Genomic DNA, 72089 nt, shown 5'->3' with positions numbered 1-72089 from the left:
CCCATCGTGCTCAGCCAGATGTGTGGGTGTGTCCAGCTCCCATCATGCCCAGCCAGATGTTTGTGGGGGGGGGGTCCAGCTCCCATCATGCTCAGCCAGATGTGTGTGGGGGTCCAGCTCCCATCATGCCCAGCCAGATGTTTGTGGGGCGGTCCAGCTCCCATCATGCCCAGCCAGATGTTTGTGGGGCGGTCCAGCTCCCATCATGCTCAGCCAGATATGTGTGGGGGGGTCCAGCTCCCATCATGCTCAGCCAGATATGTGTGGGGGGGTCCAGCTCCCATCATGCTCAGCCAGATGTGTGTGGGGGTCCAGCTCCCATCATGCCCAGCCAGATGTTTGTGGGGCGGTCCAGCTCCCATCATGCCCAGCCAGATGTTTGTGGGGCGGTCCAGCTCCCATCATGCTCAGCCAGATATGTGTGGGGGGGTCCAGCTCCCATCATGCTCAGCCAGATATGTGTGGGGGGGTCCAGCTCCCATCATGCTCAGCCAGATATGTGTGGGGGGGTCCAGCTCCCATCATGCTCAGCCAGATATGTGTGGGGGGGTCCAGCTCCCATCATGCTCAGCCAGATGTGTGTGGAGGGGGGTCCAGCTCCCATCATGCTCAGCCAGATGTTTATCAAAGCAGTTGGTAGGATTTTTCAATGCACAGGCATAGGAATGGTCAGAGCATTGTTACATGTGTAACACATAAAATTCAGTTTTGGGCCCCTACAATTAACCTATTTTACCAAGATATTTTTTAAATTGCTTTATAAGTAGGGCCTTACTGGGGCCCCTACACTTCTGCCCCTCCCCCCCCCTGCAACCACAGGGTCTGCTTCCTCCCCCCTTTGCTGGGGTAGGACCTTTATCCAAATGCCAGTGCCGTAGACTGTGCCTCCTGTGGCAAGTAAGCAGTTAAAGGTTCTAATTTGTTGGACTTTGTTGGGGGATTGTAAGGCAACAGGAGGGCTATGGGAGTTATAAGGAAGGCCAACTGAGTTAGTAACAATAGAGGAACATTATAGTTCCATTAGACAATGCAGAGTAATTTGGTGAAGAAGAAGATATTTATAGAGATTGGCTCTTTTTAGCTCTCATTGGTCCAAACCCAGACTGCTGGCTCTATACCTTTACATTACAGTGACCCCTAGTGTTGGCTGAGGAAATAACAGTATTGCTACAAGTGCTGCTCCGCTCCTAACCCTGACCCACTTCTGTTTGCAACACTCATCCCTCTTCTTCAGTAACCCTGAGTATCCCACTTTAACCCTGTGTATCCCAGAATATATATCCCACAATAGTAACAATCCATATATTTCATTCCCGGCTCTAGCCATCTGTAGCCAATATTATTTATTATTATATATTTATATGATTATAAATAATGTGACCCCAGTTGTAAAATATAAGGATACTAGAAATCATCTTAGAGTTCCACATCCTGTATAGAAGCACTCAGCCTTTGGCTTTTATATGGTCATGGAACTCCTCGTATATGTGTGTATATATATATAGATATATACTCCTTATATTAAACAATAGGGGGTACATTATTCAATATAAATATCCATCACTTTTCAAATCATATTAAACTGCTGAGCCACTGCCCCCTGCCCTCTCCTGAACTGCACCTATAGGGGCTCCCAATCAGCCCTGATCCCCTCATATCCAAATGCCACCTTTCTGGTCAGGGGGCGGGGAGAGGCAGGCAGTGATGTCATGGGGGGCAGAGCTAAAACATGGTGATTGGCCAATCAATCTCAGCATCCCTACCATATGCAGAGCTGTGCACTCTCACTTTGGCAGTCCCAGAGGGTACAGTTGCCCTTTAAATCTTGGTCTCTTTCCTGTTTATGAAGATAGATTTTCCTTTGAGCCTTATCCCAATATTCCTCTGTATTTCAGGATGGAATTACGAGCATTTTGTGTCATTCTCTTGATCACGTTCCTCGCCGTGAGCTCCCAAGCAGCAAAGAACAAAAAAGGTGAGTAACAGCCGAAAGTCTCTTTATATTGTCTGTGTGCCCCCAGATTTAGCTGGTATTTTATTATTATTTATTATTATTATTATTCATTTACTTTAGCTCCCACAATAATGCAGGCCCGGACTGGCAATCTGTGGGTTCTGGCAAATGCCAGAGGGGCTGCTGTAAGGTGCCATAGTCACTCACTATTTATTGGGCTGGGGGGGCTGTTTGTGCCTCTGGGTACTGGGAATGCCAGGGGGGCTGTAAGGTGCCACAGACAGTCACTATTTATTGGGCTGGGGGGGCTGTTTGTGCCTCTGGGTACTGGGAATGCCAGGGGGGCTGTAAGGTGCCACAGACACTCACTATTTATTGGGCTGGGGGGCTGTTTGTGCCTTTGGGTACTGGGAATGCCAGGGGGGCTGTAAGGTGCCACAGACAGTCACTATTTATTGGGCTGGGGGGGCTGTTTGTGCCTCTGGGTACTGGGAATGCCAGGGGGGCTGTAAGGTGCCACAGACAGTCACTATTTATTGGACTGGGGGGGGCTGTTTGTGCCTCTGGGTACTGGGAATGCCAGGGGGGCTGTAAGGTGCCACAGACACTCACTATTTATTGGGCTGGGGGGGGCTGTTTGTGCCTCTGGGTACTGGGAATGCCAGGGGGGCTGTAAGGTGCCACAGACAGTCAGTATTTATTGGGCTGGGGGGGCTGTTTGTGCCTCTGGGTACTGGGAATGCCAGGGGGGCTGTAAGGTGCCAAAGACACTCACTATTTATTGGGCTGGGGGGGCTGTTTGTGCCTCTGGGTACTGGGAATGCCAGGGGGGCTGTAAGGTGCCAAAGACAGTCACTATTTATTGGGCTGGGGGGGGGCTGTTTGTGCCTCTGGGTACTGGGAATGCCAGGGGGGCTGTAAGGTGCCAAAGACACTCACTATTTATTGGGCTGGGGGGGCTGTTTGTGCCTCTGGGTACTGGGAATGCCAGGGGGGCTGTAAGGTGCCACAGACAGTCACTATTTATTGGGCTGGGGGGGCTGTTTGTGCCTCTGGGTACTGGGAATGCCAGGGGGGCTGTAAGGTGCCACAGACGCTCACTATTTATTGGGCTGGGGGGGCTGTTTGGGTCTCTGGGAATTGGGGACTGGGAATGCCAGGGCCTATTTTGTATCCCAGTCTGGACCTGCAATAATGCCATCCTGATGCCAATGGTGCCGTATCTCTGAGGATTCTGTGCCAGGACTACAGCATCTTGCACATCTTGCAACCTATGAAATCCAGGAATTCCTTATCCCTCTGTGCCAACACAACAAATGCCCATTTCATGCCCATATGACCCCCTTATTTACATTTTCACCACTATTAGTGCATAGGGGATTTTGCAAAGATCTGTGGCTCAAATAGCAACACCAGAGTGATGGCAAAAATGCTGAATTTGGGATCAAATAAAAATGTCTGCTTTTTTTTTTAAACGACTTTGATTTCAATGTACATTGTTACCCTAACAGAGAAGGGGAAGAAGGGGGCGTCTGACTGCACAGAATGGACCTGGGGGCGCTGTATCCCCAATAGCAAAGACTGCGGAGCAGGAACTCGGGAGGGAACATGCAAAGAGGAGACCCGCAAGCTGAAGTGCAAGATTCCCTGCAACTGGAAGAAAGCCTTTGGGGGTAAGTTGCTTCCCATTAACTTTTATGGGTGCAATAGTAAAGACAGCAGACCCAGTGGCTGCCAGACTGAAGGGCAAATAAGCCATATCAGCGTGCATGTCTGACTGTATTCACCAAGGCCCTAAAAACTGTTGTTGTGTAAAAGTCTTACTCACCAATGGTATTGTTTTTTTGGTGCTAGTTGGCCCACAACCTTCCTGCTATAGCCCTCCTATTGTGTTATAGCCTTAATGATTCACAGTAATTAAGTAAACCCGTAATGTGGCCCAGTCTGGGGGGGGGAAGTTGTGCTTAATTCTGCCTTTCTCTTTCCAGCTGACTGCAAGTACAAATTTGAGAACTGGGGAGAGTGTAATGCCACCACTGGCCAGAAGGTGCGCTCTGGAACCCTAAAGAAGGCTTTGTATAATGCCGACTGCCAGCAAACCGTGGAAGCCACTAAGCCCTGCTCCCTCAAAACCAAGTCCAAATCCAAAGGTGAGGAGACGGTGTGGCTCAGAGATACGGGTTGTGCTATAGGCTGAGACCTGGGCAGCAGTGGGACTGGCCTGTGGGTGCAGTGAGTTGGGGGAGCAGTGGATCCAAACCGTGGGGGCTGGGGGGGAGAGACCTGGTCAGAAGGGCTGAGTTAAGGTGGGTCCTGACCAAATGCTGGGCCTTAAATCAGCGCAAGGGGACTGGGCTTGAATAGAAAAAGTCTGAAAACCCCTATAGAAAAGTCCGGTGTGACTCAATGTGACCTAATGTGCCACAATGTGACTGAGTGTGCCGTGATGTCATTCATTGTGACTCAGTGTGACTTAATGTGACTTGGTGTGACCTAATGTGCCGCAATGTGACTGAGTGTGATCCAATGTGACTGAGTGTGATTCATTATGACTTGGTGTGACCTACTGTGACTTGATGTGACTCAGTGTGACCTAATGTGACTTGGTGTGACCTAATGTGCCGCAATGTGACTGAGTGTGATCCAATGTGACTGAGTGTGATTCATTATGACTTGGTGTGACCTACTGTGACTTGATGTGACTCAGTGTGACTTAATGTGACTTGGTGTGACCTAATGTGCCGCAATGTGACTGAGTGTGATCCAATGTGACTGAGTGTGATTCATTATGACTTGGTGTGACCTACTGTGACTTGATGTGACTCAGTGTGACCTAATGTGACTTGGTGTGACCTAATGTGCCGCAATGTGACTGAGTGTGCCACGATGTGACTTGGCGTGATGCAGTGTGACTTGGTGTGACCTAATGTGACTTGATATGACTTGATGTGACTGAGTGTGACTCAATGTGACTGAGTGTGACTCAATATGGCTCAGTGTGACTTGGTGTGACCTAATGTGACTTGATATGACTTGATGTGACTGAGTGTGACTCAATGTGACTGAGTGTGACTCAATATGGCTCAGTGTGACTTGAGGTGACCTTATGTGGCTCGTTGTGACTCGATGTGATTCAATGTGACTCAATGTGACTGAGTGTGACTCAATATGGCTCAGTGTGACTTGAGGTGACCTTATGTGGCTCGTTGTGACTCGATGTGATTCAATGTGAGTCAATGTGACTGAGTGTGACTTGGTGTGACTGTGAGTTGATGTGACTGAGTGTGACTCAATATGGCTCAGTGTGACTCGACGTGACCTAATATGACTCGTTGTGACTCGATGTGATTCAATGTGACTTGATGTAACTGAGTGTGACTCAATATGACCCAATGTGACTCAATTTGACTCGATGTAACTGAGTGTGACTCAATATGACCCAATGTGACTCAATGTGACTCGATGTAACTGAGTGTGACTCAATATGACCCAATGTGACTCAATGTGACTCGATGTAACTGAGTGTGACTCAATATGACCCAATGTGACTCAATGTGACTTGATGTAACTGAGTGTGACTCAATATGACCCAATGTGACTCAATGTGACTCGATGTAACTTATGGGGTGCCGTTTGTCCAAAGTACATTTTGTCTACATAAATACATTCTATAAACAAAGGACATTCCCCAGGACACAGAATAAATGTGTGGCCATATACACTGGTTACAAATATACAAAAGACATAGTTCTGCGAAAATAATAAATTTTATGCACAAAAGAATATAATTATATTACAAACTCCATTCTGTAAATTTTAACAAGCATTCTGTCTCACAAATGTATAACATCCATACAGCAGAACAAGTTTTTTACAGAATGAATTATGTAAAACAAAACTTTGCACAAAATATATAATGGTGTAACTGACTAGCTTATTCCAAGCTAGATTTTATGACAAAATAGATGCTTGTTACAAAAACGAAGATTCTATAGCACAAAAATCATTCTATCAACAAAATGAATACTCAGTTCCACAAAACTGATAAAATATCCATTCTGTGAAACAACAGTCAGTCAAATTACTGACCCAATAGGAAGCAAGTATATTCATTATCCAATAACATGCAAGTTTTAATTGAAGTCCATTTACTGGTCTTTCTTCCCACTGTTTGAATTGTTTCTATAAAGTGTTGACCCTGCCTCCCCCCCCCCCACACACACACAAAGGAGGATTTGTTTGTAGGATTTCTTTAACAAGGTAAAAAACTGCCAGCTCTGCCCCACATGGCTGCACCGTCCCCAGTGTATAGATGTGTGGTTAAACTCTGCAGGTTCTTAAATGGAAAGTCTTACTGGTGGATGAGAACTATAAGGGTGAAGACACACAGAGCTACTAGTAGCAGCTACTTGTCACGGCTACTAAACCCCAGAAAATCCCCTGCCATAGACAATACTGAGAATTGCCTCTGCTAAAACACACATAGAGACAATTATCAGTAAATGATCAGCATTGTCTGTTTTAGTAGCCATGACAAGTAGCTGCTACTAGTAGCTCTGTGTGTCTTCACCCTAATGCTGTACTGATTCTGTGGCACAAACTGATCTATTGATGTTTCTCTGGATTGTGCAGCTAAAAATGAACCTAGAATAAAGCATTTTAAAACATAAATATAATACCTTCAGGTAAGTATAATAGGCCTAATTATGATTGCCCCCCCCCCTTTTTTTTTTTAGAAAGATTCTTGCTCAAGCTAAGGGAGTGGGAGTAGGACCCTGAGGGGCAAATTGGTGACATGGAGGGGGTGAGACAGCAATGTAGGGGGAGGAGGAGGCGGGACCAGTGATATAGGTGGGCAGGCTGGGGGCGGAGCCACAGAAACTCTGTGTGTATGGGCAATAACAACCTGGCTTGATTAAGGATTTGGGCAGGTTGAGGGTAGGCTGGAGAATGACAGGTAGACTGGTAAATTCCCAATACTAGCAACCCTACCCCTGACAAGTCAATAAAACACAAGATATAAATAGCATTATTTCAAATAAACTCTAACATTAGCAGAATAACCACTCATGTGGGGGCCCCTCAGTATAGTACAATATACAGATATTTATGGTAGCAGTGTAACTCAGTATATGTGAGATACTTACACCAGTGAGTAGAGCACAAACCCATATAACATAAGCTCCTCCCCGCAAGGATACATAGTAACATAGTAACATAGTAAGTTGGGTTGAAAAAAGACATACGTCCATTACGTTCAACCATAATGCCTATATATAACCTGCCTAACTGCTAGTTGATCCAGAGGAAGGCAAAAAACCCCATCTGAAGCCTCTCTAATTTGCCTCAGAGGGGAAAAAATTCCTTCCTGACTCCAAGATGGCAATCGGACCAGTCCCTGGATCAACTAGTACTAAGAGCTATCTCCCATAACCGTGTATTCCCTCACTTGTACTGAGAGCTATCTCCCCTACCCCTGTATTCCCTCACTTGTACTGAGAGCTATCTCCCATAACCCTGTATTCCCTCACTTGTACTGAGAGTTATCTCCCCTACCCCTGTATTCCCTCACTTGTACTGAGAGCTATCTCCCCTACCCCTGTATTCCCTCACTTGTACTGAGAGCTATCTCCCTACCCCTGTATTCCTTCACTTGTACTGAGAGCTATCTCCCCTACCCCTGTATTCCCTCACTTGTACTGAGAGCTATCTCCCATACCCCTGTATTCCCTCACTTGTACTGAGAGCTATCTCCCATAACCCTGTATTCCCTCACTTGTACTGAGAGCTACCTCCCCTACCCCTGTATTCCCTCACTTGTACTGAGAGCTATCTCCCATACCCCTGTATTCCCTCACTTGTACTGAGAGCTATCTCCCATACCCCTGTATTCCCTCACTTGTACTGAGAGCTACCTCCCCTACCCCTGTATTCCCTCACTTGTACTGAGAGCTATCTCCCCTACCCCTGTATTCCCTCACTTGTACTGAGAGCTATCTCCCATACCCCTGTATTCCCTCACTTGTACTGAGAGCTATCTCCCCTACCCCTGTATTCCCTCACTTGTACTGAGAGCTATCTCCCATACCCCTGTATTCCCTCACTTGTACTGAGAGCTATCCCCCATACCCCTGTATTCCCTCACTTGTACTGAGAGCTACCTCCCCTACCCCTGTATTCCCTCACTTGTACTGAGAGCTATCTCCCCTACCCCTGTATTCCCTCACTTGTACTGAGAGCTATCTCCCCTACCCCTGTATTCCCTCACTTGTACTGAGAGCTATCTCCCCTACCCCTGTATTCCCTCACTTGTACTGAGAGCTATCTCCCATACCCCTGTATTCCCTCACTTGTACTAAGAGCTATCTCCCCTACCCCTGTATTCCCTCACTTGTACTGAGAGCTATCTCCCCTACCCCTGTATTCCCTCACTTGTACTGAGAGCTATCTCCCCTACCCCTGTATTCCCTCACTTGTACTGAGAGCTATCTCCCCTACCCCTGTATTCCCTCACTTGTACTGAGAGCTATCTCCCATACCCCTGTATTCCCTCACTTGTACTAAGAGCTATCTCCCCTACCCCTGTATTCCCTCACTTGTACTGAGAGCTATCCCCCCTACCCCTGTATTCCCACACTTGTACTGAGAGCTATCTCCCATACCCCTGTATTCCCTCACTTGTACTGAGAGCTATCCCCCATAACCCTGTATTCCCTCACTTGTACTGAGAGCTATCCCCCCTACCCCTGTATTCCCTCACTTGTACTGAGAGCTATCTCCCCTACCCCTGTATTCCCTCACTTGTACTGAGAGCTATCTCCCATACCCCTGTATTCCCTCACTTGTACTGAGAGCTATCTCCCCTACCCCTGTATTCCCTCACTTGTACTGAGAGCTATCCCCCTACCCCTGTATTCCCTCACTTGTACTGAGAGCTATCCCCCTACCCCTGTATTCCCTCACTTGTACTGAGAGCTATCCCCCCTACCCCTGTATTCCCTCACTTGTACTGAGAGCTATCCCCCCTACCCCTGTATTCCCTCACTTGTACTGAGAGCTATCCCCCTACCCCTGTATTCCCTCACTTGTACTGAGAGCTATCCCCCCTACCCCTGTATTCCCTCACTTGTACTGAGAGCTATCCCCCCTACCCCTGTATTCCCTCACTTGTACTGAGAGCTATCCCCCTACCCCTGTATTCCCTCACTTGTACTGAGAGCTATCCCCCTACCCCTGTATTCCCTCACTTGTACTGAGAGCTATCCCCCCTACCCCTGTATTCCCTCACTTGTACTGAGAGCTATCCCCCTACCCCTGTATTCCCTCACTTGTACTGAGAGCTATCCCCCCTACCCCTGTATTCCCTCACTTGTACTGAGAGCTATCTCCCATACCCCTGTATTCCCTCACTTGTACTGAGAGCTATCTCCCCTACCCCTGTATTCCCTCACTTGTACTGAGAGCTATCCCCCTACCCCTGTATTCCCTCACTTGTACTGAGAGCTATCCCCCCTACCCCTGTATTCCCTCACTTGTACTGAGAGCTATCCCCCCTACCCCTGTATTCCCTCACTTGTACTGAGAGCTATCCCCCCTACCCCTGTATACCCTCACTTGTACTGAGAGCTATCCCCCCTACCCCTGTATTCCCTCACTTGTACTGAGAGCTATCCCCCCTACCCCTGTATTCCCTCACTTGTACTGAGAGCTATCTCCCCTACCCCTGTATTCCCTCACTTGTACTGAGAGCTATCTCCCCTACCCCTGTATTCCCTCACTTGTACTGAGAGCTATCTCCCATACCCCTGTATTCCCTCACTTATACTGAGAGCTATCTCCCATACCCCTGTATTCCCTCACTTATACTGAGAGCTATCTCCCATACCCCTGTATTCCCTCACTTGTACTGAGAGCTATCCCCCCTACCCCTGTATTCCCTCACTTGTACTGAGAGCTATCTCCCCTACCCCTGTATTCCCTCACTTGTACTGAGAGCTATCCCCCCTACCCCTGTATTCCCTCACTTGTACTGAGAGCTATCTCCCATACCCCTGTATTCCCTCACTTGTACTGAGAGCTATCTCCCATACCCCTGTATTCCCTCACTTGTACTGAGAGCTATCTCCCCTACCCCTGTATTCCCTCACTTGTACTGAGAGCTATCCCCCCTACCCCTGTATTCCCTCACTTGCTAAGAATCCATCCAGCCCCTTCTTAAAGCTATATAATGTATCAGCCAGCACGACTGATTCGGGGAGGGAATTCCACAACCTCACAGCTCTCACTGTAAAAAATCCTTTCCGAATATTTAAATGGAACAGTATGATGTGTAGGCCTTAGGAGCAGTATCCTAGTTAGCTGTAGTACCAGCTGACTCATATCGTTACACTGCAATATAAGCTCCTCCCCCAAGGATACCAGCTGACTCATATCGTTACACTGCAATATAAGCTCCTCCCCCCAAGGATACCAGCTGATTCATATTGTTACACTGCAATATAAGCTCCCCCCCAAGGATACCAGCTGACTCATATCTTTACACTGCAATATAAGCTCCTCCCCCCAAGGATACCAGCTGATTCATATTGTTACACTGCAATATAAGCTCCCCCCCCCAAGGATACCAGCTGACTCATATCGTTACACTGCAATATAAGCTCCCCCCCAAGGATACCAGCTGACTCATATCTTTACACTGCAATATAAGCTCCCCCCCCCAAGGATACCAGCTGACTCATATCGTTACACTGCAATATAAGCTCCCCCCCAAGGATACCAGCTGACTCATATCGTTACACTGCAATATAAGCTCCCCCCCAAGGATACCAGCTGACTCATATCTTTACACTGCAATATAAGCTCCCCCCCCCAAGGATACCAGCTGACTCATATCTTTACACTGCAATATAAGCTCCTCCCCCAAGGATACCAGCTGACTCATATCGTTACACTGCAATATAAGCTCCCCCCAAGGATACCAGCTGACTCATATCTTTACACTGCAATGTAAGCTCCCCCCCAAGGATACCAGCTGACTCATATCTTTACACTGCAATGTAAGCTCCCCCCCAAGGATACCAGCTGACTCATATCTTTACACTGCAATGTAAGCTCCCCCCAAGGATACCAGCTGACTCATATCTTTACACTGCAATATAAGCTCCTCCCCCCAAGGATACCAGCTGACTCATATCGTTACACTGCAATATAAGCTCCCCCCCAAGGATACCAGCTGACTCATATCTTTACACTGCAATATAAGCTCCTCCCCCCAAGGATACCAGCTGACTCATATCGTTACACTGCAATATAAGCTCCCCCCCAAGGATACCAGCTGACTCATATCTTTACACTGCAATATGAAGTTGCACAAGTTTGTATAATTCCCCCACTGTAGTAGTGACCCTAATAAGCTTTGTAGGTGATTGTTAGGTTCCAATGTCTGTCCCCCTCCTAGCTGTAATATTGCAGCATTTAGCTGATAGCGCTCTATTAATAATGTGCTTAGCTGTAGTTCAACAACTACATAATATGCATAGCCATGTGATTCAGCCACTTCAGAACTTGATGCAGACAGGCTGGTTGTACAGTATGATGTGTAGGCCTTATGAGCAGTATCCTAGTTAGCTGTAGTTCAACTACAACACACATCAGTACTATGTGCAAACAAAAGGGATCAGTTACATATTGGTACTTCAGGAGGATCATCAATTATTTCTATGATGTATTATGTGTGTGCGTGTGTTGCCAACTTCTCCCCCGCTGCCAGCCTTCACCCCCACCCTGTGTGTAATGCACACTGCGTACCCCCTTCTTCCTCCTTGCAGCCACTATTGGGGTTGGGGTGGTGCGCCCACTGGGATTTCTTTTTCCCTCTGGCTACATAGTGTAGTAGTTGAACTATGAATAAGTAAATTATTAAGAGACTGCTGTAAGCTAACTAATACAATATGTATGTATGTAGCGTGTGTGTGTGAAAACTTTATAAACAAATTAAAACAGTGGGCAGATCAGTAAATTGACTCCAGTTAAAACCTGCATATTATTGGATAATGAATATGCTTGTTTCTTATTGGTTCAGTAATTCGATTGACAGTGTTGTTTCACAGAACGGATATTTTATCATTTTTGTGGAACTGTGTATTCACTTTGTTGATAGAATGAATTCTGTGCTATAGAATATTGCTTTCTGTTACATGCATCTATTTTGTCATGAAAATCTAGCTGGAATATGCTAGCCAGTTACACCATTATATATTTTGTCAAAGTTTTGTTTTACATTATTCATTCTGTAAGCAACATTACACATACCTTTTTTTGTATGGATGTTATACATTTGTGAGACAGAAAGCTTGTTAAAATGTAATGAATGGAGTTTGTAATATAATAATATCCTTTTGTGCACAAAATTGATTTTATTCTCATTCTTCACTAGAAATATATCTTTTGTATATTTTTTACCAGTGTTTATATCCACACTTTAATTCTGTCTACTGGGGATTGCTTTTTGTATATAGAATGTGTTTTTATAGACAAAATGTACTTTGGACACATGGCACCCCATAGTAACTGAGTGTGACTCAATATGACCCAATGTGACTCGATGTAACTGAGTGTGACTCAATATGACCCAATGTGACTCAATGTGACTCGATGTAACTGAGTGTGACTCAATATGACCCAATGTGACTCAATGTGACTCGATGTAACTGAGTGTGACTCAATATGACCCAATGTGACTCAATGTGACTCGATGTAACTGAGTGTGACTCAATATGACCCAATGTGACTCGATGTAACTGAGTGTGACTCAATATGACCCAATGTGACTCGATGTAACTGAGTGTGACTCAATATGACCCAATGTGACTCAATGTGACTCGATGTAACTGAGTGTGACTCAATATGACTCAATGTGACTCGATGTAACTGAGTGTGACTCAATATGACCCAATGTGACTCGATGTAACTGAGTGTGACTCAATATGACCCAATGTGACTCAATGTGACTCGATGTAACTGAGTGTGACTCAATATGACCCAATGTGACTCGATGTAACTGAGTGTGACTCAATATGACCCAATGTGACTCAATGTGACTCGATGTAACTGAGTGTGACTCAATATGACCCAATGTGACTCAATGTGACTCGATGTAACTGAGTGTGACTCAATATGACTCGATGTAATTGAGTGTGACTCAGTATGACCCAATGTGACTCAATGTGACTCGATGTAACCGAGTGTGACTCAATATGACCCAATGTGACTCAATGTGACTCGATGTAACTGAGTGTGACTCAATATGACCCAATGTGACTCAATGTGACTCGATGTAATTGAGTGTGACTCAGTATGACTCAATATGACCCAATGTGACTTATGACTTATGTTTCTCCGTCCTGCAGGCAAGAAAGGCAAAGGGAAGGAGTAGAAGAGCAGAGAAGCATTAGCCGGACCATTTTCTGCAGCCTGCACTCCTGTCTCACCCCCGGCCCCTGTTTGTCATGGAATTCCCTTCTTTACAATCTGTCTCCAAAATGCACTCTCTCTGCCCCCCTACAACCCACCCCCACCCCCCTGAGACTGACGTTTTTTAATCACTAATTTTTTTAGGGAAAAAAAAAAGAAAAAGGAATCTAAGAGAAAAAAAAAGCAGCCACTCCGACTCCCCAGGCGCCACTCTATAAACCACTATGCTCCCCCCTTCTCCCCATGCGTTTGTGGCTTGTTATATTTCTGTATTTTTTAGGAGGATTCCTTTTGAATTTGCTTTTTTTTTTAATAAATGTACAGTTTGAATTTGTAGCTCTGTCTTTGTATTTCTTCAGTATTTTCATTTCTAAAGGGAAACTCAAGCACCCAGTAATCAATGGGCAATTATGTTTCACTTCAGGGGGGTCATTGTGCCATTTAATGCTGGGGTCACTGTGCCATTAAATGCTGGGGTCACTGTGCCATTAAATGCTGGGGTCACTGTGCCATTAAACGCTGGGGTCACTGTGCCATTAAATGCTGGGGTCACTGTGCCATTAAACGCTGGGGTCACTGTGCCATTAAACGCTGGGGTCACTGTACCATAAAACGCTGGGGTCACTGTGCCATTAAATGCTGGGGTCACTGTGCCATTAAACGCTGGGGTCACTGTGCCATTAAATGCTGGGGTCACTGTGCCATTAAACGCTGGGGTCACTGTGCCATTAAATGCTGGGGTCACTGTGCCATTAAACGCTGGGGTCACTGGACCATTACATGCTGGGGTCACTGTGCCATTAAACACTGGGGTCACTGTGCCATTAAATACTGGGGTCACTGGGCCATTAAATGCTGGGGTCACTGTGCCATTAAATGCTGGGGTCACTGGGCCAATAAACGCTGGGGTCACTGTGCCATTAAATGCTGGGGTCACTGTGCCATTAAATACTGGGGTCACTGGGCCATTACATGCTGGGGTCACTGTGCCATTAAACACTGGGGTCACTGTGCCATTAAATACTGGGGTCACTGGGCCATTAAATGCTGGGGTCACTGTGCCATTAAATGCTGGGGTCACTGGGCCATTAAATGCTGGGGTCACTGGGCCAATAAACGCTGGGGTCACTGTGCCATTAAACGCTGGGGTCACTGTGCCATTAAATACTGGGGTCACTGGGCCATTAAATGCTGGGGTCACTTGGCCATTAAATGCTGGGGTCACTGGGCCATTAAATGCTGGGGTCACTGGGCCATTAAATGCTGGGGTCACTGGGCCATTAAATGCTGGGGTCACTGGGCCATTAAATGCTGGGGTCACTGGGCCATTAAATGCTGGGGTCACTGTGCCATTAAACGCTGGGGTCACTGTGCCATTAAATGCTGGGGTCACTGTGCCATTAAATGCTGGGGTCATTGTGCTATTAAATGCTGGGGTCACTGTGCCATTAAATGCTGGGGTCACTGGGCCATTAAATGCTGGGGTCATTGTGCTATTAAATGCTGGGGTCACTGTGCCATTAAACGCTGGGGTCACTGTGCCATTAAATGCTGGGGTCATTGTGCCATTAAATGCTGGGGTCACTGTGCCATTAAACGCTGGGGTCACTGTGCCATTAAATGCTGGGGTCATTGTGCTATTAAATGCTGGGGTCACTGTGCCATTAAACGCTGGGGTCACTGTGCCATTAAATGCTGGGGTCACTGTGCCATTAAATGCTGGGGTCACTGGGCCATTAAATGCTGGGGTCACTGGGCCATTAAATGCTGGGGTCACTGGGCCATTAAATGCTGGGGTCACTGTGCCATTAAATGCTGGGGTCACTGTGCCATTAAACGCTGGGGTGACTGTGCCATTAAATGCTGGGGTCACTGGGCCATTAAACGCTGGGGTCATTGTGCCATTAAATGCTGGGGTCACTGTGCCATTTGGTGCTGGGTTCAATGTGCCATTTGGTGCTGGGGTCACTGTGCCATTAAACGCTGGGGTCACTGTGCCATTAAACGCTGGGGTCACTGTGCCATTAAACGCTGGGGTCACTGTGCCATTAAACGCTGGGGTCACTGTGCCATTAAACGCTGGGGTCACTGTGCCATTAAACGCTGGGGTCACTGTGACTTTTCCTGCTAAACCCGAAGCCTCCCCAGATCTGATGGGCAGGATCCTAAAGGCCACAGTTGCTCTCACAGGCATCCCGTCAGCATCCCGTCCGTATGTATCTGTATATTAAATGTATTTAGTCAGGCATGGAGCCAGGACTGCCCCCCTGGGCTGCTCTCCTTCCCAGTGGAGCGACGGGGCAGAACTTGAAGCTCTGAATAAGTTTGTTTTCTATTTGTATCTGCGTCTGACAATCTCTCGACAGAGGCCGGACTTCCATCAGGCTGCTTTATATGTTGTGACTGGCTTTCCCTTCGGTGTTAGTCTTTCCATGGGAAAGGGAGCTGCCCAGATGGGGCAAATGTAAGTATTTAGTAACTTATGTATTATAAGGGATAATGTACCCCCTACTGTAAATGATAAGGATATTAGCAGTCACTGAGGGGTTCTGTGCCCATATAAAGGCACAAGGCTGCAGGCTGAGTTATACAGGGAACTCTGAGTATCACTCATGTATTATAAGGGATAATGTACCCCCTACTGTAAATGATAAGGATATTAGCAGTCACTGAGGGGTTCTGTGCCCATATAAAGGCACAAGGCTGCAGGCTGAGTTATACAGGGAACTCTGAGTATCACTCATGTATTATAAGGGATAATGTACCCCCTACTGTAAATGATAAGGATACTGAAATTTCCATAACCATATAAAAAGCTCAAGGCCTAAGACCAATGGACGGTGTGTGCTGCAGATGGGGCCCCTGTATGCTTTTGCTGTTATGGTTTCCCCCCAAGCTCCACCACTTAAGGAGGCCAGACATAGACTGATTCGGCAGCTTATCTGCCGGTGTATGGGGTCCCCCGATGGGCCTTCCCAATCGATATCTGCCTGAAAATTGGGCATATGTCATTCAAACAGGTTTGATTTTCCTGTCAGTTACATTTTATTGCTGTACTCCTGCCCCTTGGCTGCTCTCTTTCCCAGTGGTCAGGCTATGGATGGGGTTTGGGTGCAACTTCAATCCATGGGAAGCCATTAGCCATGGGATGTAGAACCCGGCTTTATGTGGTCCATGGAGATCAATACAATAGGAAACCAGAATGAAGGCCTGACCATGGGTAGGAGAGCAGCAAAGAGAAGGCTCTGTAAATGCACTGGGGTTCATTGACTCTTTGGATTTGTGTTTTCTGCAGCTTCCCACTCACTGCAGTGTGCAACAGCTCCACCATGGGGTGTGGGAGGGTATTGCAGCATTTTCAATGTGTAGCTCTAGTCTGAGTCTCTTTATAACCTACAATAACTGACAAGGCCAATTTGCAGGCACAAAATTAGATTGCTAGTTCTATGAGCAAGCGGATCCCTGTTCATCAACAACACACTCACATAATCCAGAAAACACAGCAGCCGTTTATAAGAGAAATGAGAGAGAATACAGACGCCCGGGCAGCAGGGAATAAGCTTTAGGGTAAATGGTTAAACAGAATTTATCTCTTTAATTGAACTTTAATTGGACGCCTGGTCCCCCTCCCCCAATAGTTAAAGGCGGCGCTTGGCCTTTATGTAGGTGCCGGGATCATGCAAAAAATAATGACAATCATTAAATAAAAGCACTGTATAAAAATATCTGACAATTCAGTTTGTACATAGACTTTTCCATATATTATTTACACAATAAGTCATAAAATCACCTGTCGATCATTTTGGTCCCAGAGACACGGTAGGATTAAGAGTCGGGGGTGTATCGGATCACTTCTGGGGTAACCAAGAGGCTCTGAAGATCCGTTTTAGTGAAGTAACCCTCATCAGCCAATAAAATCTGTCCTTTCATTACCAGAACTGCACTGGAGCCATGAAAGCTGACTGATGATTGGTTGCTATAGCTACTAAATAGGTATAACTCTTTTTAATTGGAAGCCCCTTATCCTAAGGGATCAATAGACACAAATGGAATATATTTTCCATGCACCTCAAAAAAACACGTCCTTCTATATTTAACCACTAGGGGTGCTATTGTGTTGAAATCCAATGAGAAAATAAAGATCCAGTGCCCTGGTGTTTGTTATTATTTCATCAGATCTTACAATTAGCTAAAACCAGTAACCAATAGAATGCCAGGCTTTGAAAATGTCAGCCCAATCCCATGGAGCTGCTTCCAAAAGTGAAAAATATATCCACAAGTAAGGAGCCATTAACTTCCCCTTTAACATGTGCACCTAGAGCATTGTTTCTTTGGATATTTGCTATAAAAAGCAGGAGCTGCCATATTGATTTCCTCTGTGGGTGCAATACATAGCGGTTATTAAACAACTGATGTGATATTGACAAAGAAGGCAAATATATAGGGTGTAGGGGTAGCGGCTATAGAACTCCTAGGGATTCATGGACCCTTCAACGCCGCCAATAAAACAGTAATGAGCACAGTCTGGTGTAGAACACATGGGCGGAACAAGGGAAGAGTGGAAAAGGGGTGCAAGAGGTGTAGGGGGTGGGTGTGGCCCAAGTGGGTAGGGGGTGGGAATAGCAGCCAATGAGGGAAGGGGAATAACACAGCACAAGAAATATTGCCTTGGCCCAGCGCTGATATCACATGGGGATCCATATGGCCCCCAACATAGTTACATAGTAGCTGAGGCTGAAAAAAGTCATCTATCCATAAAGGGGAACCATTAAACCTGGCTGTGATAATGGTGGTCCTATATCGAATCCCCAATAAATCAGCCTGGGTAAGCATAATGGCAGCTCCCACTAATTATTTATATATACAGCAATGCAGATAGGAAATGATTTGTGCACACAGCTACCAATCCCCACCCCACTGTTATCCCAATTCAACTCAAAGTCAAAGGGGAGAGATATTCTCCAAACCACCCACCACCCCAGTCCAACCACGGAGCATCCCTATGGCACAGTAATTATCCTGGAATCCCCCAGAAAGTGCTCAGCCAGCAAAAAGGAAACAGAAAATAAGGAATGAGGCATGGAAACAGTTAATTTAAAGAGCCATGAAAGCTGTGGGTAGTCCTGCTATGCCCTGTGGCACGGAATGATTCTGCCAGTCTCCCAAGCTGGGCAAAGTAAAATCCTTTAGAGTCCAGTCTCTCTGTCCTGTCTTTGGCTCCGCTCTTGCTTTTTGTAGACCCCCCCCCCCCCACCCCATTGTAGGCTCCTGGGATGTGGTGGGTACCCATTTTTCCTTTAATGTTTAAAGGGATACTGTCAAAATAAAAGGCTGTGATATTGTCTTGCAGCTTACCCTGCAATAAACTGCTGTATTTCCATGACCTGCCACTAGAGGGCAGCGAATAGCAAGAGTATTGCACCATGGATGAAAGGAAAGCAGAGCAGGCAAGACTGTGTAGAGTACTGAAGTCTGTGTAAAAACATGGGGGACAGTTGTTTAAAAAAAATGGGGGGCGGCATGTATTTTGATAGTACCCCATTAAATATATGGGGATATTCAGCTGATTTAGTAAACCAATCGTCACAGTGAGTTGAGACCACAGTCTACAAGAAACCAGAGCTACATAACGCATATCCTTGGGAAGGTAGTAAGGGGGTATCAGTCTTCAGCACTCCAGTCACTGTTCAACTACAAGACTCTGCGTACCCCCACCAAGCCAAAGTCTATTGGGTTTGGGAAGCTGTGCCTCAGCCGGAGAGACTCAGATGGCACGATTTGTAAAATCCTAATCCACAAGGTGCTTGTTTGTTGCCCACCGCCCTCCCCTGCGTGGCGCACAATCAATGTGTCTACATGTCTTTATCCCGTGTACTTGACTGTCCAATTGCAGCTTCCCATCTGCCTGGCTGCCAGCTCAGCTCATTACTAGTGCAAATGCCTTCCACTGGAATCTCCTGTGCCAGCCTTGCCCTGTGGGTGCCGGGGGGGGGATTTTCAGAAGCCTTGCTGGCGGCGGGTATGATGCTCAAGGCTTCTGAAATGCCTTCTCCTCGCCAACAGGTCGGCAAAGCCAGAGAAGAGTCATTGTTGCCTATCTGGCCATGCCGATGCTTTTGTACTGACACATGAGGAGGTGTTTGAAGGTCTTCTTGAAGGTGGCATTGCAAAGGGCATAGCAGGCTGGGTTTATTGTGCTGTTGACATAGCAGAGCCAATACCCAATGTACCAAACGGTTTCAGGGATACATGTCTGGCAAAAGGTATTGATCAAGACCATGACATTGTATGGTGTCCAGGTAATGATGAAAGCCAGTAGGATAGCGAAAATGGTCCTGGTCACCTTCTTCTCCCTGGCTGCCATCTGCCTCTTTTTCCTCACCTGGTTGCGGGCGATGCTGGCAAACTTTCTAGCAACGTTGCCCGGCCTGTTATTGGCCTGTTGGGGCAAAGGAATGGCACATTCTGGAACAATCTCAATAGCCGTCACGCATTCATTGCCAGTCTGCTTGGTGACGATCTTGATCTTGGACCATTTGGAAGCAACATTCACTTTTGAGGGCAGCGGTGGCATGTTCTGGGTCGGGGCCAGGACAACCCCTGAAGAGGCGTCACTTACAGGCTGCTTCTCCGGAGGGTTGTGAGACAGGCTGGCTGAACTGGATTCATTGGAGGTCTCTTTTTCTTCAGCTGTCTGCAGGTTGGTCATTGACTTCTCAATCTTGCCGTTCCTCACCCCGTTCTCTTTTTTGACCGCCTCATCTCCGGGGTCTTGTTTGGGAAGGTTCTTCGTTTGCTTAATTAGAGGGCTCTTCATGGAGCTGATTGGCTTTTTTTTCTCCTGTCGGGTTTCAGTGCAGTGCCTGCGGACTCTGCTCCTGCTGGCAAGAGATATGTGGATGTAAAGAATAGTCATAATGACCACCGGAAGGTAGAAGGCAGCGATGGCTGTACCAAAGGTGACCACCGGGTTGCTAAGGAACTGAATGTAACATTCCCCACTTGCCACCGTCCTCTCTCCTACAATGAACTGCCAGAAAAGAATAGCAGGTGCCCAGAGCACGAAGGAGAGAAGCCAAGCGGCTGCAATCATCAGCCCCGCCATCTTGGTGGTTCTTCGTGCTGGGTAAGTCAGTGGTTTGGTGACACAGAAGTACCTATCAAAGCTAATGATGAGGAGGTTCATCACAGAAGCGTTGCTCACCACATAGTCCAGCGCCAGCCACAGGTCACACACAATAGGTCCAAGCGGCCAGTAACCCTTTATAATGTAAAGAGAGTAGAGGTTCATGGAGAACACGCCTATGATAAGGTCAGCGCAGGCCAAGCTGAACAGGAAGTAATTGTTGACTGTCTGTAGCTGCCGGTTGACTTTAATGGAGAGCATGACCAAGATGTTGCCCACCACAGTGACCAAACTGAGGGAACCAGTTACGGTGGCGATAAAGATCATTTCCATTGTCTGGTACGTTCCAGGGGCCATGGTGGTTTTGTCCAAGGTCTGGTTGGTGGCGTTTGTCATATTTTCCATCTCTTGGAGCCAGTAAGGGATGGAGAGGTTGTAGAATAGATCTAGAGAGAAAGACACATGATTAGATGTAGACTCACAAGCATGGCATTTAATTTAAAATACCTCTCCCGGAACACCATTGGCACTGTGTTTATCCTGCCGTGTGTTCTGGGGTATTATACATGGAATTGGCACTGTATTTATCCTGCTGTGGGTTCTGGGGTATTATACATGGAATTGGCACTGTATTTATCCTGCTGTGTGTTCTGGGGTATTATACATGGAATTGGCACTGTATTTATCCTGCCGTGGGTTCTGGGGTATTATACATGGAATTGGCACTGTATTTATCCTGCTGTGGGTTCTGGGGTATTATACATGGAATTGGCACTGTATTTATCCTGCTGTGTGTTCTGGGGTATTATACATGGAATTGGAACTGTATTTATCCTGCCATGTGTTCTGGGGTATTATACATGGAATTGGCACTGTATTTATCCTGCCGTGGGTTCTGGGGTATTATACATGGAATTGGCACTGTATTTATCCTGCTGTGGGTTCTGGGGTATTATACATGGAATTGGCACTGTATTTATCCTGCTGTGTGTTCTGGGGTATTATACATGGAATTGGCACTGTATTTATCCTGCCGTGTGTTCTGGGGTTTTATACATGGAATTGGCACTGTATATATCCTGCCGTGTGTTCTGGGGTATTATATATGGGATTGGCACTGTATTTATCCTGCCGTGGGTTCTGGGGTATTATACATGGAATTGGCACTGTATTTATCCTGCTGTGGGTTCTGGAGTATTATACATGGAATTGGCACTGTATTTATCCTGCCGTGTGTTCTGGGGTATTATACATGGAATTGGCACTGTATTTATCCTGCCGTGTGTTCTGGGGTATTATACATGGAATTGGCACTGTATTTATCCTGCTGTGTGTTCTGGGGTATTATACATGGAATTGGCACTGTATTTATCCTGCTGTGGGTTCTGTGGTATTATACATAGAATTGGCACTGTATTTATCCCGCCGTGTGTTCTGGGGTATTATACATAGAATTGGCACTGTATTTATCCCGCCGTGTGTTCTGGGGTATTATACATAGAATTGGCACTGTATTTATCCCGCCGTGTGTTCTGGGGTATTATACATGGAATTGGCACTGTATTTATCCTGCCGTGTGTTCTGGGGTATTATACATGGAATTGGCACTGTATTTATCCTGCTGTGGGTTCTGTGGTATTATACATAGAATTGGCACTGTATTTATCCCGCCGTGTGTTCTGGGGTATTATACATAGAATTGGCACTGTATTTATCCCGCCGTGTGTTCTGGGGTATTATACATAGAATTGGCACTGTATTTATCCTGCCGTGGGTTCTGTGGTATTATACATGGAATTGGCACTGTATTTATCCTGCTGTGGGTTCTGTGGTATTATACATAGAATTGGCACTGTATTTATCCTGCTGTGGGTTCTGGGGTATTATACATGGAATTGGCACTGTATTTATCCCGCTGTGTGTTCTGGGGTATTATACATGGAATTGGCACTGTATTTATCCCGCCGTGTGTTCTGGGGTATTATACATGGAATTAGCACTGTATTTATCCTGCCGTGGGTTCTGTGGTATTATACATGGAATTGGCACTGTATTTATCCTGCTGTGGGTTCTGTGGTATTATACATAGAATTGGCACTGTATTTATCCTGCTGTGGGTTCTGGGGTATTATACATGGAATTGGCACTGTATTTATCCCGCTGTGTGTTCTGGGGTATTATACATGGAATTGGCACTGTATTTATCCTGCCGTGTGTTCTGGGGTATTATACATGGAATTGGCACTGTATTTATCCTGCTGTGGGTTCTGTGGTATTATACATAGAATTGGCACTGTATTTATCCCGCCGTGTGTTCTGGGGTATTATACATAGAATTGGCACTGTATTTATCCCGCCGTGTGTTCTGGGGTATTATACATAGAATTGGCACTGTATTTATCCTGCCGTGGGTTCTGTGGTATTATACATGGAATTGGCACTGTATTTATCCTGCTGTGGGTTCTGTGGTATTATACATGGAATTGGCACTGTATTTATCCCGCTGTGTGTTCTGGGGTATTATACATGGAATTAGCACTGTATTTATCCTGCCGTGGGTTCTGTGGTATTATACATGGAATTGGCACTGTATTTATCCTGCTGTGGGTTCTGTGGTATTATACATGGAATTGGCACTGTATTTATCCCGCCGTGTGTTCTGGGGTATTATACATGGAATTAGCACTGTATTTATCCTGCCGTGGGTTCTGTGGTATTATACATGGAATTGGCACTGTATTTATCCTGCTGTGGGTTCTGTGGTATTATACATAGAATTGGCACTGTATTTATCCTGCTGTGGGTTCTGGGGTATTATACATGGAATTGGCACTGTATTTATCCCGCTGTGTGTTCTGGGGTATTATACATGGAATTGGCACTGTATTTATCCTGCTGTGGGTTCTGTGGTATTATACATGGAATTGGCACTGTATTTATCCTGCCAGGGGTATTATACATGGGATATTATGAAGGATTCTGTGCAGAAAATGCCTTCTATTAATCTCTCCAAACACAAAAATCACCCTCCACCTATATTAATGGTGCAAATTAGATGAACCACGATCTCCCTCACTCTGCTGTACCCCTCCTCACCAGCAGATGTCGCCGGGATTCCATTCACCCTTTGAATTCCTAGAAAATGTACCGCTACAACAACAATGCCATGGATAGATCATTTAGCCCTTTTGATTTATTAAATATCTGAAAGCCTTTTATTTTGTTTAATAAAAATATACTATAGATACACTATATACACTATAGATAAAAAAAAACGGCCCGGATGGTGCTGCTCTACAATTCTCCCAATATGGGAAAGACACATAAATAATAGGAAGGGTTACTCTGCTTTGAACTCCCATGCAGAAGTACTAATTAGTAGCAATAATTGATGCCTGCTGGGTGCCAGCATATACATAAGTGAGGGTGTAGTTTGAATTGAAAACTTATCAGTTTGCCCTTCTATAAGACCTCTCGGTGCTGGAGCAGTTAATCTTCGCTAATATATACATTCCACGCAGCGCTCGGCCCGGCCCCCATTCCCTCACTGACACACGGAGACATCTCGTGAACTTTAAAGAAATTACATGGTAACCATCAGGCATTAAGGGGAAGAATTTCTGCAACCCAGCATTTATGTGACACCGAGATCTCCGCCGGCGTCACCCATTCACCAAGAGCTTTGATTTTTCTTCATCTTTTTTTAGATCAGAAATGTATAAAAAAAAAAAGAAAAAAGAATAGGGGAAAAGAGAAATCCTGACAGATAACTCCATTATAGAAATACGAGTAACCTCTTTTCTACTTGATGGATGTTCTGCCCTTCCCTAGGAGAAATTATATATGTAAAGCAATCTTGCCGCACTCTTGGGAAGCGGAACCTGCTGGGATACGGGGCAGCAGAGCTTTCCAGGCGAGGTCCTGCGCGGCAACAGAGCGGTAACAAGGGCTGTAAAACAGCACCGATATTACTGCCACATCCTGAGTGGCTAATCAGCAATTAATTTTTATTCTGGTTCATTAACCATTCAGCATTGTCATTTTATATAGGTGCCTGGCATAAAGGGGGCCAGGTGGGAACCCATTGCTGTACCCTTAGCAACCCACTATTAATAAGGCAAATAAAAGTCTATGTTCATTAATAAGCTTTCTGTTCCTACAGAAATATACGACAGAACTTATGTGCATCACAAATATTGGCAAATAAACATGGGGGCCAGGTGGGAACCCATTGCAGTACCCTTAGCAACTCACTATTAATAAGGCAAATAAAAGTCTATGTTCATTAATAAGCTTTCTGTTCCTACAGAAATATACGACAGAACTTATGTGCATCACAAATATTGGCAAATAAACATGGGGGGCCAGGTGGGAACCCATTGCAGTACCCTTAGCAACTCACTATTAATAAGGCAAATAAAAGTCTATGTTCATTAATAAGCTTTCTGTTCCTACAGAAATATACGACAGAACTTATGTGCATCACAAATATTGGCAAATAAACATGGGGGCCAGGTGGGAACCCATTGCTGTACCCTTAGCAACTCACTATTAATAAGGCAAATAAAAGTCTATGTTCATTAATAAGCTTTTCTGTTCCTACAGAAATATACGACAGAACTTATGTGCATCACAAATATTGGCAAATAAACATGGGGGCCAGGTGGGAACCCATTGCTGTACCCTTAGCAACTCACTATTAATAAGGCAAATAAAAGTCTATGTTCACTAATAAGCTTTCTGTTCCTACAGAAATATACGACAGAACCACAAATATTGGCAAATGAGTGCCAGGCTTTACAAGGGGGCCAGGTGGGAACCCATTACCGTACCCTTAGCAACCCACTATTAATAAGACCCTATGTTCATTAATAAGCTTTCTGTTCTTATAGAAATATAGGACAGAGCTTATTTGCACTAGGGGCCACAAGTATTACTGACCATAGGCTCTTATTGGTTTCATTTATCTTGAGTTTCTAAGGGTACATCTATGGGTTCCCAATTAGCCCCCTGTGTCATATAAAAAACACAGATGAAAGGAAAATGAACGTCGTCTTCTTTTTCATTTGGGCTCATCTGAACCAGCACCCTCAGCCACTGGGGAATCCTTATTGGATTACAGTGCTAATTTAGTCAAATATCCCCAAAACTTATGTTCAACACTATTTGTGGTCCCGGAGGCAAATAAGCTCTGTCCTATTTGCCACAATTATAATTGCACAATTTTAATGAAGCAAATAAGAGCCAATGTTCGTTAATGAGCTTTCGGTTCTTAATGACATAAAGGATGGAGCTTTTTTGCATCAGGAGTCAGAAATATAGATTTTAGGAACATAATATAATTTAAAATTAGCCTTTTACCATTGTACTTTTATATATGTGGCTTTACATAGGGCCATACAGGAACCCATAGAGTTCCCATATATTAATAGCGACTCACTATTAATAAATGGCATTATAAGTTCCTTGTAGATTGTAAGCTCTTTTGGGCAGGGCTCTCTTCCCCTCCTGTATCGGTTACTGATTGCTTTATATGTTACTCTGTATGTCCAGTGTATGTAACCCACATATTGTACAGCGCTGCGGGATATGTTGGCGCTTTATAAATAAATGTTTATAATAATAATTATAAGTTAATAAACTTTCTGTTCATAGGACAGAGCTTATTTGCACCAGGGACCACAAGTATACTGACCATAGGCTCTTATTGGCTTCATTAATACTGAGTTGCTAAGGGTACATCGATGGGTTCCTAATTAGCCCCGTGTCATATAGAAAACACAGATGAAAGGAAAATGAACGTCTTCGTCTTTTTCATTTGGGCTCATCTGAACCAGCACCCTGAGCCACTGGGATAAATGATCCTAAACAGACTGCAGTACTTAAGCCAAGTACTAAGCCAAGCTCAACTCTATTTAATAGGGCGGAGACAGAATGGTTGGTCTCAGTAGTAGTTGGACTGAGCATTGGTTCCATCTACTGGTTGGCCCAGGGCATTACAGTTATTTTTTAATGGCAGCTTCCATGGCCCCAGCCAAAATATACCAAAAATAGGCTCAGTCAGTGTTACTTTATATAAACAACTGGAGCCTGCAAGGTCTGTTTCAGCATGGCGGTTGGCCAAAACACAAAAGCAGCCCCCCCAAAGGCAGCTTAGCCCCCTCGTGTTTCCCCCACTACTGGCAGTCAGAGATAATTTCCCTTCCAATGTGCAAAGACAGCAGAGCAAATTAGGTCTCATAGATATGGAATATACTAAGAGTCTGTAATGTAATCACGCCACTATTGGTTAACCTCAAGCGCGCATTATGCTAATTGTGTTAGCCGCTCAACGAGCGCATCATGTTAATGAAATATATCTGCTTCCAAACACTGTACGCATAATTAGCTTGCCATTGGCATGCTGGGAACTATTTCATTCATTACACCATATATGTGGTATGGCAGACCCTATTATGTTCGCTGCATTGGCCACTAATTTGAAGGCTCACAGTTAGTGGGGTCCATCTTGTTTTCATAACATCCCATGAAGAGCACGGGTCGTCTCCTTAATCAGAAATCCTTAATCAGAACCATAAAGAAGATGTTTCATTTCAGCAGTTCTGCTACCATGCCCTCAAAGGCTCAGTAACCAATAATACAAAATGGCCGCCATGTTGCACAATCATTAACTAAACATAAAGAAACGGAGGCACCAGGATGGTTCTACAAGAGAATCGCCCATGGACCCCAGTCAAAGATAATTACCATCCCAACTCTCTCCCTAGCTCCAATAGCTACCCTGCCAGTTTCACTGCCAATACCCTGCTCTCTCATGATCAAATGTTGTCTCCCACCCAATCACCAGTGCAGATGCAGGCAGTAGGGGTGATGAGACACTCATAAAACTTTGCCCCTCTAGACTGGGCCCTTTGTGGCCTTCCCAAAAGACTCTCTTGGACTGCACTCCCCAGCTCTCCAAAGTAGGTGGCCAGAAACTAATTACAGAGTCAAGAGGATCCTCCAATGGCAATACAGCCCAACATTGGGAGATTATTGTGTAATTCCTGTTCCTAGATATACACAAGCATACATCAGAACCAGATCAGTTTCAACTACATAAGGCCCTGCCGCCAAAGAGCTAGATACAGGAACATGGCAGATACTAGACTGTCCGGCCTATGGTCCTTTGTTTGTCTATAATGGCCTATAGCCCATTAGCCTTTGTTTGTCTATAATTCAGTACCCCCCATTCTGCGCCACCATTTGCACTTCAACAGCTGCACTACTAAACCAATATAAAGTGTTACTGCCACCATCTTGCCTTACTGCCACCATATTGCTCTGGTAAGACCCTATTCATTCTACCCACAACTGCTGCTCTGCAGGCACCAAGCGAGTGACCTTATTTCCAGTGCTTTTTTTCTGGAAAACACACTTGGGGCCATTTACGATCCAACAATGAAGTGCTGGGGACCCACAGAATCACTCTTGTGCCCCGAAGATTGATAAATGACCGCTACTGTTTCTGTTACTACTTTTCCCTACAAATAACATTGGCCATATGAGCCAGTAAAATACCAGCCAGGTGTCAACATTATCAACCGTGAACCCTAAACCTATGGTTTCTAACGCCATTCACAGTAGGTCTTTCTGATCTCCTACTATACATCCAGCCCATATTATACGTGACCTTCTCCTTCATACCGTCAATGTCAACATAAAATAAGCTTTTATGTTTCATACAGCACTAATCTAAATAGTTTCATTGCTGGTCTTTATTGTTTTCCTTGCGGCTTTTTAAATTACCTTTTTAAATGCTGCCCTCCCACGCCAAGCATTTAGATCCATCTCTGTTTTGCTGGGGTCAGCGACCCCGGCAACAAGATACAGTTCTAAATGTCATACGGTGTGGAAGTCATAGAGTGAAAGAAAAGGTAGTTATTAATTGCTAAATCCAACTATAGGAAGAAGCACAATACCGCACACAGATAAAGACATAATAACAGTGATTATATTAACACTGACTACACTATATTAGAAGCGCACAGCTACCTCCCATAGCAGCCACACTCACGGCAGATGTTGCCGCCACCACATACTGAGAGGTCTTTCCGGGCATCATTCTTCATGAACACTGCCATGTTATACATGGAGAAAACAAACATTTTTTGGCTTAATTAACATCAAATAATGTATCTGAACGCACGCCTATTACTGAAACTGAATAATAAAACAGTTAGGGATTCGCTCTTCAAAGGGTTTTTATTCCTCTCGTGTGAGTTTAAAAGAAGGGCACGTGCTGAAGTTACCCGCCGATGTATGTAAAGTTTAATTAATAAGGCCCACCGGGAGTCTCTACTATTGCCAAGGGCAATTCCCATCAGCCACTTCTAATATCCACTACAGGTCTTTATTGCACCTATTATATTAATTCAGGCCTTTGATGTCAGGCTCTTGTAGAAGAACCTACAGAAGAACCTGTAGAAGATGACCCAATAATTGGGATGTGTTGGGTATGCCTATCTGCCCATATGTTCTTATAAAAGAAACCTGCCCGCACTGAGATCCTTGGTTTTCCATGAGGTATAACTCAGGGTTTTTAAACTTTTAAACTAACCCAGATTAGTTCAGGGCCTCATTTTTAAGGACCAATAACTGGGATGTGTTGGAACATGGTGGATATCCATATCTGAAGAAGATTAGTTCTGGGCATTAGCTTTATAGCCCAATAATTGAGATGTGTTGGGATGCAGTGGATATGTATATCTGTCCATATGTTTTAATAAAAGAAGCCCAGCCCAATACGAGATCTCATCATGAGTTTCTTAACCTTTTTCTTGAGGAACCTAGATTAGTTCTGGGCCTCTGTGTCATAAACCAAGATCTGGGTATCAGCTTCATGATCCAATAAGTGACGTGTTGGAATGTGGTGGATACCCATACCCGCAGAAGGTTAGTTCTGGTCATCAGATTCATGACCAGATAATAGGGATGTGGTGGATATCCATATCCGAAGATTAGTTCTGGGCATTAGCTTTATAGCCCAATAATCAGGGTCGGACTGGGGGGTGCAGGGCCCACCGGGGCTCCCGCCCCAGGGGCCCTGCAGGTGCCCCAGCCACATCCCCTAACCCCCCCAGGGGCCCCCCTAACCCCCCCGAAGGGCCCCCGCCTGACGTCCTCCCCTAGCGCGTATAAATGGAACGCGTCAGGGGAGGAACAGTCAGTAGCGGGGAGCGCCGGCAAGGGTAGAACTGTGCTGCTAGGGCCCACTAGGGCCGGGGCCCACCGGGATTTTTTAATAAAAGAAGCCCAGCCCAATACGAGATCTCATCATGAGTTTCTTAACCTTTTTCTTGAGGAACCTAGATTAGTCTGGGCCTCTGTGTCATAAACCAAGATCTGGGCATCAGCTTCATGATCCAATAAGTGACGTGTTGGAATGTGGTGGATACCCATACCTGCAGAAGGTTAGTTCTGGTCATCAGATTCATGACCAGATAATAGGGATGTGGTGGATATCCATATCCGAAGATTAGTTCTGGGCATTAGCTTTATAGCCCAATAATCAGGGTCGGACTGGGGGGTGCAGGGCCCACCGGGGCTCCCGCCCCAGGGGCCCTGCAGGTGCCCCAGCCACATCCCCTAACCCCCCCAGGGGCCCCCCTAACCCCCCCGAAGGGCCCCCGCCTGACGTCCTCCCCTAGCGCGTATAAATGGAACGCGTCAGGGGAGGAACAGTCAGTAGCGGGGAGCGCCGGCAAGGGTAGAACTGTGCTGCTAGGGCCCACTAGGGCCGGGGCCCACCGGGATTTTTTAATAAAAGAAGCCCAGCCCAATACGAGATCTCATCATGAGTTTCTTAACCTTTTTCTTGAGGAACCTAGATTAATCTGGGCCTCTGTGTCATAAACCAAGATCTGGGCATCAGCTTCATGATCCAATAAGTGACGTGTTGGAATGTGGTGGATACCCATACCTGCAGAAGGTTAGTTCTGGTCATCAGATTCATGACCAAATAATAGGGATGTGATGGATATTCATACCTGTAGAAGATTATTTCTGGCCTTAGCTCATTTACCCAATAATTGAGAGGTGTTGGGATGTGGTGGATATGAATATCTGTCCATATGTTCTTATAAAAGAATCCCAGCCCATACAAAGATTTAGTCATAAGGTATAACTTAAGGGTTTCTTAAAGGGGATATAAACCCTGCTGCACAGCACTTTTATTATGAAGGTAGAGGTATGCTGGGAGCTGTAATCCAGCAACATCAGGGTTGTATTCTTAAAGCAATATTGCACAATAAAACGTTTCCTAAACTTTTCCCCAAATCCCCACAGCCAGCGACTGCTTTAAAATACGAAAAATCCCCCAATGAGAATCCCAGCTGATCTGTATAAATCCGGCTCCATGTTCTCTGTTCCTGCAATTGGAGTTGGGAGCATTAAACCCAGTTTCCCAGCACTGAACAAGTCTGCCCTTATCCCCATGTCTGATTCCTGTGCCATATAATGAGGGGAAAATGCCATCATTATCTCTATATGTAAGGTACCAGCAAGGGGCCTGACACAGTGCTGGGAATCAGCATTCTCATTGGTCAGTTCTTCTGCATTTTTTTCATTAGTAGATTTCTCATTGGTGAACTTTCTTGCATCTATAATTATGTTTTTTTGGCAACTTCTATAGGAAAACTAGGGGGCGCAGTGGGACAGCATTATGGCTGGGTTTATATCCCAGGGTTTAAAACCCCTTTAACCTTTTCCTCAAGGAACCTAGATTAGTTCTGGGCCTCGGTTTTATAAACCAAGATCTGGGCATTAGTTTCACAATCCAATAACTGCCATGTGTTGGTACGTGGTGGATATCTATATCTATATATATAGATGGTGGATATCTATATCTGCAGAAGATAAAGTTCTAGGTAACAGATACATTACCCAATAATGGTTCTTTTTAAAGAAACACTGCCCACAAAGAGATCATGTCATGAGGTATAACTCTAGGTTTTTAACCCAAATTATTTCTGGGCCTCAGTTTCATAGCCCAATAACTGGCTTGTGTTGGGATGTGGTTGATATATCCATATCTGTAGAAGATGAGTTCTGGGCATCAGCTCCATGACCTAATACTTGAGAATGTGGTGGCTATCCATAGCTATCAAAATTTATTTTCTATTTCTTTGGTAGGAACAAATTTCACCCACTCTAAACAGCATTGGGGTCTATTTATGGGTCTTTGACCATAGGTTAGGAATCCCTGGTATAATTTAATCCATACATCTCAGGATGAGGAACATCTCAAGATAGTTATCACTATCTACATATTTATGTCAATATTAGATGGAACCTACCTAGGATAGCATAGTGTTTCCCTGAAGCTACCAGTGTTACGTAACCCCCAGATTCATAGCATATGCTGAGTTTTATTCCTTTCCTAGAATTAACCTGGCGTTCCATTGAACCCTACTGTTCCTTTTCCAAACATGCGCTCCTACTGAGGAACACTCATGTTTAATAGATGGTGTGGATAAAAACTGTAAGTAATGACCTAACTTTGAGCAAAGGCGGCAGAATTTAGGCCTGTTTCATAATAAATAACATGAACGCCACGTGTCCCTCATAACCATGCCATTATAAGATGCAGCCATCAGTCAGAGCCGTGCCTATTAGCGTAATGTAGGGGCAGAGTGGGAATACACGAGGAGGCACTGAAGTGTTTTGTCGTTGTAAGCGATATAAAACTTTAATCCAATGACTACGTAAGCAACGTTCCATCACTTAAGTTCAGCTGCTGCCCATCCCCATGCAAATCCCAGTGACTGGCAAGGGACTAAAGAGAAAGCGCCATTTAGTGGAATGAAATCCAAGGGATACCCAGGGCTTTAATCACTTAGATGCCCAGCTTTTCCTACTGACGCTCACACAATGATGGAAACTGTTTCCCCCTAGGTTGACAGTTTCCTTCTTTCATGACTGAAGAACATAGTAAAAAAAAAGCCCAGTTAAGCCTTTAGCACATTAATGCCCAATTAACTTTAACAGTATAGGGAAAAAATATATATTTTTATTAATGAACATCTTTAATACTGAGCCCCAGAGTGTAAAATGATGCTCATAGTATGTCACCTTAAGAGAATGGGATAAGACGCAGAAATGGTAAGCTGAAAGCGAAAAGGTAAAGTGTGAGAATGAGAGACAGAAGGAAAAGAGAAAGAAACTGAAATAAAAGAGAGAGAGAGGGAATGAGAGGGAAGAGAAAGAAAAGGGAATAAAGCAACTGACAGTAATGAGGAAAAGGAGGAAAAATGGAAGGTTGGAGGCAGAGGGAGAAGGTAGGGATGAAGCTGGAAGAGGAACGTGTATATAGGAAGGAAGTAAAAAGGAGATACTATTTATAGGAATCATACTTTGGGAAATGAGTCTAATTAATCAAGAACAAAGCTCAAGAGCAATAAGGAATAATGCAGGTCCAGCTGTCATCGGCAAACCCAAAATAGCTGGGAATAAAAAGGACAAGATGTTTCCTTCTGCCTTTTGAGAGATGTTTTTCTACTAATTTAAAGCTAAACTCCACGTATTCATCCTATAGTGCTTGTGTGAGAAGGATGGATGGAAGAAAGGAAGGAAAGAAAGAAGGAAAACAGAGGGAATGAAAGGGACAGAGGACAATGGAGATAGAGTGGGGAAAGGGATAGAAATAAGATGGGATAATGGGAGAGGTACCAGGGGGGATACCAAGGTAGAGAATGAAATGCAAGGATTAAGGCAGAAGACAGAAGGCACCAAGCTAAGGAGAAAGCAAATTAAATATCAAGAGAGAGGTGGGACAGAAGGCACCAATGGGAAGATGGGACAGGAAATACAAAGGAACAGAGGAAAAATGACATAAAAATGGGATAGAATGAATAAATGAAAAAGGGAGAAAGATAGCAAGGGTGAGGGATTAAAGGAGAAAGTATGTGATGAGGGAGAAACCACTAAATATTAAGGGGAAAGTGGAACAGAAGGTCCTAATGGGGAGAGGAAAAAGAAGCATATATCAAGGGTTACAGGGGAGTTAGAGCTGAGAGGAGATACCAAGGGAGGGAGAAAGGGGGGATACAAAGGGAGAGAGTTAAAATTAGATACCAAAGGAAGTAAGGAAAATGGATAGATATAGAAAGATAGTAAGAAAGAAGGATTAAAGGAAATCAATAGAAAAGGAGGGGGATAAATTGGAGACATGCAGATGGAGACGCTATGGAATGACAATAAGCAGATAATAAAGTTGAGTGTTGAGCTGGAGGGAGATACTGTCAGTAAGTAGAAGGCAGCTGCTCTACTCTAGCACGGGTACAAGTCTGCCCAAGTGCACTAACCCCTAGCATCCAACCAGCCTTGGCATTCATGTCTGTATCTCAAAGGGTATCCAGATATTACTAGCGAGGTCTATAGCATGAGAGGTACTTATCAAGAGCTACACGGCCAGGGTGCTGCTACAGTGCCATGGAAACTTCTACCCTTTATGGGATTATGCTGAGAGTGAATGCAGTCATTACTATCCCTTAAATATTTTATCAATGTGATATAATGACTGAGTATTGTGATCTACTGGTCAAGCCCAAGATCTCCTGGGAGATCACACCTTTTGGGCACTAAGTAAGGGCACAAGTAATTCCTAATGGAGAGAGACAGCAAGAAGTAACACAGAAGAGAGGAGAGTGTGTGGAATAGAGGGGGCGAGACAACAAGAGACATGGGTTGAATGAAGAAGAGAAAGTAGGTGAGATACTAGGAAGAGAGGGGGGAGACAAATATATGGTAGAAAAAGAGCGAGACAGAAGAAAGAGACACAGGGAACTGAGGAGGGAGACATTAGGAGAGTCACTAATAGAAAGAATATTAAATACAGGGTTAGAGGAGGAGGAAAAAGAGCGAGGGTAGAGGAGGGTGACAGAGAATGGAAACAGCAGGTAAATAAGACAGAGCGAGACAGGGGGGAAGACAGTCTTGTAAAGAGAGAAGCAAAAGATTTCAAGTAAGCGCAGACAGTGGTTGCTATGGGAGCATTAAAATATGAAGAGAAGGCTAAAGTATAAAGCCTAATGAATGTGACAGGAGCGCCAACCACATGACCTGTTGTACAGGTGCCGGAGCTGGGGAAATGGGTCCTCTATAGAGCAAAAAAAAAGGTAAATATACAGTATATATATAAAACAGATGGAAAGGTTGGAGCAAGAGAGAGAGAAAAGCCAAGTAAAAGAAAAGGAAGAAACCTATGTTTGATGTAGGCAAGTTTTAGCACAAGGTAGTGAATAGCATATATATAGGCACAGGTTGCCCAACACCTAATGGGGGCCCTGTACTTGTATGATGTGGCAATGTTGGCACAACCATCACAACATTAGGCAAGCACAGGTAGGAACAAGCCCTAGGGGCCATTATTGTGTCTAATGTGTTGCCTACCATTGGATAATAAACCCTTTAGCCTTCATTGGGTCCACGCTAAAGTCTTCCCTGCCCTGCAAGCAGAGGGAGTAAGTGAGGGTGATACATTTCTTGCCTGAGTAGGTTAAAGGGCTTTTAGAACCACTTAAGTCTCATGCGAGATGTTTTAGGCTTGAGGAAAGAGACCTTCCATCTTGCGCTACGCTGAGCCTACTCACTGAGACAATAAAGGCATCACCTTTGCTCTATTTATTCCCAATGCTGAGACAGTAATGCCCTTTAGCTGATGGACAGAGGCCGCGGGTGGCAGGAGAAACGACGGCTGGAAAGAGAGAATATAGTACCACATGCATATTACACGCACTGGATGTGATCGGTGGGGGGAAACGTGGACTTAACCTCTTTTAAGAGATAAATAAATGTGTCAGCCCTATACAAATAAAGAACTATAAATAAATCAATGCAATTAGCAACCATAATGCAGTACAATGCCACAGTCTGAAAGTGTATGGCCCAAAGGCTCTGTGTCTAAAAATGCATCCATCGTCCCTTAGTCTTCAACAAACCATAAACACTAGATCCATCCAATTCAGCAGCGGGGGGGGGGGGGGAGGCATCATAATAAGCTCCTAAGCTCCTTTCCAAACCTTTCCCCCTCTATCCATTCCATCTATTCCCTTAATACTAAAGCCTTTGCATACAGGTAAACAATGAGGAACACCAAGAACAATCCAAAAAGTCCCATTTCTAAGATCGAAGAAAAGACTACGGTTATATAACAAAGTCTCTTGGGAGAATACACCATAAAAAAGTACCCTCAAGAAAATTAGAGAAGCTTTAAGTACTTGCTGCCCAATATTAACGAGCAATTGTTTCAATGTTCAGTCTAGGAGAAAATGAGAAAAGAGACCCCCAGGGGTCACTAGAACTGCGGTCAGTTTTTACTATCAAAAGTCCCCCCCCCACCCACCCCTTCAGTCAACTCATAAACAGGAGAATCCCAAGAGGCAGCTATTGTTTGCTCAGCGGCATTAAAAAAATACAAGTCCCCAATCTGTGAAGATATTGATTGAGGGCATTGATAGGTTTATTCAATAAAGCTTCCCAAGGTGCTAGGGCAAATATGTCAATCACAGCACAAACTCTACGTCAAAACCTCTTAACTTTGGGCTATTTACATTATATATGGGCTGTTGTTCCTCTGAACCATTATTGACATAGCCAAGAGACTGGGCGTTCCCAGTCATACCTATCATCTCCAGCATGTTCCTTTAACTCTTCTCTTAGCTTCTACGCCCACCAAGTTCTGACTCCACTTGACACTGTTGCCATAAGCTTACATTCCTTTATACTGGTGGCAATACTCTGCAATGCTGCCATTAATTCCCTCAACCTATTCTGGAGAGCAACCAGGTGACTATAAGAGTTTCCCCAAAGAATCCCTACACCATGGAAGGAGATGATGCCAGGCGATGATATTTCTTTCTGGAATATTTATGGTCCTAATACTCTGCTTTCAATATAAGCAAAATTTACCCTTGAGTTGCCTACTCTAAGATACAGGTTGGCTACTATTGAAGTAGTTAGCAGCCTACTAGATAGGGTATGGGCCAAAAATGATCCCTTTGGTAATCAAATTTTCATGCATCTGATGGGCTGGGTAGAAAATCAAGTTGACTGGTGTATTTACGTTCTCCATCCCCCAATGCTTCTTCTAGTCATCATGACTGTATCTCAGCTCTTTAGCCTTCAGCCTACCATCACCTTCATTTTGCTGACTGTTTCAAAGACAAAATCAATGCAATCAGACAAGTGATTTAGTTGGATCAGACCTAATTTCCACTATTCTTTTCCATCCCCACCCACCTCTATTTTAAGCTGCTTTAGTCCCCTCTCTAAAAAAAGGAGGCCAACAGCTTCTCCAGTCTGCACGCCCTGCTAGGCTTGTAGAACTTCTTCAACTGTACCACTCAGGCACACACTTACCAAATTCAGGTTCTCAACCTCATTTAGTGTAGCCTCTATGCTTTAATAACTAGATCTGGCAATTTAGGGGACCCCTGGTAAAAGTACAAGAGCACAAAGGGGTGCAAAAGCCCACTGTTCTTCATAGACTCCCCTGATATTTTCCAAAGGGCAAGGGACACATGACTGTGCCACATATATATAATGGAGCCAAAAGCACGCCCACGAATGTATCATACAAACACCACTGAGTGCCATAGAAATGCAGCCTTTGAGTATCTCCTTCCCTAGTCGACCATTAACTCAATTCGTTGCCCCTTTAGATGATGACCATAATCATTAATGGACCGGAACTGTCTTTTCTCATTCATCCAACACAGACGCCCACAGGGTTCTTCTTCTCTTCTTCATCAGATTTGTGCACAGTTGCATCTCAGCAGTAAGGATATATATATGTGTGTGTGTGAGCTGGCTGTGTGTCCCCATGGATTACTGTTTCTTGTAACATATGGCGCAGTGGTGATGAGCGGGTTTGTGCCGGGTACAACTCTGTGCCGCTAATCAGCCACAACCGTGGCCTTCCATAAATAAGGAATGTGTGTTAGACATGCATCACTACACAATGTACGGCTAATACCTTTCCTCTACAAATACCTTAATTACGCACAGGAGCCATGGATATCCTGTAAGGCACACCCTAAATTCTCCTGTAATCACTGGCACTTAGTGATGTTACTGGTGGCAACAGAGTCATTCATGGAACAGAAACGGGCCAGGGATGAAATGCAATGACACAAACTGACCCTGACCTATCAGCAATTCTAGGACATTTTGGAGAAAGTTTATTTTCCCAGTGTTTGGGGGGCCCAGGAAATTATAGTAACATAGCTGTCCATATGTATGAAACTGACAGTTAATCTATACAGGTAATAAAAAAGCCAATTTGCCTGGAGTGCCCATGGCTTGGCTCGTACATTTCTGCTGGTGGAGAATGCAGTAGTAACCAGATGTTACTGGGCCCCACAGAGAATTCAGTATAGGGCCAAAACATTGGCAAGTTGCCCTATGCTGTTAAGCTAAATTAAACTTGCTCAATAATTAGGGCCTTACTGGGCCCCTAGCAACCACAGGGTCTGCCAGTCACCACTAATATGCCTGCCATAGACTTAAATGGCAACCACCAGCAATGCACATCTTCATTTTTTTTATTATTTGTGGTTTTTGAATTATTTAGCTTTCTCTCCAGTTTGGAATTTCAGCAGCTATTTAGTTGCTAGGGTCCAATTCAACCTAGCAACCAAGCAGTGGTTTGAAAGAAAGACAGACATATCGATAGAGGTGGGCCTAAATAATAAGAGAAGTAATTAAAAGTAACAATAACATTGTAGCCTCACAGAACAATAGGTTTTTGGCTGCCGGGGTCAGTGACCCCCTTTGAAAGCTGGAAAGAGTCAGAACATGAAAGCAAATAATTCAAAAACTGTAAAAAATTAAAAATGAAGACCAATTGAAAACTTGATAAGAATAGGCCATTCTATAACATATTAAATGTTAACCTGAAGGTAGCCACCTCTATAACAGGAATGAATAGAATACAATGGTCCCTGTGCACACTGGGCGGATTCTGGGCACAATGGCACGCTTTCATGGGGCAGCGCTGGCATTATGCTATTGTCTCCCACTGTTATCTGCCTCCCAGTCTGTCTTTAGCCTAAAATGATAGGGCAGTAGGGCCCCATATTGGATAATTTTGCAATCAGCCCAGGGCTCCACCACTGTCCCTTAACCAAGGTACAATATAGCGGCTCTCTGTCTATGGCTCCTGCATGCGTCTGTGCTTGGGCGGATGAGCCGGCGCACGTGAGCGTCCAATCCGCTCATTAGCCACACTGTACATGTCACTAAGCATCCTGAGTGCTAGCAGCGAGCCGATTGTTTATCACAGCTTTCCTTCCTCCGCTCCATGTGAAATTATAATGAGGCCTTCCTTCTGCTATCCAGAGCCAAGGGAGGGTGGGGGGGCAGAAAAAAAGGAGAAATAGAACTGAGGATGGGGGGGGGGGAGGATTGAAGTTAAGCAAAAAAAAGAATCAGACAACAGTCTGGTGTTAATTAGATTGTGAGCTCTTCATCGCGCTGAATGCCTTATTGTTTGAATCCTGACATTATTAAAGGGACTCAATACCCTCATTTTTTCCCCTTTGTGTTCATCTCATAAAGGTGAATGCCTTCGCTCCATATCTCCATCCTTATCTTCTCTCACAGCCCATTCCTGGGGTTATTATTATTCCCCTGCAAGAGACGGCACGATGCTAACAGCCAGCAATGAAATCACAAAGCCACAAATACCCCCAACAGTTACCCATTGCCTGTACAGTGGCACCCCAATACCCTGGTCAATAGAAGTGTACCCCAGTTTTATTCTATACGTATACAGTGTATGATGTATTATACATTACAAGAGTGGAGAGTGAATGAAGGCTGGGTTAAGCAGTGGCAGGGCAATAAACCTTCAGCCTTGATTGTTGAACTACAAATCTCATGAGTGAGTGACAGCTGAAGGCTGCTATGGGGCGCGGGGTCCCATTGAGCCAAAAATGAAATCAGAACAGTGCAGCTGCAACAGGAACAACTCCCAGCAGCTGGCGTTCAAGAGGCGCCATTTGATCTGCTACACGTAATGGGGGATCCCACAACGGGCGTCAGTAGGTGGGTAGAGCACCCTCACTGACCTGTCCATACATATAGCTGATATATTATTATGCCAATTGGATAACACTGTACTTATTAGCAGTGCTCAGACCTAGCGCCATTGAAGTATTACAAGGGACCCCGACAGAGATAAGTCTCCCTCTTATCTCCAGCCCCTCTAATAAATCCCATGGAACTTGTCATTGGAGATCTGACAGTGATCAAACCCCCATCAGACTCCTAGCTGGATAATAACCGACACTAAATGAAAGACCCACTGTCACACATGCATTTACATGCACAGATAAGTCTGTATAATCACTGCAGAAATGGACAATGAGGACTCTATTAACCCCAGGCATGCCAGAAAGATCACTGCAGAAAGGGACAACAAGCACTCTATTAACCCCAGGCATGCCAGAAAGATCACTGCAGAAAGGGACAATGAGCACTCTATTAACCCCAGGCATGCCAGAAAGATCACTGCAGAAATGGACGATGAGCACTCTATTAACCCCAGGCATGCCAGAAAGATCACTGCAGAAAGGGACAACAAGCACTCTGTTAACCCCAGGCATGCCAGAAAGATCATTGCAGAAAGGGACAACAAGCTCTTTTTTAACCCCAGGCATGCCAGAAAGATCACTGCAGAAAGGGACATCAAGCACTCTATTAACCCCAGGCATGCCAGAAAGATCACTGCATATGCCACACTTCCTGCACATGTAACCCTTATGCATTTATTCTACTTATATATTTACCAAAATATTTTTGAATGCTACATAATGTATTTAATGGTAGAATCCTAAAATAAACTGTAAAAGAATTTCATATAAAGGGGGAAAAAAAGTTTTGTTCCTTGGTTTATATTTCAGCAATGTGCCTGTGTGCGGGGGATGGAGCCTTTGATAACGGCAATATAAAAGTGCACATTGTCTGAAGGCACGGAGGGGCAGCAACGCCTCACAGTATGGAGAGTCTGGTTTGTTCCGACTTTGGGTAGCGGAATTCAGACCAGACATACCCACCAATGGAGGTTTTATTGCTCACACAATGCATATAGGAAGGGTTAGGAGAAGGAGGACTTCAATTACACAGGGCCTAACAGCCCCCCCAGCCCAATAAATAGTGAGTGTCTATGGCACCTTACAGCCCCCCTGGCATTCCCAGTACCCAGAGGCACAAACAGCTCCCCCAGCCCAATAAATAGTGACTGTCTGTGGCACCTTACAGCCCCCCTGGCATTCCCAGTACCCAGAGGCACAAACAGCCCCCCCAGCCCAATAAATAGTGACTGTCTGTGGCACCTTACAGCCCCCCTGGCATTCCCAGTACCCAGAGGCACAAACAGCCCCCCCAGCCCAATAAATAGTGACTGTCTGTGGCACCTTACAGCCCCCCTGGCATTCCCAGTACCCAGAGGCACAAACAGCCCCCCCCCAGCCCAATAAATAGTGAGTGTCTGTGGCACCTTACAGCCCCCCTGGCATTCCCAGTACCCAGAGGCACAAACAGCCCCCCAGCCCAATAAATAGTGACTGTCTGTGGCACCTTACAGCCCCCCTGGCATTCCCAGTACCCAGAGGCACAAACAGCCCCCCCCCCCAGGCCAATAAATAGTGACTGTCTGTGGCACCTTACAGCCCCCCTGGCATTCCCAGTACCCAGAGGCACAAACAGCTCCCCCCCAGCCCAATAAATAGTGAGTGTCTATGGCACCTTACAGCCCCCTGGAATTCCCAGTACCCAGAGGCACAAACAGCCCCCCCAGCCCAATAAATAGTGACTGTCTGTGGCACCTTACAGCCCCCCTGGCATTCCCAGTACCCAGAGGCACAAACAGCCCCCCCCCCCCAGCCCAATAAATAGTGAGTGTCTGTGGCACCTTACAGCCCCCCTGGCATTCCCAGTACCCAGAGGCACAAACAGCTCCCCCCAGCCCAATAAATAGTGAGTGTCTATGGCACCTTACAGCCCCCCTGGCATTCCCAGTACCCAGAGGCACAAACAGCCCCCCCAGCCCAATAAATAGTGACTGTCTGTGGCACCTTATAGCCCCCCTGGCATTTCCAGTACCCAGAGGCACAAACAGCTCCCCCAGCCCAATAAATAGTGACTGTCTGTGGCACCTTACAGCCCCCCTGGCATTCCCAGTACCCAGAGGCACAAACAGCCCCCCCAGCCCAATAAATAGTGAGTGTCTGTGGCACCTTACAGCCCCCCTGGCATTTCCAGTACCCAGAATATCAAACAGCTCCCCCCCAGCCCAATAAATAGTGAGTGTCTATGGCACCTTACAGCCCCACTGGCATTCCCAGTACCCAGAGGCACGAACAGCCCCCCAGCCCAATAAATAGTGAGTGTCTATGGCAGGGATTCCCAACCTTTTATACCCTTGAGCCACATTTAAAAGGAAAACGTGTTGGAGAGCAACACAAGCATGAAAAAGGTTCCTGGGGTGCCAATAAGAGCTATAAGAGCTATAATTAAGTAGCTAAGAACTACTTAATAGCCCCTATGTTGACTGGCAGGCTATAGAAGGCTCTGTTTGGCATTATACTTGGTCTTTATGCAACCAAAACTTGCCTCCTTACCTGAAATTCAAAACTAAGCACCTACTTTGAGGTCACTGGGAGCAACATCCAAGGGGTTTGAGAGCAACATGTTGCCCCGAGCCACTGGTTGGGGATCCCTGGTCTATGGCATCTTACAGCAGCCCCTCTGGCATTTGCCAGAACCCACAGATGCCCCCTGTCTGTAACCAGGGTTACTTCTGGCCCATCTATTACCTGAGGTTGCAGACACCAAAGCAGAAATTCCACTGAAAGAACTTCAATTGCTTTCTAAAAATAAAGCTTCCCCAACTGGGGGCCGGACATCCCCTAGGGAGGCCCAAAACCATGCAAGTTCAAAGAGAAAGCCTGAATACAATTAGGATAAACACTTATTTAATGTTCTACACGTAGATATGCCTAGAACTATGACCTGGTGCTCTCGTATTATGGGCTAAGGAGGCCTGACCAGAACCCTGAACCACAGCAGCTTGCAACCGAACAGTCTTCTGCCTTATTGCTCCCAACTCCAATTGCAGGAACAGAGAACATGGAGCCGGATTTATACAGATCAGCTGGGATTCTCATTGGGGGATTTTTCTCATATTAAAGCAGTCGCTGGCTGTGGGGATTTGGGGAAAAGTTTTATTGTGCAATATTGCTTTAAGAATACAACCCTGATGTTGCTGGACTACAGCTCCCAGCATGCCTCACCCTTCATTATATGTTACATTATTCTGGGATTTGTAGCCCAGCAACAACTGAGTAAAGTCTTGTTAAGCAGTGCTGCGCCGCAGGGTTTATATCCCCTTTAAAAAGATAGGGTTTTGCATAGGGACACATGACTTTGTAGAATAAAATTAGAATTCAGTTTTGTCCATGTGGCCTTCAGTAAATCTGGGCCAGTGATAACTGTGGGGAATTACAAACCCAAGTTGCTATGGATCAGAGCTATGTTAAGGACAAATATATTATATTCTGGCACGGAGCGATGCAAATGAGCAGAATATTCCTGGCAAGGCTGGAAAGTGGGGTGCATTTGCCCTTTAGAGACAGCATCGGCGCGCACGGGGCCGGCCGCATTGTCAGCTGCACAATGAGAGTGACTCACTGAGATTCCGCCGTTCTAATGCATCTAATAATAATAGCGGGTGGGGGGGCTGCACCGCTGGAACAGATAAAGGTACATTGAAAGGAGTGTGGCCCCTCTCATCCTTTGTGGCCCTTCATCCAAGAGAGAGGCAGCTTCTTTTGGATACAGAGATGTCTCATTACTGAGAACAGTTGTTGAATCTCTGAGATTTTCAGTAGCCCACAGTGGTGGGATTCTGAGCCCACGGGATGGGTGGTCTTCCAGCTCCTGTTTATTGCTATTTCCAATAAAGGCTACAGGTTGGAACACATGATATAAAGGGTTATGGTACAAACTTGCCTTACTATGCACACACTATTCCACAGTTGTCCCCCTAACACTATCTGGACTTGCTATACTCACTCCTGTATAGTTACAGGGGCCGACACCGACAGCAGGGGGGCCCCTGGGCAGAAACTGTGTAAGGGCCCAGCCTCCACCATGAACCATAAGTGCTGCGGAGCTGCAATCATCTATTGTAAAGCATTCTGCAAGGGAAACTGAGGGCCCCAAAGTATTTAGGGGTCCCTATGCACCCACTTTACAGGAGACATGTGTGTCCTTGACTGGGGAGTTAAGGCCGGAGGGATACAGTATGGCTGGCCTTGGGTTAGCTCCAGAAAACGCAGCAATATGTGAGCTCCACATGAATAGGACCCTTGAGTATCCCAGCTAATTAAACACTGGTCCATTAATGGAGCGAGCGGCCTGCAGGGACTTCATTATTCAAGTCGACATCAGTGGGCATCAAAGCCACTTTTATAGCTAGTCTGGATAAATGTCCAAATGGGCAAGCTGTACTCCCCCCACCGTGGCTAATTATAGTCTGGTCTGGCATTCTAGAGAAAGCAAGTTCACTGCTGTACAGCAAAACAACCAGAAACAATGTGATTAGTGGAATAAATAGGAATCCACATCAAACAGAGAGCAGGATCCCCTTGCTGCACATAATGTGCTTGAGGTATCACTGCCTACTGCCTTTCACTGTATATAATGTGCTTAGGGTATCAGTACCCACTGCCTTTCACTGTATATAATGCGCTTGGGGTATCAGTACCCACTGCCTTTCACTGTATATAATGCGCTTGGGGTATCAGAACCCACTGCCTCTCATTGTATATAATATGTTTGGGATGTCAGAACCCACTACCTCTCACTGTACATAAAATACTTGGGATGTCAGAACCCACTGCCTCTCACTGTATATAATATGCTTGGGGTATCAATACCCACTGCCTTTCACTGTATATAATGTGCTTGGGGTATCAGTACCCACTGCCTCTCACTGTATATAATGCGCTCGGGGTATCAGAACCCACTGCCTCTCACTGTATATAATGCGCTTGGGGTATCAGAACCCACTGCCTCTCACTGTATATAATGCGCTCGGGGTATCAGAACCCACTGCATCTCACTGTATATAATGCGCTCGGGGTATCAGAACCCACTTCCTCTCACTGTATATAATATGCTTGGGATGTCAGAACCCACTGCCTCTCACTGTATATAATATGCTTGGGATGTCAGATACCACTGCCTCTCACTGTTTATAATATGCTTGGGGTATCAATACCCACTGCCTTTCACTGTATATAATGTGCTTGGGGTATCAGTACCCACTGCCTCTCACTGTATATAATGTGCTTGAGATGTCAGAACCCACTTCCTCTCATTGTATATAAATGCTTGGGATGTCAGAACCCACTACCTCTCACTGTATATAATATGCATGAGATGTCAATACTCACTGAGTCTCACTGTATAATGTGATTGTGGTGTCAGCGTCCTCTGCTTTCAGAATAGAATGCACTTGGGGTGCCAGTAGCGCCTGTTTCACCTGCTAGTTCACTGGGTGGCACAAGGGGGCAAGACCCCCAGAAGAACCACCCAAACCAAACACACGAGTAACTAACATAGCTAATAAGCATTCACTTTAGATGTTCCTGCATGGCTGCAGAGTAACCAGTGCAGTATGCAGCATATATATAAATGAAGTGCTCATTAGCCTTGCAAAGAACTGCTAACCCTGCCCCCAGGAGTCACCCGTATTTATACCCCGCCAGGGGAGGAGAAGGGGCACGCGTCATGCCATGGGCAGAAATCACTCAGGCTCAGTACCCAGGGGGTTGATGTCTCTGCAAACAAGACTGTAATGGATTTATATAACAGATTTATGTAACTGGGGGCATGGCGGGGGGGGGGGGGGTCCTGAGATGTGGCAAAATGCCAGGCTTAGAACTGTTCCCTATACATAGTTTCTAATTTAGGGGCGACAGTCCCAAAATAGAGGGGCTTTATCAGAATGTGGTTGCAATTTGGTTAATATCAGGGGGTGGGGGGGGGGGTCACTGGGCGTGGCCTAAAATGTTATCCCATATCCTATGGGACTAATTAGCAGTTAAAACAGAAGCATGCTACAGGCTTCACTGGTTTCCAGACAGCCACGTAGCAGGAGCTGACTGTGCACCATTCAGCATGTGGATGTTATATGTGATTGGTTTAAAGGGGTGAGATAGTGACCCTAATTAATCCAAAAGAATCCACATTACTTGGTGAAATGCGTGGGCATGGTAGGGCTAAGGAGCAGCCAGAATGGCCATTTGTAGCCACCTCTGCCCATGTAGTAAGCCAGGTGTCCCTTATAGAAAAATAAGTTATGGTGCAGTGTGATAATAGCATAACCAATGACCCCAGTCCCTGGGGCAAGAGAGCTTACAATCTAATTTTACATTCAGACACTAAGGCCGATTTTTATGATGAGCCAATAAGCTGCCTGTGTGTCTGAGAGGAAATAAAAGTACCCGGAGGAAACCAACACTGACATAAGGGGAATTTACCAATATCCTGCAGATAGTGCCCTGGGTGGAGCTGAACTCATAGCCACAGTGCTGCAAAGCATCAATGTTAACCCCTGAGTCCCTATGCTGCTCCTGGAAACACACAGTAACCAGCTATACAGTACATAGCCATTCCTACTCACCTCCTCCTATACAATATACAGCCATTCCTACACTCTCTATCAGAGAATACACCCCTACTGCTATCCACTCGCATACATTTCCCAATTAGGTTCTCTTCTATTCCTCCATTGCACCTCCCCATCATTTCTGCACCCCACTGTGCTTCCCAATTGCAGCTCTGTACCCTTTATACCCCCCCCCCCCCCACTATGCCTCCTCTTACCCTTTCCATTCAATCCATTTCACTCCTTCTTCTGTACCACCTTATAGCTTCCCTTCTATCCCTGTACCCACTTATATCACCCCACCATTCAGCAGTACATTCTTATACCCTTCAGCACTGGCATAATGTACTTTCATTCCTACACCCCCTTATTTCATTCCCTCATTCTTCTTCTCCTTCTTTCAAAGCATTGGGAGCTTTGGTTTTCCATAGAAATGCATTATTACACTCCTCCAATAGAATGCACCCCAGAATGCACCCCTAAAGAATTCACATCAACACAATACCATTCCCACATTTTCTTACACCCCGTTTCAGATCCATTCCTACTGTTATTATACCTATAATTCTATTCCCCGTTTCACCCCCTTGCACCAAGCTCAAATCCATTCCTTCCCCATATTCCACCAACAAATAAAGGGTTACACTTTCAGATGGTTTACAACCCCAGCGGTGCCCCCACAGCTTGCACTCTCACATTTCCCATCACTTTCATTACTGCACCATGTTGTACTGCTGCCCACAAAACCTACTTCCATTTCCCATCCCCGGGGTATCTCTTCCCACAAAGTGCTTTCCATTCCCACACTCCCTCGTCCCAACAACTGAACTGCTGAATGCCCAGTACTTTGCCCATTTTATTCTCACTCTCGCCCAAGCAGCCATTGCAGAATTCCTTTCTATTTCTCTCTCCTGTATGCACTTCATTCCTACACTCACTTACCCCTCACTGAGAGAATGCCCCCCATTCCTGCACCCCCAGGAAAGCATCACTCGATTCTTACACACATCCAGTGCCCCTCAGCGATAATGGCAGATAATGGTTTAATTGCACTGTACAGCTCCCAAGCAGCACTACACTGCACACGTGCCAAGCCCAGGTTGGGCAAGAGACAGCAGGAACCTCAGGTACGATGGCACCTCCCTGTTTGGAAGCAGATCACCAGGGGGTACCTTACAAACTGGCACCACTGATGCTTTTTTGTTTATTTTACTTGACCTTTAAGAATCCTTCCTCAGAATCCCATGACACAAGCTCACTGCCAGCCCATACCCAGTGCCGACTTCATGCTGCACCTTCTCGTTTTCCAGACTTCCATGTTTATCTTTCCCATCAAATACCACATTTTCCCATGCAAGTGCACTCCGGACCAGCCTCTGCCCCAGCAGACCTTGCCCTAGCTGCCTGCTCTCTTTGCTCACTGCCAGGCATCGCAGTAAAGCAAATCTTTCCCCTAATTGGGCAAAATAATCCCATTAAATGCTTCCCAAGAATCAAAACTGCTAATTTGGGAAATGATAAAAATCAATCTGGGCCCCTGTACGGCTGGTGCTAATCCTGTGCCACAATCCACAGTTCCTTTGCCTACTGCCCTTTCACACTCCATGCCCTAATACCCCTTGCCAGAGCAACTGCCTTCTGCCCCATCTGTCCTTAAACCCAGCATTACACAGTAATGTATATGACCATAACCCATCATTTATTATTATTATTATTATTAACATCATGAAGTATTTATATAGTGCAACATACACAGCAGCGCTACACAATTTAGCATGAATACTCATTGAAATATGTGAAATGACCAATTCTTGGTGATTTTAACTCTTCCAGAGATATTTATGCTGGTGATTACTAAGTCTATAGTATAAGTATAAGTATTCCCTAGTATACCCACTTAGTATTCCTTAGTATACCCACCCAGTATTCCCTAGTATGCCCACCCAGTTATCCTTAGTATACCCATGTATACCCACCCAGTATTCCTTAGTATACCCACCCAGTATTCCTTAGTATACCCACCCAGTATTCCTTAGTATACCCATGTATACCCACCCAGTATTCCTTAGTATACCCACCCAGTATTCCTTAGTATACCCATGTATACCCACCCAGTATTCCTTAGTATACCCACCCAGTTATCCTTAGTATACCCATGTATACCCACCCAGTATTCCTTAGTATACCCACCCAGTATTCCTTAGTATACCCATATATACCCACCCAGTATTCCTTAGTATACCCACCCAGTATTCCCTAGTATACCCACCCAGTATTCCCTAGTATACCCACCCAGTATTCCCTAGTATACCCATCCAGTATTCCTTAGTATACCCACCCAGGATTCCTTAGTATACCCATGTATATCCCCCAGTATTCCTTAGTATACCCATGTATACCCACCCAGTATTCCTTAGTATACCCACCCAGTATTCCCTAGTATACCCACCCAGTATTCCCTAGTATACCCACCCAGTATTCCCTAGTATACCCATCCAGTATTCCTTAGTATACCCACCCAGGATTCCTTAGTATACCCACCCAGTATTCCCTAGTATACCCACCCAGTATTCCTTAGTATACCCATGTATACCCACCCAGTATTCCTTAGTATACCCACCCAGTATTCCCTAGTATACCCACCCAGTATTCCTTAGTATACCCATGTATACCCACCCAGTATTCCTTAGTATACCCACCCAGTATTCCTTAGTATACCCATGCTCTCTGCCTGTGCCTGATCTCCATGCAGCTAACTCAGCTCATAAAGTGACCCCCGTGCCAGTAGCCACACCAGTACATGAGTAGGAAATCCAGTACTTACCTTCCATTATGCCAGTCTACCCTCTTGCACCAACAATGCACACAGTGCCTGGGTTCTGTGCACCTGTACCCTCCTTTGGGGCAGATGATGTAATAACTGCCTGCTTAATACGCCCCTTAATATCCACCCGCAGGCATTTTGGCACCAGTCTTTTATCCTGCCACACGTGCCTAATTGCTAATTGCTTCTAGCCCTGCCCAGCAGCTCTCTAATTGCATTCTTCTATGCTCCCTGGCACTTAGCTGCTTGCTGGATACCCAAATCCTTATATGAGAGCACCTGCCTTCCCCTAGGAACATTCTGCCCTGTCCAAGTGCACTTTCCATTTCATGCTTTTTGCCCGGCACAGTGAGGGGATTTTGCCTTTTCCCGTGCCTAAGGGAACATTCTGTGTCAGTAACTGCCTTATCCCCAGTACAGGAGCGCTTCTCTGCTTCTCTGATGTCTGTTACCCAATCCTTGGGAACTGCCCCACGGCAGGTGTACTTTTGTGCTCATTACAATCCTTATACCCAGCACTGGGGCACCCACCTTTAGCAAACTGCCCAGTACTTGCTTAAGGAAGGAATATTTGCTTAATAATTTTATCTACTTGAATATCATAGCGTGCCTTCCACCCTGCTAATGGGACCCTGCCAATAAGAGCCTGCCTCCTACCCTACTTCACCTATTAAATCCTACCTACCCCCTTAGCCGAGGGGCACTTCTCTATCACCGACCACCTTCTAACCTATCCAGGGACTCTTGCCTACAACTGCTGGTCTTCTACTCTACTGATGGGGAACGTTCCTATTACAGCCTGCCCAGGGGGCACTTGCCTATCACAGCCTGCCTTCTAGCCTGCCCAGGGGGTCCTTTCCCAACCAGCCCAGGGGGCACTTGCCTATTACAGCCTGCCCAGGGGGCACTTGCCTATCACAGCCTGCCTTCTAGCCTGCCCAGGGGGTCCTTTCCCAACCAGCCTAGGGGGCACTTGCCTATCACAGCCTGCCTTCTAGCCTGCCCAGGGGGCCCTTTCCCAACCTGCCCTCTATCCTGCCCAGGGGGCCCTTTCCCAACCTGCCCTCTATCCTGCCCAGGGGGCCCTTTCCCAACCTGCCCTCTATCCTGCCCAGGGGGCCCTTTCCCAACCTGCCCTCTATCCTGCCCAGGGGGCCCTTTCCCAACCTGCCCTCTATCCTGCCCAGGGGGCCCTTTCCCAACCTGCCCTCTAGCCTGCCCAGGGGGCCCTTTCCCAACCTGCCCTCTATCCTGCCCAGGGGGCCCTTTCCCAACCTGCCCTCTAGCCTGCCCAGGGGGCCCTTTCCCAATCTGCCTTCTAGCCTGCCCAGGGGGCCCTTTCCCAACCTGCCCTCTATCCTGCCCAGGGGGCCCTTTCCCAACTTGCCCGGGGGCACTTGCCTTACACAGCCTGCCTTCTAACCTGCCCAGGGGCACTTGACTTTCAGGGCAAGTTTTCCCACTGAGGGGGATCTTGCCTATTACCTGCCCTTTATTCTACCCGGGGGGCACCTGCTTATCACAACCTACCTACTACCAACCCAGGGGCACCTATCAGATGGCTTTTGCCCTACTGAGTACATTTGTATTTAAAATACTCAGGGGTACTTTTCTGCTAAATATTAACCATCTAACCTCCCAGGGGAACTTTTTTTTTACCCATTGGCACCTGTATTTCCTTCCCAGCCCAGCCAGACTGCCTTACACATGAGTATGTCTCCCCTGCCCCAATACGGATAGGATTTGGGGTCCCAGGGAAGGAGCAGCCCCCAGAGCAGAACTTACCTGAGTGCTCCCGGGGGAGCGGCCCTTCCAGGAAACTCATGGTGCCCCGGACTCAGTAGCCCCGGACTCAGTAGCCCCGCAGCGCAGTCCCCTTCCCGCTCGCCATTATTATCACTGAGCCTCCCCAGGATCCCAGCCGGTCCCACCGAGCTCCGCACACTGACTGGCCCGCACCGCGGCCGGCTGGGGGCTAAGCGCCTGTGACGTCACGCAGGGCCAGCCAATGGCATCGCGGTCCCCAGCTCCCACCTGGCAGCGGATGGATCGGGAGGGACTAACCCATTAGGTGCCGGTGCGGAACCTGCTGCATGCAACAGGGGCTCCGGGCAGTGTATGGGCCCCGGGCCCCCCTTTCCCAGGAATTGGGGGTGGGACCCGCTGATAGGGGCCCTGTAGGGGCGGGAAGTGACATTTCTGCATTCACCCAAATCACCCCAAGCCAGTCAGGGGCACTTCCCTAGTGTGTGGCACAGAGCTGGCACTCTATTATTAACCCTCTCGCTGCTGTGTCCGTCTGACACAAAGATGCTAATCTGTTAACCCTCCAGCTGCCGTCATTGTGTGACACAAAGTTGCTAATTGATTAACTGTGCCACACAGAGCTGCTAATTTGTTATTAACCATGTAGCTGCCATAACTGTGTCACACAGAGCTGCTAATTTGTTATTAACCATGTAGCTGCCATAACTGTGTCACACAGAGCTGCTAATTTGTTATTAACCATGTAGCTGCCATAACTGTGCCACACAGAGCTGCTAATTTGTTATTAACCATGTAGCTGCCATAACTGTGTCACACAGAGCTGCTAATTTGTTATTAACCATGTAGCTGCCATAACTGTGTCACACAGAGCTGCTAATTTGTTATTAACCATGTAGCTGCCATAACTGTGTCACACAGAGCTGCTAATTTGTTATTAACCATGTAGCTGCCATAACTGTGTCACACAGAGCTGCTAATTTGTTATTAACCATGTAGCTGCCATAACTGTGCCACACAGAGCTGCTAATTTGTTATTAACCATGTAGCTGCCATAACTGTGTCACACAGAGCTGCTAATTTGTTATTAACCATGTAGCTGCCATAACTGTGCCACACAGAGCTGCTAATTTGTTATTAACCATGTAGCTGCCATAACTGTGTCACACAGAGCTGCTAATTTGTTATTAACCATGTAGCTGCCATGACTGTGTCACACAGAGCTGCTACTCTAACATTAACCATGTAGCTGCCATGACTGTGTCACACAGAGCTGCTACTCTAACATTAACCATGTAGCTGCCATGACTGTGTCACACAGAGCTGCTACTCTAACATTAACCATGTAGCTGCCATAACTGTGTCACACAGAGCTCCTACTCTAACATTAACCATGTAGCTGCCATGAATGTGTGACACAGAGCTGCTACTCTATCATTAACCATGTAGCTGCCATAACTGTGTGACACAGAGCTGCTACTATCATTAACCATGTAGCTGCCATGAATGTGTCATACAGAGCTTTTTCTCTATCATTAACCATGTAGCTGCCATGACTGTGTCACACAGAGCTTTTTCTCTATCGTTAACCATGTAGCTGCCGTGACTGTGTAACACGGAGCTGCTACTCTGTCATTAACCATGTAGCTGCCATGACTGTGTGACACAGAGCTGCTACTCTGTCATTAACCATGTAGCTGCCATGACTGTGTGACACAGAGCTGCTACTCTGTCATTAACCATGTAGCTGCCATGACTGTGTGACACAGAGCTGCTACTCTAACATTAACCATGTAGCTGCCATGACTGCGTCACACAGAGCTGCTACTCTAACATTAACCATGTAGCTGCCATGACTGTGTCACACAGAGCTGCTACTCTAACATTAACCATGTAGCTGCCATGACTGTGTGACACAGAGCTGCTACTCTAACATTTACCATGTAGCTGCCATGACTGTGTCACACAGAGCTGCTACTCTAACATTAACCATGTAGCTGCCATGACTGTGTGACACAGAGCTGCTACTCTAACATTAACCATGTAGCTGCCATGACTGTGTCACACAGAGCTGCTACTCTAACATTAACCATGTAGCTGCCATGACTGTGTGACACAGAGCTGCTACTCTAACATTTACCATGTAGCTGCCATGACTGTGTCACACAGAGCTGCTACTCTAACATTAACCATGTAGCTGCCATGACTGTGTCACACAGAGCTGCTACTCTAACATTAACCATGTAGCTGCCATGAATGTGTGACACAGAGCTGCTACTATCATTAACCATGTAGCTGCCATGAATGTGTCACACAGAGCTTTTTCTATATCATTAACCATGTAGCTGCCATGACTGTGTCACACAGAGCTTTTTCTCTATCCTTAACCATGTAGCTGCCATGACTGTGTGACACAGAGCTGCTACTCTGTCATTAACCATGTAGCTGCCATGACTGTGTGACACAGAGCTGCTACTCTGTCATTAACCATGTAGCTGCCATGACTGTGTGACACAGAGCTGCTACTCTAACATTAACCATGTAGCTGCCATGACTGTGTGACACAGAGCTGCTACTCTATCATTAACCATGTAGCTGCCATGAATGTGTCATACAGAGCTTTTTCTCTATCATTAACCATGTAGCTGCCATGACTGTGTGACACAGAGCTGCTACTCTATCATTAACCATGTAGCTGCCATGACTGTGTGACACAGAGCTGCTACTCTATCATTAACCATGTAGCTGCCATGACTGTGACAGAGAGCTGCTGAGCCATTAACCCTGTGTTGCTGCGACTGTGTGACACATTTGATAATCAATGATTACCACTTTAGCTGCTGTATCTGTGTAACAGCCTGGGTGTGTGAAACTAATCTATAATTAACCCTTTAGCTGCCACCAGAACAAGACCCACATAAAAGCATTTTGAGAGGAGACCCTTCCCTGACAATTTGCTTTCCGGGGGTGCACTATACTGAATAACCAATCTGTTATTAACCCTTCAAGTTGCCATTAGTGTGTGATAACAGAATAGCAGGTCTTCATGTAACCCCCCCAGCTGTAATGGGTGTATTAGATCAGCAAATTAACCCTTAGGCGGTTGTGAGTGTGTGATATTCACTAGCAGACATGTCATTAACCCTCTAGTTGCAGTGGGTGCCAGATATAGAAATGCTTAGCTGCCAGCATGATGTGACATCTATAGAAAACAATCAGTTTTGTATTAACCCATCAGTCACCAAGAGAAAGAAAAGCAAAGCAATATATATATCATCTGCCAGTGTCATTATGTGTCATAGCTGCCAGTCAGGCAGATGATTAAAGTGTTGCACAGACAGCCCCTTCTGCCATTGTGTGTGACAGCCCTGTGACACCCAAAGGTTTGATAAATGTCTCTGTGCCGCTGGGTTTCACGTCCTTTCTGGCGCCCCCCACCCCAAAAAAAAATAACCCTTCCACTGCCAAGGAGTCTGATGCACTCTTAACAATTTGCCTTTTAATGAAAGATATGTTAACCCTTTGGTTGATTGACACAAATTAGCCCTATCCCTAAGGCTGACCCAGGCTATGAAATGGTTATTAACCCTCTGGCAGCCAGTGCGGTGTGATGCAGAAGAGTTAACCATTTATTAACCCTTCTGCTTGGCAGTGCTTTGTGATGCAGAAGTGTAAATCTGTATTAACCCTCTGGCTGCCAGTGCTGTGTGACACTGACTAGTAAATCTTTAATGTCTCTGTGTGACACATTTATTAGCAGGTTGGTTTACCAGAGAGATGTTACTGATACAGGGTTCCCCGACATTATGACTAAATACGGGCCTGATCCAGCCTCTTAGAGATCCTTTTACATTTGTCTCTCCCCTTTCTTACTTTAGAAATCCATTTTTTCTCTCTTTATTCTCTACTGATCTCTCCTTTGCCTGCATAGCTCCCTCTGGGAAGGGACTGTGGCTGAGGGATAACAGGTATAGTAGGGAGAGATGGTGCCTATAGTAGCAGTGGGATAATAGCCTCTGGGAAGGGACTGGGGCTGTGGGATAGCAGGTATAGTAGGGATAGATGGTGCCTATAGTAGCAGTGGGGGGATAATAGCCTCTGGGAAGGGACTGGGGCTGTGGGATAGCAGGTATAGTAGGGAGAGATGGTGCCTATAGTAGCAGTGGGGGGGATAATAGCCTCTGGGAAGGGACTGGGGCTGTGGGATAGCAGGTATAGTAGGGAGAGATAGTGCCTATAGTAGCAGTGGGGGGATAATAGCCTCTGGGAAGGGACTGGGGCTGTGGGATAGCAGGTATAGTAGGGAGAGATAGTGCCTATAGTAGCAGTGGGGGGATAATAGCCTCTGGGAAGGGACTGGGGCTGTAGGATAGCAGGTATAGTAGGGAGAGATGGTGCCTATAGTAGCAGTGGGGGGATAATAGCCTCTGGGAAGGGACTGGGGCTGTGGGATAGCAGGTATAGTAGGGAGAGATAGTGCCTATAGTAGCAGTGGGGGATAATAGCCTCTGGGAAGGGACTGGGGCTGTGGGATAGCAGGTATAGTAGGGAGAGATGGTGCCTATAGTAGCAGTGGGGGGATAATAGCCTCTGGGAAGGGACTGGGGCTGTGGGATAGCAGGTATAGTAGGGAGAGATGGTGCCTATAGTAGCAGTGGGATAATAGCCTCTGGGAAGGGACTGGGGCTGTGGGATAGCAGGTATAGTAGGGAGAGATGGTGCCTATAGTAGCAGTGGGGGGATAATAGCCTCTGGGAAGGGACTGGGGCTGTGGGATAGCAGGTATAATAGGGAGAGATGGTGCCTATAGTAGCAGTGGGGGGATAATAGCCTCTGGGAAGGGACTGGGACTGTGGGATAGCAGGTATAGTAGGGAGAGATGAAGCCTATAGTAGCAGTGGGATAATAGCCTCTGGGAAGGGACTGGGGCTGTGGGATAGCAGGTATAGTAGGGAGAGATGGTGCCTATAGTAGCAGTGGGGGGATAATAGCCTCTGGGAAGGGACTGGGGCTGTGGGATAGCAGGTATAGTAGAGAGAGATAGTGCCTATAGTAGCAGTGGGGGGATAATAGCCTCTGGGAAGGGACTGTGGCTGTGGGATAGCAGGTATAGTAGGGAGAGATGGTGCCTATAGTAGCAGTGGGATAATAGCCTCTGGGAAGGGACTGTGGCTGTGGGATAACAGGTATAGTAGGGAGAGATGGTGCCTATAGTAGCAGTGGGGGGATAATAGCCTCTGGGAAGGGACTGTGGCTGTGGAATAGCAGGTATAGTAGGGAGAGATGGTGCTTATAGTAGCAGTGGGGGGATAATAGCCTCTGGGAAGGGACTGGGGCTGTGAGATAGCAGGTATAGTAGGGAGAGATGGTGCCTATAGTAGCAGTGGGGGGATAATAGCCTCTGGGAAGGGACTGGGGCTGTGGGATAGCAGGTATAGTAGGGAGAGATGGTGCCTATAGTAGCAGTGGGGGGATAATAGCCTCTGGGAAGGGACTGGGGCTGTGGGATAGCAGGTATAGTAGGGAGAGATGGTGCCTATAGTAGCAGTGGGGGGATAATAGCCTCTGGGAAGGGACTGGGGCTGTGGGATAACAGGTATAGTAGGTAGAGATGGTGCCTATAGTAGCAGTGGGGGGATAATAGCCTCTGGGAAGGGACTGGGGCTGTGGGATTGCAGGTATAGTAGGGAGAGATGGTGCCTATAGTAGCAGTGGGGGGATAATAGCCTCTGGGAAGGGACTGGGGCTGTGGGATAGCAGGTATAGTAGGGAGAGATGGTGCCTATAGTAGCAGTGGGGGGATAATAGCCTCTGGGAAGGGACTGGGGCTGTGGGATAGCAGGTATAGTAGGGAGAGATGGTGCCTATAGTAGCAGTGGGGGGATAATAGCCTCTGGGAAGGGACTGTGGCTGTGGGATAGCAGGTATAGTAGGGAGAGATGGTGCCTATAGTAGCAGTGGGATAATAGCCTCTGGGAAGGGACTGTGGCTGTGGGATAACAGGTATAGTAGGGAGAGATGGTGCCTATAGTAGCAGTGGGGGGATAATAGCCTCTGGGAAGGGACTGTGGCTGTGGAATAGCAGGTATAGTAGGGAGAGATGGTGCTTATAGTAGCAGTGGGGGGATAATAGCCTCTGGGAAGGGACTGGGGCTGTGGGATAGCAGGTATAGTAGGGAGAGATGGTGCCTATAGTAGCAGTGGGGGGATAATAGCCTCTGGGAAGGGACTGGGGCTGTGGGATAGCAGGTATAGTAGGGAGAGATGGTGCCTATAGTAGCAGTGGGGGGATAATAGCCTCTGGGAAGGGACTGTGGCTGTGGGATAGCAGGTATAGTAGGGAGAGATGGTGCCTATAGTAGCAGTGGGATAATAGCCTCTGGGAAGGGACTGTGGCTGTGGTATAACAGGTATAGTAGGGAGAGATGGTGCCTATAGTAGCAGTGGGGGGATAATAGCCTCTGGGAAGGGACTGTGGCTGTGGAATAGCAGGTATAGTAGGGAGAGATGGTGCTTATAGTAGCAGTGGGGGGATAATAGCCTCTGGGAAGGGACTGGGGCTGTGGGATAGCAGGTATAGTAGGGAGAGATGGTGCCTATAGTAGCAGTGGGGGGATAATAGCCTCTGGGAAGGGACTGGGGCTGTGGGATAGCAGGTATAGTAGGGAGAGATGGTGCCTATAGTAGCAGTGGGATAATAGCCTCTGGGAAGGGACTGGGGCTGTGGGATAGCAGGTATAGTAGGGAGAGATGGTGCCTATAGTAGCAGTGGGGGATAATAGCCTCTGGGAAGGGACTGGGGCTGTGGGATAGCAGGTATAGTAGGGAGAGATGGTGCCTATAGTAGCAGTGGGGGATAATAGCCTCTGGGAAGGGACTGTGGCTGTGGGATAGCAGGTATAGTAGGGAGAGATGGTGCCTATAGTAGCAGTGGGGGGATAATAGCCTCTGGGAAGGGACTGGGGCTGTGGGATAGCAGGTATAGTAGGGAGAGATGGTGCCTATTGTAGCAGGGGGGGGATAATAGCCTCTGGGAAGGGACTGGGGCTGTGGGATAGCAGGTATAGTAGGGAGAGATGGTGCCTATACTAGCAGGGGGGGATAATAGCCTCTGGGAAGGGACTGGGGCTGTGGGATAGCAGGTATAGTAGGGAGAGATTGTGCCTATAGTAGCAGTGGGGGGATAATAGCCTCTGGGAAGGGACTGGGGCTGTGGGATAGCAGGTATAGTAGGGAGAGATGGTGCCTATTGTAGCAGGGGGGGGATAATAGCCTGTTCAGAGCTGCATGGATGTTGTTGTCCCCTGAGGAGTCTCTATGGGCCCCTAATGTGATCTGATTGTTGTCCTAGGGACAAAATTACTGATTCAGTTTGATTTAGCCCAAGACACAGGTGGCCAAGTGACTTTAAAATCCGCTCCAAACAAGTGCATTGCTGTGCCCATGGCCCACGTTAGGTGCCGCTAATTAACCAGAAGCTATCTATTTTCAGCCTTAGCTACAGTGTTATTATTAAGTGGTCTCATCATTCCTGGGGCCCTAAAAAGCAATATTTAGGCCTGCCCCCTTGGGTCCATTGATGTCCTACTTGTACATAGCCTTGAGTGATAATTGAGATTCTCATGATTTCTAAGCTCAAGACTATACCAAAGTGCAATTGGACTGGGGGTCCAGCTCTTTTACCCCTCCCAGTGGCCCAGGGTACTGAAGCAATGCTTGCAGAGAATTTAGGTCAAGTAAGTGGGCAAGCTGGAGGGACCACTAAGAAAGCTCTCCTGCTATCCTGGTGGGTCAAGCCAGTCCCCGTGCATGTTATTTTTAACCTGACGTGTGCTAGCCCAGTGGCTAATACTGTATTGTAAATGCATTGCACTTATGTAGCCAAGAAATCCCAATGCACATAAATAATAAAGATCTTTATTTTCTGAAGAAAAGCAAGTATTTGCTGTACTATCCAATTTCACTGTCCACAGACCCCCGGGGCATTTCCCAGATGCAGGAATAGAAGCCTAACAAGCCTAAGGGCTGCCTTTAGTAGACCCCATAGTAGAACAATCCAAACTATGGTCCTTCAATGACAACTAAAGGACTGCAGGTTAAATCAAACTGCTTCCATCATGACTAGCTGTATAAATACTGTCCCATAATCTTCATTCTTGCTACCTGCATGGTCTAGGGAGGGGGCCACAATTTGCACTCCAGCTCTGCTCCTGAGCCCCCCAGAGAACCTCTCAGAATCCCCTTGCACACCATGCAGTGCAATTTCTCATCTCCTTGAATATTTCATACAGGGAATGAAATGGAAAATAAATGATGTCAGGAGAATAAACATCAAATGACAGAAGGGCCGTGGAGTATGAAATGCGGAAGATGTGCATTGTGACATATGCCCGGCTGTATACAAAGATGCTTATTAGATGGATGGATAGTTCCAGAGGGAGGCTGAGAACAAGAAATAAGTCCAACAAGAGGGAAGCAAACAGAACCCCTGCTGAATAATTCCCATGGTTCCTTCCTGGCCACAGAATGCTCCTTGGATCAATTACTGCTGAGTTTGTTTGTTAATTATAACTCAAAATCCCTTTTCTGCTAACGAGGCGTCCAGCCCATTCTTGTACCCACCAGCAAATCACTTTATAGACATATGGGTGGGGGAGAGAGAAAATGACCAGACATAAACCCATAGATTAGAAAAACAACCACACAGACAGACAAATAGAAGCTGATAGACACGTAAATAGATAGACTAGAGATAGATAGATATACAGAGGAAAGAGAAATGGATGCTTAAATAGAAAGATAGGCAGATTGATAGGTAGACACATAAAATAGATAAAAGATAAAATAGATATATAGATGATAGATAGATAGATAGATAGATAGATAGATAGATAGATAGATAGATAGATAGATGATAGATAGGATATTAGAAGTCACTGAGGGGCTCTGTGACCATATAAAGGCACAAGGCTGCAGGCTGAGTTATACAGGGAACTCTGAGTATCACTCATGTATTATAAGGGATAATGTACCCCCTACTGTAAATGATAAGGATATTAGCAGTCACTGAGGGGTTCTGTGCCCCCCATATAAAGGCACAAGGCTGCAGGCTGAGTTATACAGGGAACTCTGAGTATCACTCATGTATTATAAGGGATAATGTACCCCCTACTGTAAATGATAAGGATATTAGCAGTCACTGAGGGGTTCTGTGCCCATATAAAGGCACAAGGCTGCAGGCTGAGTTATACAGGGAACTCTGAGTATCACTCATGTATTATAAGGGATAATGTACCCCCTACTGTAAATGATAAGGATATTAGCAGTCACTGAGGGGTTCTGTGCCCCCCATATAAAGGCACAAGGCTGCAGGCTGAGTTATACAGGGAACTCTGAGTATCACTCATGTATTATAAGGGATAATGTACCCCCTACTGTAAATGATAAGGATATTAGCAGTCACTGAGGGGTTCTGTGCCCATATAAAGGCACAAGGCTGCAGGCTGAGTTATACAGGGAACTCTGAGTATCACTCATGTATTATAAGGGATAATGTACCCCCTACTGTAAATGATAAGGATATTAGCAGTCACTGAGGGGTTCTGTGACCATATAAAGGCACAAGGCTGCAGGCTGAGTTATACAGGGAACTCTGAGTATCACTCATGTATTATAAGGGATAATGTACCCCCTACTGTAAATGATAAGGATATTAGCAGTCACTGAGGGGTTCTGTGCCCATATAAAGGCACAAGGCTGCAGGCTGAGTTATACAGGGAACTCTGAGTATCACTCATGTATTATAAGGGATAATGTACCCCTTACTGTAAATGATAAGGATATTAGCAGTCACTGAGGGGTTCTGTGCCCATATAAAGGCACAAGGCTGCAGGCTGAGTTATACAGGTAACTCTGAGTATCACTCATGTATTATAAGGGATAATGTACCCCCTACTGTAAATGATAAGGATATTAGCAGTCACTGAGGGGTTCTGTGCCCATATAAAGGCACAAGGCTGCAGGCTGAGTTATACAGGGAACTCTGAGTATCACTCATGTATTATAAGGGATAATGTACCCCCTACTGTAAATGATAAGGATATTAGCAGTCACTGAGGGGTTCTGTGACCATATAAAGGCACAAGGCTGCAGGCTGAGTTATACAGGGAACTCTGAGTATCACTCATGTATTATAAGGGATAATGTACCCCCTACTGTAAATGATAAGGATATTAGCAGTCACTGAGGGGTTCTGTGCCCCCCATATAAAGGCACAAGGCTGCAGGCTGAGTTATACAGGGAACTCTGAGTATCACTCATGTATTATAAGGGATAATGTACCCCCTACTGTAAATGATAAGGATATTAGCAGTCACTGAGGGGTTCTGTGCCCATATAAAGGCACAAGGCTGCAGGCTGAGTTATACAGGGAACTCTGAGTATCACTCATGTATTATAAGGGATAATGTACCCCCTACTGTAAATGATAAGGATATTAGAAGTCACTGAGGGGTTCTGTGCCCATATAAAGGCACAAGGCTGCAGGCTGAGTTATACAGGGAACTCTGAGTATCACTCATGTATTATAAGGGATAATGTACCCCCTACTGTAAATGATAAGGATATTAGAAGTCACTGAGGGGTTCTGTGCCCATATAAAGGCACAAGGCTGCAGGCTGAGTTATAAAGGGAAAAAAAATTTCAAAGGGCACTTTTATCATACCTTATATAAAGAAAAGGGGTTCAATTCAATTATTATACAACTCACATGACATAATTTAGGACAGATAAGATATATTATATAAAGATTGATATAGACAATGATATACAGGTAACACAGGATTCAGCTTGTTACTGTGGGACATCATGGCTCTTCAGATTTGTTACAGATGAGGATTCTAAGCCCAAGTGATTTCCAATCACACAGAACATAGGGCATATCTAGATAATGGATGGTGCATGGCCTAATGACGTCAGGCACAGAATACATGAATACTTTGCTGGGTTTGATGCAGATTCTTCCATGTTCATTCTGTACCCATGATTAATTTGCACTGCTCCTTCTGTCCCACAGGCACCCCCTGTACCAGGCAGCAGGGCTACACTGGAGCTCATACCTACAAAATTCAGAAACAAGTTTGTAAATAATTCAAATACGTAATTATACAATGGCTCACCCTTAGAATCAGCCACAGCACAATTGCACAAAAAGTTTCATATTAATTTCACTGCTAATTGCCAATATGCCTTCGCTATAAAAGACATTTATTTAATATGTGAGTTTCCAGAGCAACACGGGAGATTCAACAGATTTTCAAGGAGGTGGAAGAGTTGGCACCCGATTCGCAGGTGCATCAGTTACATAGAAGCAAAATGACTTTATGTACCGAAAGCCTTTCAGTAAAGTTACATCCAGAGCAAAACCATCTGTTGTGGTGGGGCTGGGGGCCAATTAGACTTGGAGGGGCTGCATTACTTATGTAAGGAACTGGCACAAATATGCTTCATCCATCAGTTGTTGTTAAACTCTAGCTCTCAGAACCCAACAACATTTAATGGCTGCCGGCCAGCACTGATATAATGTGACAATATCACAATCTTGTCTTACTGTTCCCGTGTCATTGTGCTATACCTACCATCCCATAGTCACAGTCCCTTCCCAGAGGCTATTATCCTCCACTACTACTATAGGCACCATCTCTCCCTACTATACCTACCATCCCATAGTCACAGTCCCTTCCCAGAGGCTATTATCCTCCACTACTACTATAGGCACCATCTCTCCCTACTATACCTACCATCCCATAGTCACAGTCCCTTCCCAGAGGCTATTATCCTCCACTACTACTATAGGCACCATCTCTCTCTACTATACCTGCTATCCCACAGCCCCAGTCCCTTCCCAGAGGCTATTATCCCACTGCTACTATAGGCACCATCTCTCCCTACTATACCTGCTATTCCACAGCCCCAGTCCCTTCCCAGAGGCTATTATCCCACTGCTACTATAGGCACCATCTCTCCCTACTATACCTGCTATCCCACAGCCACAGTCCCTTCCCAGAGGCTATTATCCCCCCACTGCTACTATAGGCACCATCTCTCCCTACTATACCTGCAATCCCACAGCCCCAGTCCCTTCCCAGAGGCTATTATCCCCCCACTGCTACTATAGGCACCATCTCTCCCTACTATACCTACTATCCCACAGCCCCAGTCCCTTCCCAGAGGCTATTATCCCCCCACTGCTACTATAGGCACCATCTCTCCCTACTATACCTACTATCCCACAGCCCCAGTCCCTTCCCAGAGGCTATTATCCCACTGCTACTATAGGCACCATCTCTCCCTACTATACCTGCTATCCCACAGCCCCAGTCCCTTCCCAGAGGCTATTATCCCCCCACTGCTACTATAGGCACCATCTCTCCCTACTATACCTGCTATCCCACAGCCACAGTCCCTTCCCAGAGGCTATTATCCCACTGCTACTATAGGCACCATCTCTCCCTACTATACCTGCTATACCACAGCCCCAGTCCATTCCCAGAGGCTATTATCCCCCACTGCTACTATAGGCACCATCTCTCCCTACTATACCTGCTATCCCACAGCCCCAGTCCCTTCCCAGAGGCTATTATCCCCCCACTGCTACTATAGGCACCATCTCTCCCTACTATACCTGCTATCCCACAGCCACAGTCCCTTCCCAGAGGCTATTATCCCCCCACTGCTACTATAGGCACCATCTCTCCCTACTATACCTGCTATCCCACAGCCACAGTCCCTTCCCAGAGGCTATTATCCCACTGCTACTATAGGCACCATCTCTCCCTACTATACCTGCTATCCCACAGCCCCAGTCCCTTCCCAGAGGCTATTATCCCCCCACTGCTACTATAGGCACCATCTCTCCCTACTATACCTGCAATCCCACAGCCCCAGTCCCTTCCCAGAGGCTATTATCCCCCACTGCTACTATAGGCACCATCTCTCCCTACTATACCTGCAATCCCACAGTCCCAGTCCATTCCCAGAGGCTATTATCCCACTGCTACTATAGGCACCATCTCTCCCTACTATACCTGCTATCCCACAGCCCCAGTCCCTTCCCAGAGGCTATTATCCCCCCACTGCTACTATAGGCACCATCTCTCCCTACTATACCTGCAATCCCACAGCCCCAGTCCCTTCCCAGAGGCTATTATCCCCCCACTGCTACTATAGGCACCATCTCTCCCTACTATACCTGCAATCCCACAGCCACAGTCCCTTCCCAGGGTCTATTATCCCAACCTTAATTTCACATACCCTGATTTTTCATTTTTCCCTCATTTTACACTTTTTTTTAAGGTATCACCAATATATAATGCATAATGTATCTCCCTGATTTTCCATTTTTCTGGATTTGGCACCACTTTTTTCCCCCTGCAAAACATAAAATGGGGGTTCTACTGTATCTAAAAGGTGGCTCTATTGTCTGAATTGAAAAGCCATTTTTCTGTTCCTGCTCCCCAAACAACTGTATTTATTGCATTTCTTGTTTATAGTTTATCTCTGATCTAGCAGAAGAAAGAAAGATCATGCAAGGCAAAGCTTAAACCAGCTGCGATTCCTTGCTCGGGTCTTTGCCTATTAATATACAGACTATAAATTGCTGCTCAGTCCTTTGTAACCTTATTTAGCTGAGGTGCCGGAGTTACATTATTTTGCTCTGTGTCTGTGTCCCATTTCCAGCTTCCCTCCTTGTGCATTATAAAGGATAATTTAGAATACAGATGGCACCAAAGCACATTGGCAGCATGTGTGGCACACACAACAACAGATTACAAAGAAAACATTTGAAATATCTTGCATTTTCACATAAAAGAAAATGATAATCCCCCAAACTCTCTCCGCAGTAACTCCCCCCTTCCATTTTTTTTTAGGAAAAATTCAGGCCCCAGATCATTTGCTGTCAGATTATGGATATGTGTTAATATTATTCACCAGAGATGCCCCCTCCATCCCAAGCCACACAATAGCCTCCCTGCAAACACTGACAGGAGGAGGCTCCTTTATATGCCAGGCTATTCATAGGCAGAGGAGCGGGAGAGGAGGCAACTGAGGCTGGCAGAAGATAAATCATGGATTTTATGATCGGTGGCGATGCCTCCACGCCCTTGAGTGGTACAAGCAGGCAACTAATGCCTGATACAAAGCAATACAAAGTGGTTGTGCTGTTTGTTTTAGAGGGGCAATTTATAAAGCTGGTGTTGGGGGCGAGTCTGGGGCATTAGGACAGGGGTCCCCAACCACCGGTCTGCGGGCTGCTTTCTAGTGGGCCACCTCTGTTCCTGGCCACTCTGAATATGCACGTATAAAAGCGTTGCGCCTATAATGACATGGGGGTTTAGAGGCGCCGATCAACGTGCCACACATATAGAGGCTCGTAGGAAAGCCTGTACGTATAAAGACGTAGTTGAATGTGCCGCACGTATAAAGGCATGAATGAACGTGCACTGCGCGCACCCCTTCCCCCCACCCCCTCGGTCCGTGGAAAAATTTACCTGCTTGCTACCGGTCCTTGGCACAAAATAGATTGGGGACCACTGCATTAGGACACAGTCTGGGTATAAGACTGAGAATGAACTCAATAATCAGAGCATGAAATATAGAAGGCCCTGTGGCCATTTTTCTGGGCTACTTTGTAGTTAATTACTAGTAGGGTTGCCTAGCCAGTTTATATACCCCAGGGCTGGTATTATAAATTTATCTGCAATGTACTTACCAGTAAATTTGTAGCAACTAGTCCTCTGACCCCAGCCTGAGTCTTATGCGCCTCCTCCCCACCTCACATCCATTTTGGATGTCACCTTTGTGCGGCATTAATACCAGCCTTCAGGATGGGGCCGGGCAATGATGATGGGGTGGGTTGGTGACATAACAGGGCAGGGAAATGGGCAGGAATGGGCAGGGCAGAGGTAGGCTCCTAGTTAAAATGGGGACAATCGCGATGGAGAGGGTAGGAATCAATAAGAAGGGAGGGAAGGAATCAATAAGAGGGGATGCAGCCCTTACAAATTTACCGGCAACTATATTGCCAGTACATTTGTAATACCTGCCCGTATCTGGCGATTTGACAGTCAAATATTGGCTGGGTAGCAACCCCACTTTTCTCAGTTCCCCCTCTAGCCTACCCTACACACTATGCTCTCTTCGATGTGGCCTCAGTTATGCCTGTCTCCACCCCTCCACCCCCAACAACACATACTCTACCAGAAACATGCCTCCCGCCAACCCAGATCGAAGACCGTAGATGTAAATGACCCCTAATGAGGAGGGAGGGGGCATGTAGGCAATGCAATGAATAACAGAAAGTGCACAAAAGTGACAGGAATTGCTGAGACATAGAGGCGGAGAAAGCAAAATATTGACAGCTGAGATTTTTAAATGAGTTTATAACAGGTAAAGAAGTTTTAATTTAAAAAAAAAAAAAAGGGTCTTTTCTTTTACCCCTATATGTAATGAAAGGCACTAAGTTTGCCACTGTGCAGTAACCCATAGCAACCAATAAGATTTTAAAGGGTGACCAGTAAATGCTTCCTGCTGATTGGTTGCTATGGGTTACTGCTCCTGTGCAAACGTATTGCCTTTTACTACATAACCCTCTTTATGTCTGTCCCTTCAAAATCCTGGTGGGCCCCGGCGGCCCAGACCCGACCCTTGAAGCGCTCCCCCTGCCTGACCGTTTCTCCCCTGACGCGTTAAATTTATGCACGCTCTGGGGAGGAAGCTGGGTGAGGGCCCCTGCGGGGGGGTTAGGGGACATGGCCAGCGGGGGCACCTGCAGGGCCCCTGGGGCGGGAGCCCCGGTGGGCCCTGCACCCCCCAGTCCGAGCCTGCCTTTGCCCTAAGAGTTAAAAATGCATGGAAATTTGGCCCTGGTTGAACATTGACACCAGTGGTGTAACTAGCAGGCAGGAATTTGTCAAATCATTCATTTCTTTTATTGGGCAAAATGTTACTTTATGTTTTACTTTGCCTTTCAAGAAACAGGACAGGAATAATATTAATATTCCTAGGTTTTTATATTACATTTATACCCCCTTTACGCACAATCAATATTTTGCTTCCATTTCATTTTTTTTTTTTTTTTTAGTGTATATTATTTAATAGCCTGTTTTGTCACACTGCTAAGTTTCATCTGGCCGAGGTTAGGAGCTATTTCAGCTGCCTGGATGCCTAAGCAAAGGAATCTGTTTTTGGCATCAGATAAAAAACGCCTGTCAGGGTGATTTCTGAACCAGTCCCGTGTAAAGACGAAAGCGGCGGATTATCAGAAGAAAGCATTAGTCGCCGTTTAAGGAACCACAAATTCCAAATCATGTGCCACTCATTGGGAAAGAACACGATAACAACCTTTGGAAAGTATATGCCTGCTTAATGTGTTGGGACTTGGCGCAAGACTGTTGATGCAGTCCTGTTTTGTCGTTAGAAGGCATTTTAGAAGCATTTTACAATGCAGATCTCTATAAAAATGTATATTTCATATAAATAAAGATTTCTCCAAGAAAATATATGTGTGCAATAGTATGGGTCACTGAATAATCCCATATCAAAGTCTGTGCCTTGTGTGAGGCCTCAAACCAAGCACACACTAGGTGAAATCAGCCAATGAATGGACAGAGCTGTGTCTCTCACTCTCACACAACTTCCTGTTACAGCAGGGTTGCCAGGCTGGCAAATTGGGCTACTAATTTAAGTACAAACCCACCAAAGTACAGTTTTGGGCTATTTTTTGGAGCCTTGGCAGGTTTGTAGTTTGGAAACTAGCCAAAGTTTTTTCCCCCTAGTGTGCCTGTCCCACTGCATGCTGGGTTATGTAGTTTGTATCTAACAATTAGACTACAGCTAGGATTAATATAAAACTACAATACCCAGCATGCAATTGGACAGTATAGACAGAGGCTCCATTTTATATTCCTTTTTGCTCAACCTGTCTGTTCTACAACCTGCTCCCTGCTCTATAGGGTATGTGATTGTACTTTTGCTTTCTACTGTGATGTGGGGGCAGTTCTGCAGTTGATTCTTAACTCTTAGGATATCTTGGGCCTACTGAGAGTTGTAGTTCAATGCTCCTATATGTATATCATGTCTGGGGTTAATGTAATATTCTGAATCTATTTCTGTAGTGACTTCCCAGCAGGACTGGGCACAGAGGGAATTATCAGCCATCCCAGTAACTGGAGAGGGGGGCGCAGGGCATTGGTAGTGATTATACGCTTTAAAAGAGCAGGTTTTCCCATATACAGGTATGGGACCTGGAGTTTTCTGGATAAGTGATCTTTCCGTAATTTGGATCTCCATAGCTTAAGTCTGCTAGAATTAATTTAAATATTGAATAAACCCCATAGGATTGTTTTGCCTCCAATAAGGGGTAATTATATCTTAGTTGGGATCAAGTACAGGTACTGTTTTATTATTACAGAGAAAAGGGAATCATTTAACCATGAAATAAACCCAATAGGGCTGTTCTGCCCCAATAAGGGGTAATTATATCTTAGTTGGGATCAAGTACAGGTACTGTTTTATTATTACAGAGAAAAGGGAATCATTTAACCATTAAATAAACCCAATAGGGCTGTTCTGCCCCCAATAAGGGGTAATTATATCTTAGTTGGGATCAAGTACAGGTACTGTTTTATTATTACAGAGAAAAGGGAATCATTTAACCATTAAATAAACCCAATAGGGCTGTTCTGCCCCAATAAGGGGTAATTATATCTTAGTTGGGATCAAGTACAGGTACTGTTTTATTATTACAGAGAAAAGGGAATCATTTAACCATTAAATAAACCCAATAGGGCTGTTCTGCCCCCAATAAGGGGTAATTATATCTTAATTGGGATCAAGTACAGGTACTGTTTTATTATTACAGAGAAAAGGGAATCATTTAACCATGAAATAAACCCAATAGGGCTGTTCTGCCCCCAATAAGGGGTAATTATATCTTAGTTGGGATCAAGTACAGGTACTGTTTTATTATTACAGAGAAAAGGGAATCATTTAACCATTAAATAAACCCAATAGGGCTGTTCTGCCCCCAATAAGGGGTAATTATATCTTAGTTGGGATCAAGTACAGGTACTGTTTTATTATTACAGAGAAAAGGGAATCATTTAACCATTAAATAAACCCAATAGGGTTGTTCTGCCCCAATAAGGGGTAATTATATCTTAGTTGGGATCAAGTACAGGTACTGTTTTATTATTACAGAGAAAAGGGAATCATTTAACCATTAAATAAACCCAATAGGGCTGTTCTGCCCCCAATAAGGGGTAATTATATCTTAGTTGGGATCAAGTACAGGTACTGTTTTATTATTACAGAGAAAAGGGAATCATTTAACCATTAAATAAACCCAATAGGGCTGTTCTGCCCCAATAAGGGGTAATTATATCTTAGTTGGGATCAAGTACAGGTACTGTTTTATTATTACAGAGAAAAGGGAATCATTTAACCATTAAATAAACCCAATAGGGCTGTTCTGCCCCCAATAAGGGGTAATTATATCTTAGTTGGGATCAAGTACAGGTACTGTTTTATTATTACAGAGAAAAGGGAATCATTTAACCATGAAATAACCCAATAGGGCTGTTCTGCCCCCAATAAGGGGTAATTATATCTTAGTTGGGATCAAGTACAGGTACTGTTTTATTATTACAGAGAAAAGGGAATCATTTAACCATTAAATAAACCCAATAGGGCTGTTCTGACCCCAATAAGGGGTAATTATATCTTAGTTGGGATCAAGTACAGGTACTGTTTTATTATTACAGAGAAAAGGGAATCATTTAACCATTAAATAAACCCAATAGGGTTGTTCTGCCCCAATAAGGGGTAATTATATCTTAGTTGGGATCAAGTACAGGTACTGTTTTATTATTACAGAGAAAAGGGAATCATTTAACCATTAAATAAACCCAATAGGGTTGTTCTGCCCCAATAAGGGGTAATTATATCTTAGTTGGGATCAAGTACAGGTACTGTTTTATTATTACAGAGAAAAGGGAATCATTTAACCATTAAATAAACCCAATAGGGCTGTTCTGCCCCCAATAAGGGGTAATTATATCTTAGTTGGGATCAAGTACAGGTACTGTTTTATTATTACAGAGAAAAGGGGATCATTTAACCATTAAATAAACCCAATAGGGCTGTTCTGCCCCCAATAAGGGGTAATTATATCTTAGTTGGGATCAAGTACAGGTACTGTTTTATTATTACAGAGAAAAGGGAATCATTTAACCATGAAATAAACCCAATAGGGCTGTTCTGCCCCCAATAAGGGGTAATTATATCTTAGTTGGGATCAAGTACAGGTACTGTTTTATTATTACAGAGAAAAGGGAATCATTTAACCATTAAATAAACCCAATAGGGCTGTTCTGACCCCAATAAGGGGTAATTATATCTTAGTTGGGATCAAGTACAGGTACTGTTTTATTATTACAGAGAAAAGGGAATCATTTAACCATTAAATAAACCCAATAGGGTTGTTCTGCCCCAATAAGGGGTAATTATATCTTAGTTGGGATCAAGTACAGGTACTGTTTTATTATTACAGAGAAAAGGGAATCATTTAACCATTAAATAAACCCAATAGGGTTGTTCTGCCCCAATAAGGGGTAATTATATCTTAGTTGGGATCAAGTACAGGTACTGTTTTATTATTACAGAGAAAAGGGAATCATTTAACCATTAAATAAACCCAATAGGGCTGTTCTGCCCCCAATAAGGGGTAATTATATCTTAGTTGGGATCAAGTACAGGTACTGTTTTATTATTACAGAGAAAAGGGGATCATTTAACCATTAAATAAACCCAATAGGGCTGTTCTGCCCCCAATAAGGGGTAATTATATCTTAGTTGGGATCAAGTACAGGTACTGTTTTATTATTACAGAGAAAAGGGAATCATTTTTAAAAATGTTAATTATTTTCTTATAATGGAGTCTATGGGAGACGGCCTTTCCGTAATTTGGAACTTTCTGGATAACTGGTTTCCGGGTAAGGGATCCCATACCTGTAAAAAAACAGTATCTGTACTTGATCCCAACTAAGATATAATTACCCCTTATTGGAGGCAAAACAATCCCATTTGGTTTATTTAATTTTTAAATGATTTTTTGCAGACTTAAGGTATGGAGATCCAAACTATGGAAAGACCCCTTATCCGGAAAACCCCCAGGTCCTGAACCTGTAACGGCCATTGGGTTGGCGTAGTAAGCAGGGACATCACATGGGGCAGGGAATTGGGTGAAGGAGGTGAGGGAAAAAGGGTGGCATGGGGGGGGAAATTGGCAAAATATAAGTGGGCCTCTGCAGCATCAGTGCAGGTCCCGAGGGGGTCCCATTGCTGGTGCAGAGAGCGCTATTACATTGCCAGTAAATTTGTAATTCCAGCCCTAGGCTGTGATTTACCGGCTGGACCGGTCCAATACTGACCTTAGTTGCAATGGCAGCACCAGTAGTAAAGATGCACTAAGTGCGCCAGAATTTTATGACAGGCACACTATGGCTAGGTGCCTTTGCTTCCCCTTTAATTCAGTTGAGCGCAGCCGAGCACGGGATTGTTAAGCCAGGAGTTGCCACTGTTATCCCAGAGTCATGGGATTAATACAAAGCCAAGGAATTGATTCAGCAGTAATTCTAGTCGATAGGGGTGGAATGTAGGGAATGGACAGAGTGGAACTGAGAAAAGATGTGAGCAAAGCCAGAGCAGATATCTCCATCGCTGGGACCCTGATCACACAATATACACAAGTGTAAAGCAGAATACTGAGAGAAAACTGATCTACAAGTCATTCGCAAGCTATTGGCTGATTATTATTGTATTACTACAGTAAATTCCAAGTTTAAAGCCACTGTCTGGTTAAACCTTTGTTTAAATGGCAGCTCTTTGAAAATGCAAATACTTTCTGATGAGTCAGCTAAGAAATGTGCCGCTGCAGAAAAGCTTTAACTACCCCGGGGGTAAAAGGGGTCATTACCCCCAACCCCCGCATAAACAAATCTTCAGAGGGGCCTGGCACACTTATCCACCCCAATCCGGCCCCACCAGCTTGCGTGAATGCCCGCTCACCCCTCCATATCTATCTTGACTGCAGAGACTGTATAGACCCCAAGCAGGGCCCCCCTGCCTATTAATTGCCCCATGGGGTCTGCTTCCTCTATAGTTATTCCTCTGC

At 45.5% G+C, this 72089-nt stretch overlaps 2 protein-coding genes across 4 annotated transcripts in view; one reads left to right on the top strand and one right to left on the bottom strand.

Moving 5' to 3' along the window:
* mdk (midkine) overlaps nucleotides 1–13762 on the top strand; it is a 21414-nt gene extending 7652 nt beyond the window's left edge. The window contains 4 exon segments of the mRNA NM_203743.1: nucleotides 1896–1975; nucleotides 3466–3627; nucleotides 3943–4104; nucleotides 13363–13762. Coding sequence (NP_989074.1) covers nucleotides 1897–1975; nucleotides 3466–3627; nucleotides 3943–4104; nucleotides 13363–13388 — 429 coding nt within the window. The 5' untranslated portion in view covers nucleotide 1896 and the 3' untranslated portion in view covers nucleotides 13389–13762.
* Nucleotides 13763–16915: 3153 nt separating this feature from the next.
* chrm4 (cholinergic receptor, muscarinic 4) lies at nucleotides 16916–51068 on the bottom strand. Of its 3 annotated transcripts, none has more exons than XM_031899788.1 (2): nucleotides 50879–51068; nucleotides 16916–20998 (listed from the first exon to the last, which is right to left on the bottom strand). In XM_031899788.1, exons 1-2 carry the CDS (start codon nucleotides 50916–50918, stop codon nucleotides 19521–19523), a joined length of 1518 nt encoding a protein of 505 aa, XP_031755648.1. In that variant the 5' UTR covers nucleotides 50919–51068; the 3' UTR covers nucleotides 16916–19520.
* Between the last annotated feature and the right edge of the window lie 21021 nt (nucleotides 51069–72089).

Source organism: Xenopus tropicalis, chromosome 4 (genome assembly GCF_000004195.4).
Source record: "Xenopus tropicalis strain Nigerian chromosome 4, UCB_Xtro_10.0, whole genome shotgun sequence".
In the NCBI taxonomy this organism is placed as follows: Eukaryota; Metazoa; Chordata; class Amphibia; order Anura; family Pipidae; genus Xenopus; species Xenopus tropicalis.
The sequence above is the reverse complement of the archived record's forward strand: the minus strand, read 5'-3'. Positions and strand labels throughout refer to the sequence as shown.

Coding starts and splice junctions, on each gene's coding strand:
- chrm4 (XM_031899788.1), bottom strand. CDS start 50,918: ATGAGTTTCCTGGAAGGGCCGCTCCCCCGGGAGCACTCAG. Junction 20,999..50,878: donor GCTCCCCCGGGAGCACTCAG/GTAAGTTCTGCT, acceptor CTTTCTCTCTAG/ATCTATTCTACAACCTCTCC.